The sequence below is a fragment of the Diplotaxodon limnothrissa genome, linkage group LG22, assembly GCF_057381915.1.
Source record: "Diplotaxodon limnothrissa isolate DT_005_m linkage group LG22, D_limnothrissa_male_GT1.1, whole genome shotgun sequence".
In the NCBI taxonomy this organism is placed as follows: Eukaryota; Metazoa; Chordata; class Actinopteri; order Cichliformes; family Cichlidae; genus Diplotaxodon; species Diplotaxodon limnothrissa.
The window spans coordinates 9,817,221-9,889,309 of record NC_140616.1 but is presented as its reverse complement, the minus strand read 5'-3'; the positions used below and the strand labels follow the sequence as shown (position 1 = coordinate 9,889,309).

Here is a 72,089-nt window from a genome sequence, read left to right as displayed (position 1 = left end):
AGAAATACTATATTAAGCACAAATCTTATAAAAAGCAGAAATGGTATGATTAAGCACAAATACTACATTTAGTAGAAATACTTTGTTTTAGCACAAATCCCATAAAAAGCAGAAATACTGTACTATGATTTAGTAGAAAAACTATAATTAATCAGAAATACTAAATTTAGCAGAAATACTATATTAAGCACAAATACTATGAAAAGCAGAAATAGTATGATTAAGCATAAATACTACATTTAGCAGAAATACTATATTAAGCACAAATCCTATAAAAGCAGAAATAGTATATTAAGCACAAATCTTATAAAATAGCAGAAATAGTATGATTTAGCACAATAGTAATAAGTTAAACAGAAAAATTGGAAAAGCAAAATGGACAGCTGAAAAAATGCTGAACATGCTGAGGGTCCCTCAAATATACTTGTTAAATGACAAAAATCTGCAAAAAAAATTATTACAGCCACACAATCACAAATATGTACACATGAGGAAACACACATGCACAGAGAGACCCACACACAAGATCCAATTCAGTCAACCAGTCTAAATATATTGAATTTAAATCTTAGAATGAGATCATCCCATTAAAAGCCTCTCTCTCTCTCTCTCTCTCTCTCTCTCTCTCTCTCTCTCTGTCACACACACACACACACACACACACACACACACACACACACACACACACACACACACACAGGGAGAGAGAAGTAAGTTTCTAGGTCAGCCTGGGAGCTGCTGAATTTGAATCCACCAATCAGAGAGGCTGTGCACTTTTCCCTCCAAAACAGGTGCATCTGTTTACACACGCAGCAGCACAGAGAGACACAGGATTTTTGCAGTCTATTTCTCATAGTGACGACTCCCCTCAAACAAATGACCGTAATTTCCTATCCGTAGGGGCTAGAGCGGTCATTCTTACACCGTTTTGTTCAGAAGAGATGGGGGAATCTTCAAGTGTTGACAATTTAATATTAAAATATGAATTTTTAGAGATATATGACATGGATGACTTGTTGACTTAGAAGCCACGAATTCCCCAATATGCAAATTTGAATGCCTGAGACCACATATGTGATTGGCTGGCTGGGAAGCCGTGCAGGCCCTGATTTGTGGATTTGAATTCCTCAGCCCTCAGATATGATTGGCTGGCTTAGAAGCCACGAAGGCCCCAATATGCAAATTTGAATGCCTCAGGACACTTATTTGATTGGCTGGGAAACTGTGCAGGCCCTGATTTGAAAATTTGAATGTCTCAGTCCTCACAGAGGATTGGCTGCCTGGGGACCTGGCAGAAATATATAGAAATACTATTATTAAGCATAAATACTACATTTAGTAGAAATACTATGTTTTAGCAAAAATATTATAAAAAGAAGAAAAACTATAATTTAGCAGAAATACTATATTAAGCACAAATCCTATAAAAAGCAGAAATACTATGATTTAGAACAAATAGTATAAAAAGCAGAAATACTATAATTTAGCAGAAATACTATGTTAGGCACAAATCCTATAAAAAGCAGAAATACTATAATTTAGCAGAAATACTATGTTAGGCACAAATCCTATAAAAAGCAGAAATACTATAATTTAGCAGGAATACTATATTAGGCATAAATCCTATGAAAAGCAGAAATAGTATGATTTAGCAGAAATACTGTATTTAGCACAAGTACCGAAAAGTACCAGAAATACTATGATTTAGCAGAATAGTAATAACTTATTGAAACACAAATGCACAGAGGGACACACAAACACAGGCTCTAATCCAGTCAACCAGTCTAACTATGTTCAATTTAAATCCTATAATGACATGCTGTCAAATAAGGGCAGGGTCCTCTCTCTCCCACTAAACACACACACACACACACACACACACACACACACACACACACACACACACACACACACAGGGAGAGAGGACTAAGTTTCTAGGTCAGCCTGGGAGCTGCTGAATTTGAATCCACCAATCAGAGAGGCTGTTTACGTTTTCCCGCCAAAACAGGTGCATCTTTTTACACACGCAGCACAGAGACATAGACCTGCTTCTTTCAGTTTATTTCACATAGTGAGGATTCCCCTCAAACAAATGACCATAATTTCCTAACCATAGGGGCTAGAGCGGTCATTCTTACACCGTTTTGTTCAGAAGAGATGGGGGAATCTTCAAGTGTTGACAATTTATCATTAAAATATGAATTTTTAGAGATATATGACATGGATGACTTGTTGACTTAGAAGCCACGAATTCCCCAATATGCAAATTTGAATACCTGGAGCCCACATACATGATTGGCTGGCTGGGAAGCTGTGCAGGCCCTGATTTGTGGATTTGAATTCCTCAGCCCTCAGATATGATTGGCTGGCTTAGAAGCCATGGAGGCCCCAATATGCAAATTTGAATGCCTCAGGACACATATATGATTGGCTGGGAAGCCGTGCAGGCCCTGATTTGAAAATTTGAATTTCTCAGTCCTCACAGAGGATTGGCTGCCTGGGGACCTGGCAGATATATATATAGAAATACTATGATTAAGCATAAATACTACATTTAGTAGAAATACTATGTTTTAGCACAAATACTATAAAAAGCAGAAATACTATAATTTAGCAGAAATACTATATTAGGCACAAATCCTATAACAAGCAGAAATAGGATGATTAAGCATAAACACTACATTTAGTAGAAATACTATGTTTGAGCAAAAATCCTATAAAAAGCAGAAATACTATATTAGGCACAAATCCCATAAAAAGCAGAAATAGTATGATTAAGCATAAATATTACATTTAGTAGAAATACTATGTTTTAGCCCTCAGATATGATTGGCTGGCTTAGAAGCCACGAAGGCCCCAATATGCAAATTTGAATGCCTCAGGACACTTATTTGATTGGCTGGGAAACTGTGCAGGCCCTGATTTGAAAATTTGAATGTCTCAGTCCTCACAGAGGATTGGCTGCCTGGGGACCTGGCAGAAATATATAGAAATACTATTATTAAGCATAAATACTACATTTAGTAGAAATACTATGTTTTAGCAAAAATATTATAAAAAGAAGAAAAACTATAATTTAGCAGAAATACTATATTAAGCACAAATCCTATAAAAAGCAGAAATACTATGATTTAGAACAAATAGTATAAAAAGCAGAAATACTATAATTTAGCAGAAATACTATGTTAGGCACAAATCCTATAAAAAGCAGAAATACTATAATTTAGCAGAAATACTATGTTAGGCACAAATCCTATAAAAAGCAGAAATACTATAATTTAGCAGGAATACTATATTAGGCATAAATCCTATGAAAAGCAGAAATAGTATGATTTAGCAGAAATACTGTATTTAGCACAAGTACCGAAAAGTACCAGAAATACTATGATTTAGCAGAATAGTAATAACTTATTGAAACACAAATGCACAGAGGGACACACAAACACAGGCTCTAATCCAGTCAACCAGTCTAACTATGTTCAATTTAAATCCTACAATGACATGCTGTCAAATAAGGGCAGGGTCCTCTCTCTCCCACTAAACACACACACACACACACACACACACACACACACACACACACACACACACACACACAGGGAGAGAGGACTAAGTTTCTAGGTCAGCCTGGGAGCTGCTGAATTTGAATCCACCAATCAGAGAGGCTGTTTACGTTTTCCCGCCAAAACAGGTGCATCTTTTTACACACGCAGCACAGAGACATAGACCTGCTTCTTTCAGTTTATTTCACATAGTGAGGATTCCCCTCAAACAAATGACCATAATTTCCTAACCATAGGGGCTAGAGCGGTCATTCTTACACCGTTTTGTTCAGAAGAGATGGGGGAATCTTCAAGTGTTGACAATTTATCATTAAAATATGAATTTTTAGAGATATATGACATGGATGACTTGTTGACTTAGAAGCCACGAATTCCCCAATATGCAAATTTGAATACCTGGAGCCCACATACATGATTGGCTGGCTGGGAAGCTGTGCAGGCCCTGATTTGTGGATTTGAATTCCTCAGCCCTCAGATATGATTGGCTGGCTTAGAAGCCATGGAGGCCCCAATATGCAAATTTGAATGCCTCAGGACACATATATGATTGGCTGGGAAGCCGTGCAGGCCCTGATTTGAAAATTTGAATTTCTCAGTCCTCACAGAGGATTGGCTGCCTGGGGACCTGGCAGATATATATATAGAAATACTATGATTAAGCATAAATACTACATTTAGTAGAAATACTATGTTTTAGCACAAATACTATAAAAAGCAGAAATACTATAATTTAGCAGAAATACTATATTAGGCACAAATCCTATAACAAGCAGAAATAGGATGATTAAGCATAAACACTACATTTAGTAGAAATACTATGTTTGAGCAAAAATCCTATAAAAAGCAGAAATACTATATTAGGCACAAATCCCATAAAAAGCAGAAATAGTATGATTAAGCATAAATACTACATTTAGTAGAAATACTATGTTTTAGCACAAATAGTATAAAAAGCAGAAATATTGTAATTTAGCAGAAATACTATATTAGGCACAAATCTTATAAAATAGCAGAAATAGTATTATTTAGCACAATAGTAATAAGTTAAACAGAAAAATTGGAAAAGCAAAATGGACAGCTGAAAAAATGCTGAACATGCTGAGGGTCCCTCAAATATACTTGTTAAATGAAAAAATCAGCAAAAAAATGCACAGGGAGAGAGAAGTAAGTTTCTAGGTCAGCCTGGGAGCTGCTGAATTTGAATCCACCAATCAGAGAGCCTGTGTACTTTTTCCCGCCAAAACATGTGCCTCTTTTTACACACGCAGCACAGAGAGGCACAGGATTATTGCAGCCTATTTCTCATAGTGAGGACTCCCCTCAAACAAATGACCATAATTTCCTAACCGTAGGGGCTAGAGCGGTCATTCTTACACCGTTTTGTTCAGAAGAGATGGGGGAATCTTCCAGTGTTTACAATTTATCATTAAAATATGAATTATTAAAGATATTTGACTTGTAATGCACCATAACTGAGTAGAGCGAAGCAAAAACTGCCTTGACTTGCCCTCAAACAACGCTTTCTAACTCGAAATCTATTTGGAGTATCGATATCATTCTTTCACCGTAAGAGACAGCAGGCTTTGGTGAACAATCATGGAAATTTTCAGGTCTCTGTGGAAATCCAACAAAAAGTTATGACGAGAGAAAAAAGTGGTTCATTTCCACAGTTTGAAATCTGAAGAAATCTGAGCGAAGGACGAATTTCCTACCCTCAAACAAGTCCAACTCATTTCAGAACGGTAATAGGTGAGAAAGAAATTCTTGAATTGTGAGCGTCAGGGGTGTCTGAAGATATTCGGGGACAAGCCTCATGTCTTAACTTTGCTTCGTTAAGGAGATATGACGATTCGAATATGCCTCTCATTACAGAAATCCAGCGGTGATTTTGAACAAGCTCTCCATTCACTTTATATGGAGAGTTTTCTGACCTTGTGTTAGTCTGAGGAGATTTGCAAAAATTCTATAAATCCCACAACAATGATGGTGACATTTTCTGAAAGCCAGCAAAAATACCTACGTTTTGATGTATAATTTGTGGAAGTTGAGTGAAAATTGAGCAAGTAGCAGGAAGTTGTTCGGACATGAAGTGAAAATTGCAAAACCTTCAGTGGCACACTGGAAGCCAAGAGCATAGCAACCATAACAACGCATGTATTTTGTGAAAAATCACAATTTTGCAACTCAAAACTTTAAGAGGCATAAAAGTAAAACAGTAGAAGATTTGAAAAAGCTGAATCATACCTGAATAGCCCAATAATTTGTGAACATTTTAAAATTTGAATGGTTGTTCTAGGTGAAAATATGAGGAAGTAGTTAAGTTTCAAAAACAAGCAAAATTTAGCAGAATTGCAGAAGTTTCCCATTCATTTCAATGGGACAAATTAAAGGAAAAAAGCTTAATATTTTAAAAAGTATAATAGTTAAAAATAGCAAAAATCGTAGCAGGAATTAGCAAAAATAGCAGAATAGTTTAAAATTTGAACGGTGAAAATCGGCTGAAAATTGTGGAAGTAGTTTAACGGCGAAAAGTGTACGGAAGCAACTAGAATAAAGTATAAAGAATAAAGAGAAACAGGAACTCAATAGTGTGGATGCTTAAAGCATCCACACAATAAAGATTAGAAGAACAATACTGTGAATGCTTTTCAAGCATTCACACTAATTAGAATAATTAATTGTCTGTAAATAATATTGTTATGAAGGCTAGATGCATTTCCAGGAGTGGGGATTTATTTTTCTTCTTATCCAAAGTCTTTAATCTTGAAAACTGCATGACACACTGGCAGGCAGAAAAGACCATTTGGTGAAAATATCAATTCTGGGGATCTGGAACACGGAGAGTAGAATATCTAAACAAATGTAACCAGCTAACCTCAAACACCGGTTATACTTTGAGTGTCTCCCGTGTTTTTCACACATACAGAAAGACATTACTGTGACATCCACTTCAAATTGAACTACAGGGTGATGCTACGATACATGATATTGAGACAAACAATTCTAATCTGATATGACATTCTTAGCAAATTTACAGCAAATAGAACAAAGCACAAATTCAAAGTTTTTTTTTATTTTTTATTTTATTTTATTTTGTGGTTTGGTGCTGTTTCTGAACTCAAAATGTCCTGTTGTAATTGGACATTTTGAGCTAAGAAACAGCACCAAGCCCCAACAACACTTCCCTCATGGTGCTTTATATTGTAAGGTCAAGACCCTACAATATTGCACAAAAAGTCCAACCCCCTAGAGCAAGCACTTTGGCGACAGTGGGAAGGAAAAACTCTCTTTGAAAAGAGAGAAACCTCCGGCAGACCCAGGCTCTGGGATGGGGTGGCCATCTGCCTCGGCCAGTTGGTGATGAGGGAAGGAAGTTGGGAGAAGAAGAGGGGTTCTTTTTAACCACCTGGTCTTAAAATTAAATTTAGATGCCCAATTTCAATGAATATTTTAAGCCACTTTAAGAGTTTTGCCACATAGTGGCATGCACGTGTCAGTTCAATTTTAGCGTGCACACGAGAAAGCCCTAAAGATGATGTTTTGGCTCCTCAGTTTGGCGTGTTTTTTGAAGCTTTTGATGATTGCTTCGTCAACCACTGGGTTGCTTGACTTCAATAAGAGTGCTGGAGAATCCCACCTGTCATGGAGTTCGTTGTACACCGTCAGGGCGAGTTGTTCAATGTTCTCCAAGGTCATTTTGTAGTTTTTGGACAGAATTTTGTTCCAGATCTTATGGGAAAGCTTCTGTATAATAAAATCTGATGTTCCTGGACGCCATGTTGTCGTCTCATTTTCTTGGCTCATTGCGTGCATTACCAGATCTTTAGTGACGTTTTTCACCACTTCCTTGTACTCTTCTCTGTGTTTAGAGACACTGAGGACTCTTCTTGGTAATGACAACAGCTTTTCGGTGAAGGCTGGGACAGTAATATTATCAAGCTGTTCCCTCAGATTAAAAATCAAATATTTTTCCTTGCAGTTGTGTGCTTTGGAAAGATTCTTGAGAATGGCCTTGTCTAGATTTTTCAGCCGTTTTGGGGACAGATCCAAATGTTTCTTCTCAACATCAGGCCAGATTTTCTCAATCAGGCGATCGCTGATGCAGTCGGGAGTGAGGCGCTCTGTGAAGAGCTTGTATTTAGAGGAGACTTTTTCTATGGCCTGAAAAACCACCGACTGGATCAGTCTGTTGACGCGCAACTTATCCTCCATTTTTAGTGTTTTCTCCAGTGTTGGTGTTTCAGCCTTTGTCTCCAGTATTTGGTTGGTCTCATCTGCACTGTGATACACCTGGAGGGTTTCTGATGAGGGCGACTCTGGGGTTGCCGTCTCTACTGTCTCAGTCTTTGCCTCCACTAATTCTTGGGTCTGCTCGTCCAGAATTTTCTGAATTTCTTTTGTGTCCTTCACCACTTTCTGCTCTTCCAGGACTTTACTTTCTTCCTCCAGCACTTTCTTCTCCTGCTCCAGATTCTCTCTGTGTTTTTTCTCATTCCACAGAGTGTCTGCCAGAGAGGCCTGGTGTTTCTGAAGCTGTGCGAGCTCAGCAGACAGACTTTCCTTCTCCTGTTTCAGGATCAGGATTTTGCTGTCACTCTGCCCAAGCTGCTCTTTCACACAGTTCATTTCAAGGTCAAAGGCGATGGTCTGTTCCTCCTTTTCTTCTCCAGCTTGGATCTTAAATTGTTCCAGCTTGGTACCCATCAGGGAAATTTGGGCCATCAGCTGTTTGATTTGCTGTCTGGCTGTCTTTGAATCCTCTTTTAAACGTTTATTTTCGGACAGAGCTTTTAGGAAGGCTTTCCTAACCCGAACAAGGTCGTCCACTATACTCTTTGGCAGCGTGCACACAACTTTGGGATTCTCGTGTGTCTGAAGCTGTGCAGGTTTGGGAGACAGACTGTCCTTCTCCTGTTTCAGGGTCAGGATTTCGCTGTCCCTCTGCTGAAGCTGCTGTTTCAGACGGTTCATGTCAAGGTCAAAGTTGTTGGTCTGACCTGAACAAGTCTGATCCCCTTTTTCTTTGGTGGCGCTGCTCATTTCCACTTTGCGTGACACTGATTCATCAGTGAGTTCTCCAGCTTGGATCTCATACTGGTCCAGCTCGGCACGCATCAGGGAAATTTGGGCCATCAGCTGTTTGATTTGCTGTCTGGCTGTCTTTGTATCCTCTTTTAAAATGTTATTTTCAGAGAGAGTGTTTTGGAAGGCTTTCCTCACCTGAATAAGGCTGTCCAGTGTACTCTTTGGCAAAGTGCACACAAATTGTGGTTTTGCTTTTTGGTTGCTCATTTTTGACATTTGAAACAACGCTACGGTGTTACAATGAAACAGATATTCAGATATGACTGAGGGCAGCAGAACAAAAGTTCATCCAGTGAATCGCTCGTGACTGTAAGAAACGTGCTTGTCCTGTGTGGGTCTCACCTGCTATTTATAGAGTTGGGTTGACTGTGATGTCACAAGCCTGATTCTCTTGCCTTTCATCTTTGAAACAGGCCCCGCCCACAACAACGTTCCCTATTGGCTGATTGAAATGGGTAACGCCCACAAAGAACAGAGCTTCTGACGTCATGGCTCGATTAATTTGCATTTTGGTCACTTCATTGACGGCCGTATTTTTGTGTTTTTTTGTATTTTATTTCATTTCCTTTCTTCCTCATATTGTGCCGGCACATCTTTTTTTAAAAATCGTTTATTCTGTTACTTTGCCACGTTACCTCTCATGTTGTCAGTGTTCAGTACAAGTCCACATGGCTGCTGTTTGACAAAAGTAAAGGTCAAAGGACATTTTTGGTTATTGACAATAAAAACTGCACGTTAAGAACCCCAGTATTTGTGTCCTGTGTGGCTAACCATTTTCCAGGCTACACTCATCTTAATGTGGAGATGAATTTGAATATGCACTTCCTGCTGAGCATTAAATCATTTCACTGTGTGTCAAACCATTTCAACATATCAGTCATTAAATTAAAGGGGAAATGAGGAATGAGCTGTTTTGTATTATTACTATTGTTTTTGTTGTGATATATTTGCATATTTATTTTTTGTATATCTGTCTATAAACTCAGCATCAACTTAACATAAATAATATATTTATTTTTGGGCTCTATTTGTGTTTCCTGTGTTTTATTCAAACATTCGGCCTCCGTAGGCGAAGCAATTCTGATTAGCTTATTATTTATCATGCTACAGTCAGGCGCCCTGGTCCTTCACCGTGTTACACCTATTCTACATCAGTGAATTGCATGCAAAGAGAAGATGTGTCCAGGAGAGAAGCCAGCATCACTGAGTCAGATCAAAAAATGATCACAATCAAATGATCCCCCCTGTTCCTTAACCTTATGTCCTGTTTCTACATGGACTGATCTGCTGCTCAGTGTCCTATTAAATCCTGTTTATCAGTTTTAATTCAGATGTGTCAGTCTGAGGGGGAACACAATCTAAACAAATCTAAATAAAACCAGGTTGAAGGCTTTCTATTCAAAATTAAAATAATTAATTGTCTGTAAATAATATTGTTATGAAGGCTAGATGCATTTCCAGGAGTGGGGATTTATTTTTCTTCTTATCCAAAGTCTTTAATCTTGAAAACTGCATGACACACTGGCAGGCAGAAAAGACCATTTGGTGAAAATATCAATTCTGGGGATCTGGAACACGGAGAGTAGAATATCTAAACAAATGCAACCAGCTAACCTCAAACACCGGTTATACTTTGAGTATCTCCCGTGTTTTTCACACATACAGAAAGACATTACTGTGACATCCACTTCAAATTGAACTACAGGGTGATGCTACGATACATGATATTGAGACAAACAATTCTAATCTGATATGACATTCTTAGCAAATTTACAGCAAATAGAACAAAGCACAAATTCAAAGTTTTTTTTTATTTTTTATTTTTATTTTATTTTATTTTGTGGTTTGGTGCTGTTTCTGAACTCAAAATGTCCTGTTGTAATTGGACATTTTGAGCTAAGAAACAGCACCAAACTCCAACAACACTTCCCTCATGGTGCTTTATATTGTAAGGTCAAGACCCTACAATATTGCACAAAAAGTCCAACCCCCTAGAGCAAGCACTTTGGCGACAGTGGGAAGGAAAAACTCTCTTTGAAAAGAGAGAAACCTCCAGCAGACCCAGGCTCTGGGATGGGGTGGCCATCTGCCTCGGCCAGTTGGTGATGAGGGAAGGAAGTTGGGAGAAGAAGAGGGGTTCTTTTTAACCACCTGGTCTTAAAATTAAATTTAGATGCCCAATTTCAATGAATATTTTAAGCCACTTTAAGAGTTTTGCCACATAGTGGCATGCACGTGTCAGTTCAATTTTAGCGTGCACACGAGAAAGCCCTAAAGATGATGTTTTGGCTCCTCAGTTTGGCGTGTTTTTTGAAGGTTTTGACGATTGTTTCGTCAACCACTGGGTTGCTTGACTTCAATAAGAGTGCTGGAGAATCCCACCTGTCATGGAGTTCGTTGTACACCGTCAGGGCGAGTTGTTCAATGTTCTCCAAGGACATTTTGTAGTTTTTGGACAGAATTTTGTTCCAGATCTTATGGGAAAGCTTCTGTATAATAAAATCTGATGTTCCTGGACGCCATGTTGTCGTCTCATTTTCTTGGCTCATAGCGTGCATTACCAGATCTTTAGTGACGTTTTTCACCACTTCCTTGTACTCTTCTCTGTGTTTAGAGACACTGAGGACTCTTCTTGGTAATGACAACAGCTTTTCGGTGAAGGCTGGGACAGTAATATTATCAAGCTGTTCCCTCAGATTAAAAATCAAATATTTTTCCTTGCAGTTGTGTGCTTTGGAAAGATTCTTGAGAATGGCCTTGTCTAGATTTTTCAGCCGTTTTGGGGACAGATCCAAATGTTTCTTCTCAACATCAGGCCAGATTTTCTCAATCAGGCGATCGCTGATGCAGTCGGGAGTGAGGCGCTCTGTGAAGAGCTTGTATTTAGAGGAGACTTTTTCTATGGCCTGAAAAACCACCGACTGGATCAGTCTGTTGACGCGCAACTTATCCTCCATTTTCAGTGTTTTCTCCAGTGTTGGTGTTTCAGCCTTTGTCTCCAGTATTTGTTTGGTCTCATCTGCACTGTGATACACCTGGAGGGTTTCTGATGAGGGCGACTCTGGGGTTGCCGTCTCTACTGTCTCAGTCTTTGCCTCCACTAATTCTTGGGTCTGCTCGTCCAGAATTTTCTGAATTTCTTTTGTGTCCTTCACCACTTTCTGCTCTTCCAGGACTTTACTTTCTTCCTCCAGCACTTTCTTCTCCTGCTCCAGATTCTCTCTGTGTTTTTTCTCATTCCACAGAGTGTCTGCCAGAGAGGCCTGGTGTTTCTGAAGCTGTGCGAGCTCAGCAGACAGACTTTCCTTCTCCTGTTTCAGGATCAGGATTTTGCTGTCACTCTGCCCAAGCTGCTCTTTCACACAGTTCATTTCAAGGTCAAAGGCGATGGTCTGTTCCTCCTTTTCTTCTCCAGCTTGGATCTTAAATTGTTCCAGCTTGGTACCCATCAGGGAAATTTGGGCCATCAGCTGTTTGATTTGCTGTCTGGCTGTCTTTGAATCCTCTTTTAAACGTTTATTTTCGGACAGAGCTTTTAGGAAGGCTTTCCTAACCCGAACAAGGTCGTCCACTATACTCTTTGGCAGCGTGCACACAACTTTGGGATTCTCGTGTGTCTGAAGCTGTGCAGGTTCGGGAGACAGACTGTCCTTCTCCTGTTTCAGGGTCAGGATTTCGCTGTCCCTCTGCTGAAGCTGCTGTTTCAGACGGTTCATGTCAAGGTCAAAGTTGTTGGTCTGACCTGAACAAGTCTGATCCCCTTTTTCTTTGGTGGCGCTGCTCATTTCCACTTTGCGTGACACTGATTCATCAGTGAGTTCTCCAGCTTGGATCTCATACTGGTCCAGCTCGGCACGCATCAGGGAAATTTGGGCCATCAGCTGTTTGATTTGCTGTCTGGCTGTCTTTGTATCCTCTTTTAAAATGTTATTTTCAGAGAGAGTGTTTTGGAAGGCTTTCCTCACCTGAATAAGGTTGTCCAGTGTACTCTTTGGCAAAGTGCACACAAATTGTGGTTTTGCTTTTTGGTTGCTCATTTTTGACATTTGAAACAACGCTACGGTGTTACAATGAAACAGATATTCAGATATGACTGAGGGCAGCAGAACAAAAGTTCATCCAGTGAATCGCTCGTGACTGTAAGAAACGTGCTTGTCCTGTGTGGGTCTCACCTGCTATTTATAGAGTTGGGTTGACTGTGATGTCACAAGCCTGATTCTCTTGCCTTTCATCTTTGAAACAGGCCCCGCCCACAACAACGTTCCCTATTGGCTGATTGAAATGGGTAACGCCCACAAAGAACAGAGCTTCTGACGTCATGGCTCGATTAATTTGCATTTTGGTCACTTCATTGACGGCCGTATTTTTGTGTTTTTTTGTATTTTATTTCATTTCCTTTCTTCCTCATATTGTGCCGGCACATCTTTTTTTAAAAATCGTTTATTCTGTTACTTTGCCACGTTACCTCTCATGTTGTCAGTGTTCAGTACAAGTCCACATGGTTGCTGTTTGACAAAAGTAAAGGTCAAAGGACATTTTTGGTTATTGACAATAAAAACTGCACGTTAAGAACCCCAGTATTTGTGTCCTGTGTGGCTAACCATTTTCCAGGCTACACTCATCTTAATGTGGAGATGAATTTGAATATGCACTTCCTGCTGAGCATTAAATCATTTCACTGTGTGTCAAACCATTTCAACATATCAGTCATTAAATTAAAGGGGAAATGAGGAATGAGCTGTTTTGTATTATTACTATTGTTTTTGTTGTGATATATTTGCATATTTATTTTTTGTATATCTGTCTATAAACTCAGCATCAACTTAACATAAATAATATATTTATTTTTGGGCTCTATTTGTGTTTCCTGTGTTTTATTCAAACATTCGGCCTCCGTAGGCGAAGCAATTCTGATTAGCTTATTATTTATCATGCTACAGTCAGGCGCCCTGGTCCTTCACCGTGTTACACCTATTCTACATCAGTGAATTGCATGCAAAGAGAAGATGTGTCCAGGAGAGAAGCCAGCATCACTGAGTCAGATCAAAAAATGATCACAATCAAATGATCCCCCCTGTTCCTTAACCTTATGTCCTGTTTCTACATGGACTGATCTGTTGCTCAGTGTCCTTTTAAATCCTGTTTATCAGTTTTAATTCAGATGTGTCAGTCTGAGGGGGAACACAATCTAAACAAATCTAAATAAAACCAGGTTGAAGGCTTTCTATTCAAAATTAAAATAATTAATTGTCTGTAAATAATATTGTTATGAAGGCTAGATGCATTTCCAGGAGTGGGGATTTATTTTTCTTCTTATCCAAAGTCTTTAATCTTGAAAACTGCATGACACACTGGCAGGCAGAAAAGACCATTTGGTGAAAATATCAATTCTGGGGATCTGGAACACGGAGAGTAGAATATCTAAACAAATGTAACCAGCTAACCTCAAACACCGGTTATACTTTGAGTGTCTCCCGTGTTTTTCACACATACAGAAAGACATTACTGTGACATCCACTTCAAATTGAACTACAGGGTGATGCTACGATACATGATATTGAGACAAACAATTCTAATCTGATATGACATTCTTAGCAAATTTACAGCAAATAGAACAAAGCACAAATTCAAAGTTTTTTTTTATTTTTTATTTTTATTTTATTTTATTTTGTGGTTTGGTGCTGTTTCTGAACTCAAAATGTCCTGTTGTAATTGGACATTTTGAGCTAAGAAACAGCACCAAACTCCAACAACACTTCCCTCATGGTGCTTTATATTGTAAGGTCAAGACCCTACAATATTGCACAAAAAGTCCAACCCCCTAGAGAAAGCACTTTGGCGACAGTGGGAAGGAAAAACTCTCTTTGAAAAGAGAGAAACCTCCGGCAGACCCAGGCTCTGGGATGGGGTGGCCATCTGCCTCGGCCAGTTGGTGATGAGGGAAGGAAGTTGGGAGAAGAAGAGGGGTTCTTTTTAACCACCTGGTCTTAAAATTAAATTTAGATGCCCAATTTCAATGAATATTTTAAGCCACTTTAAGAGTTTTGCCACATAGTGGCATGCACGTGTCAGTTCAATTTTAGCGTGCACACGAGAAAGCCCTAAAGATGATGTTTTGGCTCCTCAGTTTGGCGTGTTTTTTGAAGCTTTTGATGATTGCTTCGTCAACCACTGGGTTGCTTGACTTCAATAAGAGTGCTGGAGAATCCCACCTGTCATGGAGTTCGTTGTACACCATCAGGGCGAGTTGTTCAATGTTCTCCAAGGACATTTTGTAGTTTTTGGACAGAATTTTGTTCCAGATCTTATGGGAAAGCTTCTGTATAATAAAATCTGATGTTCCTGGACGCCATGTTGTCGTCTCATTTTCTTGGCTCATAGCGTGCATTACCAGATCTTTAGTGACGTTTTTCACCACTTCCTTGTACTCTTCTCTGTGTTTAGAGACACTGAGGACTCTTCTTGGTAATGACAACAGCTTTTCGGTGAAGGCTGGGACAGTAATATTATCAAGCTGTTCCCTCAGATTAAAAATCAAATATTTTTCCTTGCAGTTATGTGCTTTGGAAAGATTCTTGAGAATGGCCTTGTCTAGATTTTTCAGCCGTTTTGGGGACAGATCCAAATGTTTCTTCTCAACATCAGGCCAGATTTTCTCAATCAGGCGATCGCTGATGCAGTCGGGAGTGAGGCGCTCTGTGAAGAGCTTGTATTTAGAGGAGACTTTTTCTATGGCCTGAAAAACCACCGACTGGATCAGTCTGTTGACGCGCAACTTATCCTCCATTTTTAGTGTTTTCTCCAGTGTTGGTGTTTCAGCCTTTGTCTCCAGTATTTGGTTGGTCTCATCTGCACTGTGATACACCTGGAGGGTTTCTGATGAGGGCGACTCTGGGGTTGCCGTCTCTACTGTCTCAGTCTTTGCCTCCGCTAATTCTTGGGTCTGCTCGTCCAGAATTTTCTGAATTTCTTTTGTGTCCTTCACCACTTTCTGCTCTTCCAGGACTTTACTTTCTTCCTCCAGCACTTTCTTCTCCTGCTCCAGATTCTCTCTGTGTTTTTTCTCATTCCACAGAGTGTCTGCCAGAGAGGCCTGGTGTTTCTGAAGCTGTGCGAGCTCAGCAGACAGACTTTCCTTCTCCTGTTTCAGGATCAGGATTTTGCTGTCACTCTGCCCAAGCTGCTCTTTCACACAGTTCATTTCAAGGTCAAAGGCGATGGTCTGTTCCTCCTTTTCTTCTCCAGCTTGGATCTTAAATTGTTCCAGCTTGGTACCCATCAGGGAAATTTGGGCCATCAGCTGTTTGATTTGCTGTCTGGCTGTCTTTGAATCCTCTTTTAAACGTTTATTTTCGGACAGAGCTTTTAGGAAGGCTTTCCTAACCCGAACAAGGTCGTCCACTATACTCTTTGGCAGCGTGCACACAACTTTGGGATTCTCGTGTGTCTGAAGCTGTGCAGGTTTGGGAGACAGACTGTCCTTCTCCTGTTTCAGGGTCAGGATTTCGCTGTCCCTCTGCTGAAGCTGCTGTTTCAGACGGTTCATGTCAAGGTCAAAGTTGTTGGTCTGACCTGAACAAGTCTGATCCCCTTTTTCTTTGGTGGCGCTGCTCATTTCCACTTTGCGTGACACTGATTCATCAGTGAGTTCTCCAGCTTGGATCTCATACTGGTCCAGCTCGGCACGCATCAGGGAAATTTGGGCCATCAGCTGTTTGATTTGCTGTCTGGCTGTCTTTGTATCCTCTTTTAAAATGTTATTTTCAGAGAGAGTGTTTTGGAAGGCTTTCCTCACCTGAATAAGGCTGTCCAGTGTACTCTTTGGCAAAGTGCACACAAATTGTGGTTTTGCTTTTTGGTTGCTCATTTTTGACATTTGAAACAACGCTACGGTGTTACAATGAAACAGATACTCAGATATGACTGAGGGCAGCAGAACAAAAGTTCATCCAGTGAATCGCTCGTGACTGTAAGAAACGTGCTTGTCCTGTGTGGGTCTCACCTGCTATTTATAGAGTTGGGTTGACTGTGATGTCACAAGCCTGATTCTCTTGCCTTTCATCTTTGAAACAGGCCCCGCCCACAACAACGTTCCCCATTGTCTGATTGAAAATAGGTAACGCCCACAAAGAACAGATTTTTACAATTGAATTCATAGTTACAAATAATAAAGTAGAAATTAATTAGAAATATATCCATTTAAATTTAGTAGAACTCATCCCTCTTCATTTACCCGAAAACCATTTTCACCACTTAGAGAAAAGCTCTTCTCTGTGTTAGAAAACCTTTTATTTTCCGCTCTCTTCACTTCCACCGATAAAAGCTATTTGCTGTTTTAATAATGTTTCATTGCCGTTGTATGAGCTCATCTTGTGTCACATCCTTAAGAGAGAGACCTGCGGCTGCCTCCTTCCTTTGGCTCCGTGGGTGTCTGAGCATCACTTTAGCCTCCACTATGACGCTCCTGGTAGCAACATTTAACTTTGAAGGCTGTTTACAATCAGACAAAAAAGTCTCAGTTTTGAGCGCAATCAGCTCTTAGTTATTCTGACCTCACCACAGCGCCATCTGTTCAACAAGACGTCTGTGTGCAGGCTCATGACCGTCATGTCACAGGTATTAAAACACATGAGAGAGATGCTGATTCATCACAGCCATAAATATGTTAAAAATGAAGATATTTCAGTGTGTTCAGGTACCAGATTTAGTGCTATATGAGGTATTTTAATAGAAAAGGCTGCGAGACAGAGTTTGGATCTCAGTTTATTCATAATTCACGTCGGCAGTAATGACACCCGGTTACGCCAATCGGAGGTCACTAAAATCAATATTGAATCGGTGTGCAACTTTGCCAAAACAATGTCGGACTCTGTAGTTTTCTCTGGTCCCCTCCCCAATCAGACCAGGAGTGACATGTTTAGCCGCATGTTCTCCTTAAATTGCTGGCTGTCTGAGTGGTGTCCCAGAAACGATGTGGGCTTCATAGATAATTGGCAAACCTTCTGGAGGAAACCTGGTCTTGTTAGGAGAGACGGCATCCATCCCACTTTGGATGGAGCAGCTCTCATTTCTAGAAATATGGACAAATTTATTAAACCCCCCAAAATATGACTATCCAGAGTTGGGACCAGGAAGCAGAGTTGCAGTCTTACACGCTTCTCTGCAGCTTCTCTCCTCCTGCTACCCTCCCAAAAACCCATCTCCATAGAGACTGTGTCAGCTCCCAAAAAGACAAAAAACAAACTAAAAACCAGCAACAAACAACTTAAACATAAACAATTACAAAGAAAGAACAATACAGTATCCACATCTGAACCAAAGAGTAAAACAGTGAAATGTGGATTATTAAATATTAGGTCTCTCTCCTCCAAGTCTCTGTTAGTACATGACTTAATAATTGATCAACAAATTGATTTACTCTGCCTTACAGAAACCTGGTTGCAGCAGGATGATTATGTTAGTTTAAATGAATCAACACCCCCGAGCCATTCTAACTACCAGAAATCTCGAAGCACAGGCCGAGGGGGCGGTGTGGCAGCAATTTTTCACACCAGCCTATTAATTAATGAAAGACCAAGACAGACTTTTAATTCATTTGAAAGCCTGATGCTTAACATTGTCCACCCCAGCTGTGAAACTCAGAAACCAGTCTTACTTGTTATCATCTATCGTCCACCTGGGCCTTACACAGAGTTTCTGTCTGATTTCTCAGACTTTATATCTAATTTAGTTCTGAGCTCAGATAAAATAATTATTGTGGGTGATTTTAACATCCATGTAGATGCTAAAAGTGACAGCCTCAACATGGCATTTAATCTGTTATTAGACTCAATTGGTTTCTCTCAAAATGTAAAAGAACCCACCCACCACTTTAATCACACTCTAGATCTTGTTTTAACATATGGCATAGAAACTGAACATTTAACAGTGTTTCCTGAAAACCCTCTCCTGTCTGATCATTTCCTGATAACATTTACTTTTACAATAATTGATTACACAGCGGTGAAGAGTAGACTTTATCAAAGTAGATGTCTTTCTGAAAGCACTGTAACTAAGTTTAAGAATATAATCCACCCACTGTTATCATCTCCAATGCCCTGTACCAACACAGAGCAAAGCAGCTATCTGAACGCTACCCCAACAGAGGTCGATTATCTTGTTAATAATTTCACCTCCTCACTACGTACGACTCTGGATACTGTAGCTCCTGTGAAAACTAAGGCCTCAAATCAGAAGTACCTGACTCCGTGGTATAATTCTGAAACACGTACCCTAAAGCAGATGACTCGTAATCTGGAGAGGAAATGGCGTGTCACAAATCTAGAGGATCATCATTTAGCCTGGAGAAATAGTTTGCTGCTTTATAAGAAAGCCCTCCGCAAAGCCAGAACATCTTACTATTCATCACTGATTGAAGGAAATAAGAACAACCCTAGGTTTCTCTTCAGCACTGTAGCCAAGCTGACAAAAAGTCAGAGCTCTTTTGAGCCAACCATCCCTTTAACGTTAACTAGTAATGACTTCATGAACTTCTTCACAAATAAAATTTTTATCATTAGAGAAAAAATTACCAATAATCATCCCACAGATGTAATATTATCTACAGTTACTCTTAGTACCATTGATATTAAGTTAGACTCTTTTTCTCCAATTGATCTTTCTGAGTTAACTTCAATAATTACTTCCTCCAAACCATCAACGTGTCTTTTAGACCCCATTCCTACAAAACTGCTCAAAGAAGTCCTGCCATTAATTAATTCTTCCATCTTAAATATGATCAACCTATCTCTAATAATCGGCTATGTACCACAGGCCTTCAAGCTGGCTGTAGTTAAACCTTTACTCAAAAAGCCATCTCTAGACCCAGCAGTCTTAGCTAATTATAGGCCAATCTCCAACCTTCCTTTCATATCAAAAATCCTTGAAAGAGTAGTTGTCAAACAGCTAACAGATCATCTGCAGAGGAATGGTTTATTTGAAGAGTTTCAGTCAGGTTTCAGAGCTCAGCACAGCACAGAAACAGCTTTAGTGAAGGTTACAAATGATCTTCTTATGGCCTCTGACAGTGGACTCATCTCTGTGCTTGTCCTGCTAGACCTCAGTGCAGCGTTCGATACTGTTGATCATAATATCCTATTAGAGCGATTAGAACATGCTGTAGGTATTACAAGTACTGCGCTGCAGTGGTTTGTATCATGTCTATCTAATAGACTCCAATTCGTGCATGTAAATGGAGAGTCCTCTTCACACACTGAGGCTAATTATGGAGTTCCACAGGGTTCAGTGCTAGGACCAATTCTGTTTACATTATACATGCTTCCCTTAGGCAGTATCATTAGAAGACATAGCATACATTTTCACTGCTATGCAGATGACACCCAGCTCTATCTGTCCATGAAGCCAGATAACACACACCAATTAGTTAAACTGCAGGAATGTCTTAAAGACATAAAGACCTGGATGGCCGCTAACTTTCTGCTTCTTAATTCAGATAAAACTGAGGTTATTGTACTCGGCCCTGAAAATCTTAGAAATATGGTATCTAATCAGATTCTTACTCTGGATGGCATTACCTTGGCCTCCAGTAACGCGGTGAGGAACCTTGGAGTCATTTTTGACCAGGACATGTCCTTCAACGCACATATTAAACAAATATGTAAGACTGCTTTCTTCCATTTGCGCAACATCTCTAAAATTAGAAATATCCTGTCTCAGAGTGACGCTGAAAAACTAGTTCATGCATTTATTACTTCCAGGCTGGACTACTGTAATTCATTATTATCAGGACGTCCAAAAAACTCCCTGAAAAGCCTTCAGCTAATCCAAAATGCTACAGCAAGAGTCCTGACAGGGACTAGAAAGAGAGAGCATATTTCTCCTGTTTTGGCTTCCCTTCATTGGCTTCCTGTTAAATCCAGAATTGAATTCAAAATCCTGCTCCTCACATACAAGGTCTTAAATAATCAGGCCCCATCTTATCTTAATGACCTTGTAGTACCATATCACCCTATTAGAGCGCTCCGCTCTCGCTCTGCAGGCCTACTTGTTGTTCCTAGAGTATTTAAAAGTAGAATGGGAGGCAGAGCCTTCAGTTTTCAGGCCCCTCTTCTGTGGAACCAGCTTCCAGTTTGGATTCGGGAGACAGACACTATCTCTACTTTTAAGATTAGGCTTAAAACTTTCCTTTTTTCTAAAGCATATAGTTAGGGCTGGACCAGGTGACCCTGAATCCTCCCTTTGTTATGCTGCAATAGATGTAGGCTGCCGGGGGATTCCCATGATGCATTGAGTTTTTCCTTTCCAGTCACCTTTCTCACTCACTATGTATTAATAGACCTCTCTGCATTGAATCATATCTGTTATTAACCTCTGTCTCTCTTCCACAGCATGTCTTTATCCTGTCTTCCTTCTCTCACCCCAACCGGTCGCAGCAGATGGCCGCCCCTCCCTGAGCCTGGTTCTGCCGGAGGTTTCTTCCTGTTAAAAGGGAGTTTTTCCTTCCCACTGTCGCCAAAGTGCTTGCTCATAGGGGGTCATATGATTGTTGGGTTTTTCTCTGTATCTATGAAGCGCCTTGAGGCGACTTTTGTTGTGATTTGGCGCTATATAAATAAAATTGAATTGAATTGAAATTGAATTGAAATGTTGTGTGCGAATATCAAAAGTGAGGCTCAGTGTTTGTTGTTAAACTTTAACCTTACTTATTCCCTGCAATAAAAATAGACATTTTTTAAAATGTTCTGTTTGTTATGGTTTTGAAAAGTGAATAGTTTGTTAACCTCTGCACCCTCCCAATAATTAAGGGATTTTAAGAGCCCCCTGGAGAGGTGTGGTGGAAATGTTTTGTTTGCCGAATGTCAGATGGGGCGACGGGAGGGTTTAAAATAATTTTTTTACCCACTTTTTTAACCTGTTGAATCAGATTAAGTTAACTTTCGTTTATGTTTAAGTTGTAAGAAATTATTGGGTTGATATTTGCTTATATTTTTCCAGAACTTAAAGGCCGTCACACTGTTTCTCATCTCGTCTCACTGCCCTCGCTCCTTTCGCCTCCGTGCTGCCCTGCTTCATCTTCGCCCACTTCATCTGCACTTGGCTGGTTTTATTCTTCTTCGTTAGCGATTCAAGACGAGCTTCATGGAAAGTCGTTGTGGAGAATGGTTTTATCGAGCCGCTTGTCATTGCTGTGATTCCTTACGTTACATACTGATTTGGTGAGTAAATGTTTACTGTTATTCAAACTGCTTTTGTGCCTTCTCTCAGTTTAGCACCAGATTTATGATCTTGCTAGCTAGCTAGTGTTAGCCTAGCATTGCTGCTGCCTCTCGGCTCCTGTTACTTAAAATTAACTCCTTTTAAAAAGTGAAGTTTTCTTTGGATTGTTTGAAGTAGAAAAGTGAGCAGCTATTATATAAGAGCCCGGAAGAAACCTTTTCGGAAGGTGCAGCCGTTAAGGTTGGGGGCTTGTTTATAGTCCATATAAAACTTTCTAACATATTAAGTTTTTATTTTTAACCCCTGGATTTATTTTAATTCTTTGTGGCAGCTTTTGAACATCTGTGCAGTGGCGGTCCTAGCCTGTTTGGCGCCTTGGGCGAACACTCCCTCTGGCGCCCATCTTCCATTGGTTTTAATTTTGCACTCCAGTAGGAACACCCATCCCCCAACCCGAGGATCACCACAATATAGCGTAATAAACCTACACCTTAAGTTAGTTCACAGATTCGACACAACATTACAACATTATGAATGAAATGTGCTCTATTTGGAAGCAGCCGGCCCCTTCTCCTTTCGACAGTGTGTGAGACTTTAATTCATCAAACTGTAAATTATAAATTTTAAATTGTTATTGATCCCTTTACCCCTAGCCCTAAAGTGCATATTAATTTTCTTACTCTTCTTAAATTTATTATTTGTTTACTTGCACTGCTGTAACCTGACCCTCGTCGTCTGGTCTCTCTATATACTGGACTGTTTATAGCGGAGATGATAATAAAGGTTACTTTGACTTCAGCGCAGCAGCAAGCATATTATAATGTCTGGTGTTTTCGTGTTTGTTGGTTTGTTTTTATTTTATTTTGCGAGTTGGTTATTAGATGCTGCTCCAGCCAGCCACAGAATCCCCCGCTGCTCCGCCCTCTCCTCCCTGTGCGGCAAGCAGCAGGCGCACCTCACAAACGGAGGGCGCCCTTACTCCCAGCAAATGGGCGATAGAAAACCGATCAGTGCCTATGGCATTCCCAGTATGCCCTGGCATGATGTCGGGACAGCATGAGTACAAGCAAATAAATTTTTTTTTGCTGATGCCCGTGATGCCGCACCCCACCACGATGCCGCCCTGGTCCCATGTCGCCCATGTCAAAAACCGCTACTGCATCTGTGGCATCTATTAATGTCAAATGTAATTACATTTTAAAAAAGAAGAAGAAGAACAGCAGTATTTGTTTTGTTAAAACATGTGTTTAGATTCATTTTTTGTTGTGAAAGTCCAAAGCCATAAACCAGATTCGTGACTTGCTAAATGGTTAAAGTCTATGTTGGCTTTATAGCTTCTTCTATATTCTAAATAATGAAGCTAAATCCCACAGTTGAATCATCAGAACATGTTGGGGTTGCCTGTGTCACATATAAACACTGCCATATGTTTTATCTGGTAATTGTGCTTATTAGAGACTTTATATATTGAAAGTTAGCTTTTAACAAGCGTGCAATGATTACATTTAAGTTAGGTGGTCTTTTCTTTAAACACATCTCTTTAGGCCTAAACTAACAGTGTTAATGCCACAAATTCAGACACAGTAATAGAGGATTTTAGTACTATATGTGCTAGTCTAATTTGGTTGTATGAGGTCTACATTGACTTTCTGTGTTGTAAGTTATAACTGCTGCACAGCCATTAAGGATCAAATCAGTTTCTAAATAATTTTCTGTTTTTTCTCCCTCTGCTTGCTTCTTATGGTCTTTGAGGCTCGGGACCAGCACTCCCCAGGTTACATCAAACCCTTACAAGTCTGTAAGAAGAAGCAGTTGGGCAGAAAGTCATCAACTGAGTGGTAACTATTTTGGTTTTCCAATATATTAATAATTGTCAGTGACATTTATATTAATCAGGCTGAGCTTTAATTATACTTTAGATCAACCTGTTTTACTTATTGTTTCATTTGTGCTTTGGTTTGGGGAAGTTGTTTCTTTATTGATCTTTTCCTGTCTTCTGTTATTAGACTTGAGACCTAATTGCTCTATGCTGTTGCTGATGACTCCAGTTAATCCTGAGAGACATGTTGTGTAAGTGAATACAAAGACAGTTTAGTCTGCACAAACTTAGTTTGTGGCATATGATCAGTCCACACTGTCCACACAGTATATGGTTTGCAAGTTTTTGAACAGTGAAATTTGTTTTTAAACCATTCCATTGTTGCCCTGGCTTTATGTTTAGGGTCGTTGTCCTGCTGGAAGGTGAACCTCCACCCCAGTCTCAAGTCTTTTGCAGACTCCAAGAGGTTTTCTTCCAAGATTGCCCTGTATTTGACTCCATCCATCTTCCCATCAACTCTGACCAGCTTCCCTGTCCCTGCTGAAGAGAAGCACCCCCAGAGCATGATGCTGCCACCCCCATATTTGACAGTGGGGATGGTGTGTTCAGAGTGATGTGCAGTGTTAGTTTTCTGCCACACATAGCGTTTTGCATTTTGGCCAAAAAGTTCCATTTTGGTCTCATCTGACCAGAGCACCTTCTTCCACATGTTTGCTGTGTCCCCTACATGGCTTGTGTCAAACTGCAAACAGGACTTCTTATGGTTTTCTGTTAACAATGGCTTTCTTCTTGCCACTCTTCCATAAAGGCCAACTTTGTGCAGTGCACGGCTAATAGTTGTCCTATGGACAGATTCCCCCACCTGAGCTGTAGATCTCTGCAGCTCATCCAGAGTCACCATGGGCCTCTTGGCTGCATTTCTGATCAGCGCTCTCCTTGTTCGGCCTGTGAGTTTAGGTGGACGGCCTCGTCTTGGTAGGTTTACAGTTGTGCCATACTCCTTCCATTTCTGAATGATGGCTTGAACAGTGCTCCGTGGGATGTTCAAGGCTTGGGAAATCTTTTTGTAGCCTAAGCCTGCTTTAAATTTCTCAATAACTTTATCCCTGACCTGTCTGGTGTGCTCTTTGGACTTCATGGTGTTGTCACTCCCAATATTCTCTTAGACAACCTCTGAGGCCATCACAGAGCAGCTGTATTTGTACTGACATTAGATCACACACAGGTGCACATTTAGTCATTAGCACTCATCAGGCATGTCTATGGGCAACTGACTGCACTCAGACCAAAGGGGGCTGAATAATTATGCACACCCCACTTTGCAGTTATTTATTTGTAAAAAATGTTTGGAATCATGTATGATTTTCGTTCCACTTCTCACGTGTACACCACTTTGTGTTGGTCTTTCACGTGGAATTCCAATAAAATTGATTCATGTTTGTGGCTGTAATGTGACAAAATGTGGGAAAGTTCAAGGGGGCCGAATACTTTTGCAAGCCACTGTATGTGTTGTACTAGAAATGTCAAGGATGATAAAACATAATGTGATTTTGTTTTGTTTTTTTACAGATCCTCATTAAATGTTGTTAGTACATTTCAGAAGGGTCTACTTATTGGCCCTGTGAAGCAAAGGAAGCAACTAAAAATATTTCTTAAACTTGAAAATCAGGTTAAGAACTCCTTCAACACATTAAAACCTGAAAGACTTACTGAGATAATTTATTGAAGTAAAAAAATAAAAATGAAATTAAAAAAATCTGCAGTATAACTGCATGGATATTTGCCATCCCTTATAGCGTGTGTGTGTGTGTGTGTGTGTGTGTGTGTGTGTGTGTGTTCCAAAATGATTAACCAGGATCAAACCATGAAAGAGTGGTTCGGGGAGCAGGAGGCATCATTTTCACACTTGGATCATCAAGTCCATACTTTGACCCCTTTGAGAATCTTTGGGATGTGCTTCATTAGTGCAAGATCTTGGTGAGAAATTAACCTGACTGTGGATAGACTGAAGTGAAGCCAAAGCAAATGCATGGTGCCATCAAAGCTGGAGGAGATCCAAATTTCCCTTTTCCCTTGTCCCCCCACAGTTTAAACACAAGGTGGCAGTGTTGCACTGATAGAAAACAAACCAACAGCAGACGCGCCCCAGCTTAGATTCTACTTTACTCAAGTATTTCTATTTACTTAACAATATTCTGCAGGAAATGTTGTACTTTTGTACCTCCCTTGGGTTTATTTGGTAACATTCGTCTTTTTGATTCAAATTAAACCTTAAGATGTGTTAAAGGACTGATTTTAAAGCTCCATAGAGGGCTTCAGCTTTGCTGCAGAGCCTGCAACAAACTGTGCAGCTGGTTTGTTTTTAAGAACAGATGCTAAAAGACAGTAAAGAGACACATGTCCTTCCTCCAGTGAACTCCTCCGTTAACCAGTCTCTGTAAAGTGTTTTAGACTCTGCTGGAAGATTTTAAATTGCTGCCATAAATTACTGTCCACGACCTCAATGCAGTGAATTAATGCACCGCATGTTTAATCTACAGTCTGTCAAGCTCCAAAAGACCATTTTATTCTATGACAAGGCTTAATCTGTTTCAGCCACAGGGGTCATTAGCTTATTCCTGGATGCTCGCACAATGACTTTTACTGCAAACGAGCTGAAAGCAAAATTACAAATGAGCCATGATGTTGTCAGAAGGAGCTGAGCACACGTGAAGGGTGAAGCAGTGAATGAAGATGTGTCCTCACGCAGTGTTGTTCCTGCACGCTTTTTCTGCACTTCACTGATCCTCTTCGTGCAGTCATGACTGTGCATTTAAAACACCAAGAGCACAGTGATGGAAAGTAACTAAAAAGATTTCATTAAGTAGTGAATTTCCTCTTTTTTTTTTCCTGCATTTGAGTGTAATTTCATTTGTTTGATTACTAATATTTACATGGAAGGTAACTGCTAGTTCTTACTGCACTGCATTAATCAGACATCCATGCGCTTAACAGCTTATCCACTTCAGGGTTGAGGGGACAATAGGAGCAGAGTACTCCTAGGACAGTCTATGGACAGTTGGCAGTCTATCACTGGGCCAAAATAAAAGCAATAAACGGATAATTTTATAATTATTAAAGATCGAGGAAGGATATAAAATAGTGAAGAATGTAAACATCTTGTAAGGTATATCCTTCCCTTTCATTTTAACACGTTTAAAAACACTTAAGGGGAACATTTAATGATGAGCATATATATTTATTCAGTTTTATTTCTATAGTGCCAAAAATCATTTCAAGTGCTTTAAATTGTATGGTAAAGACCCCATATGATTGGAAAGAAACCCAGCAATCAGATCAAATCATAATCAAATCAAAATTTATTTATTTATATAGCACATTTAAAAACAATAGTTTCGATCAAAATGCTTCACAAGTTAGGAAATAAATAAAATGAGACAAGTGATGTGCCCCTTTGAGCAAGCACTTGGCAACAGTGGGAAGAAAAATTTCCCTTTTAACAGGAAGTAACCTCCAGTTCTGGGAGAGGGCAGCTATTTGAACTTGCTGGGGATTTATATCTTTGTCTTTCTCCTTTATTGACGGGGAAAGACGAGAAAATACCAGAAGAGGGAAATGTCGAGATTGGGCAGAAAATGAAGCAAAACTGCAGTTCCTCTGGTGGCCAGCAGGGGCCGACTCCAAAGGCAAGTCAGTCCCTATTGACTCACATGTTAAAATGTCCAAGTTAGAGCAGCAGAAATAAACTCAAGCTCACTGCTCATTTTCCCCTTCATATCTACTGTATGTGTTGGTTTCCTTTGTAACTCTTAGAATTATGGGTGTGTCAATGTAGTGTTCAAGTTCGCTTTATTTGTCATTCTAGTCATCTTAAAAGACAAAGAGATGAAATTATGTGTCTCACAGCCCAGGTAAGTGCAAAATTGAAAACCACCACCAAACAAGACAGAACAATCCATTAAAGAAACAGTTAAAGGTCATAAAGTATAACCAGTACCTGATTTAAACAGTAATAAAATCGAGACATAAAATAATAAAATTAAAAAATAGACATAAAATTCTATAGATTTTTTTTTGGGGTCTTTTGGAGCATTTTTAATGGAATTATCTGAGAAATATTTTGCTTGCTGTGCTGTTAATTCTGCCAACAGCTTCTCCTCAAAGCCTCTCTTTATGAAGCAGAGGTCTTTATTAGCAGGTGTCTGCTGCAGCCGTACAGTTCATGGATGCAGCATGCTAACCAAGCCAGTATAAAGGACGGCCATGGCTACTGTTATGCCACCCATTGGTTAATGAGCTCAGCCACGAGTTTTCACCATGACTGTCCTGGTGTTTTTAACTCACACATGATGGAATGGAAAGCCAGTAAAAGCCCTGAGAGTTACTGGACAATTCAAGGTTTGTTGAAATGTTAAAAAATAAGATTTTTAAAACTGATTCTAAAGCTAACAGGACGCCAGAGTCTCTATTTGTATCTTACAGTCAAAGCCATTGGACTAGAGTATTGTTAATCTTACTGTCCCCAACACCATTAAATAAAAGCACCAGTGGGAATGTAACTGAGTACATTTACTCAAGTACTTTACTCACTTTCAATGGACTTGTACTTTAAGTACTTCCATGCACTGTATATTTTTCTGTACACTGTACTACTTATTTTAAAACTTTGCTTTCCTTTTAGTTTGATTGAGCTACAGGGCAACTAAAATTATAACCAGCTGCAACATTAAAGAGATACAGACATCAATAATTATAACCCAATAATATTATGGACATGATTCACTCATGTGAAATGATACATGAGGTACTTTAGCTACTTTTTAAAAAATGTATTATTTATTTGAATATGCAACCTGTGAACTGTAATGCTACTTAAATATGATCATAACTTTTACATAGGTGCTAAATACTTTATTTTACTTTGCAAATTAACTAATCGTCATAAGATCGGGTTTAGATTCTTATGCAGCTCCACTTTTCAAGAATAAATCTGCATTAGGAACACCAATTACAAAAATAATTTAAAAAATACTGGAAATTGCAGGAAGCCAGCGAAGACCTTTTAAAATCTGAGGGCTCTCTTCCTGGAATGAGTTAAATTATGTGCAGCTACATTTTGGTGATTTAAAGATAATTTATTAATAAAGGTCAAATATGGAGATTCAAAGAGAAATGATTGTGACTGGGAAGCCCCACTTTGATCGTACGTGGGCTGGACCACTTAAACTCCAACTTCTGTCAGAGTGAAGAAGTCTAACCACACATTTAATCAATGAGAGATCTTAATATAAGACAAAAGAGTGCAATTTCAACTGTCTCAGGTTTTCTAAGTCAGCGGTCCCCAACCTTTTTTGCGCCACGGACCGGTTTATGCCCGACAATATTTTCACGGACCGGCCTTTAAGGTGTCGCGGATAAATACAACAAAATAAAACTAGTACCGGTACCGAAAAAAAAGAAGATTTATTCATAACACACGTGAAGAGACCCAGGAAAACTGAGTTAACGATAAAAACGATAACAAAATAACGCTGAAAACCGATAAAAACCCCGAAAACCATACATTTCACACCTGAGCCCCAACTCTCACGGCCCGGTACCGGTCCGAGGCCCGGGGGTTGGGGACCGCTGTTCTAAGTGATAAAGAAATGCCTCTGTAGTAAATTAAAGTAATCTGTCAGTATGACTTTTGGGGCTTAAATTCTGAGAAGTTTGTGTATAAAATGAAAGAAATCTATCATTTAATTACTTTGGTGCATCGTTAATGGGAAAAGTAGGAAAAGCCCCCGAGCCTTATGCCCTTTAGCCTTAACCCATGCCTGGCGACAGGTTTCTGTAACGTTTCTTTAAACTACCATAACTCTTGAACAGTTTGTGCAATGTAAAAAAATTCCAACGGATCCTGAAAACAGGGATATTAGAGGCATTATGGTAATCCCAAGCACCGCGTCACAGCAGCCCCGGGAAGATGAATGTGGAGAGAGAGCATTTTATCAGACATTTTGGTATTTTTTTGTCATTTTTTAAATATTCTTTTATTCTTTCTCTGTTTTTAGCGTTTCATGCCATGTTTTTGTTTTTTTAATTCCATATATGAAATGTCACCATTAGCAAACATACACTACCCAGCCCTCTTCCAACCCCTGAAAAAGCAGGGCTTTGAGGGATTGTAGAGCAGAGTGGGTTTATGATCCACTCAGGAAAAATAAAGGTGAGCACAAGTGTCAGCAGTCCAGCGCAGGCCTTCGCCTACAGCTTGGCAGGAACTGTTTTTTGGAGCTCTACCAGGGGGATTGTTTATCAGTCTATTATTCATGTAAGTTCTGAGGGTCTTATTCCGTAAAAACGGTAACATTTTAATTTTGTTTATTTATGTTCTTAATCGCTGATTACACTCTTATAGTATACAGCAAAACATATAGAGCAAAACAACTTCCAGATGTTGAAAGAAGTAATTGTCCTGAAAAAAGAGACCAAATCTCATGCTCTCAGCTGATTTTTTTTTAATGACAGTTTTACAGCTAAAACAAAATCATTCCAGGCGGCCTGCTGAAGATGATCGGGGTTAGCAGTTTGCTGGTGTCACAGAGTGAAGGAGCTGAGGGCTGCCCCCTGCTGGTCACTGGTGGCCAGGAAACTGTTTACATCTTCAGTTGCTAATGAAACAGCTTCAGCTTTCCACCCAAATATGGTCACTTCTGGTTTCAAGAAGCCGACACATCTGCAGCTGAGATGCACTCCAGAAATACAGCACTGAGGTCAGTGTGGCTAAAGACTGAATATTTTTTCTACCTGTAGGAAACTTCAGAATGCTTCATCCACTGCCGCAAAGATCATGATAAACCTAATAAAGAGGAAATAATCTGGATTATTTAGAGTAAAGTAGCTGAATGACACACTGGGTTATGCATGAGTCACATGCCGAGAATCTGCGCTGGATGCAGGTAAAGTTAAGAAACCGCTCTCACACTAAACCTTCGCCCTTAGCTGTGTTGGTAACGCTGATGCCACATCTACCTCAGATCTGGCTGATGACGTCTCTGCCTGCAGCTGGGGCACAAAGGGGCCCTGCTGAGCGAAGAAGCTGTAATTTCAGAGCCTGCAAATACTTCACAGGAAATGATTGTGGTAAGCCAAGGAAATGACACCAACTCTGCAACTCTCCTCTGTAACTTATAACGCGAGAGCCGGGCTTTGCTCTCTGCTCCTGTCGTTGGCTGCAGGTACTGCACGCCCCCTCTCTGATGACCTTTCACCCCGTTTGCTCGCCCACGGTTTGATCGCTCTTCTCCTGCACATTTCCATCTCGGCGGCCCAAACACCTGTTTGCTGTTTCTCAGCTCGGCCAGACGATATCTCATTCGGGATCGTGGAGACGTCTGCCCCGGGGAGCTGATGGAAGTGCAGCTTCTGCTCGCTCGTCTCTGCAGCACCTTACGTTGTTGTGCAACTGCAGTGAACCAGAGACAGTCATTTATAAGATGTCTGGCTCGCTGCCTCTGGTCACAGAAGCCGCCGCCGCTGCTGCTGCTGCGTCCAGGACTGTGTGTTCTGGCCTGAGTGGATGAATTAGAGCTGCCAAGACCAAAATAACTCATTGATTCACTGAGCTCTCCCTGGGTCTGAAGCATTAACATCACCCAGAAGCTATTTCTCTCACTTGTTTGGAGCCGCAAGTCGTCCAGAGGTACCATTATCCAAGCCCGGCGAAGGCAAAACGACTAAACAAAGAAAGCTGTGGAAGCTAAAAGAGTTCTTACATTTTTAATTTCACGTAATAGACTTTTTTTTTTTAAATATATGAAAATGTAATTACTTTTTTTTTTTTTTAAATATAACAAACACCAATCTGCCAAGAGATTAAAAGCACAGGTGAAGTGCATAATTCATCTTGTGTTACAATTCAAAGGTATGCTACGGAAGAGGATAAGGGCCACTGGAAAAAAAAATCTGAGAAAAAAAGTCAGAATTCTGACTTTAATCTTAGGATTCTGACTTTTTTCTCAGAATTCTGACTTTTTTCACCGAATTCAGGAAAAAAAAAAAAAAAGACGTTCCCACTTTTTTTTTTTCCCAGTGGCCCTAATCCTCTTCCGTAGTATGCAGGGAAAATCGGGTGGATGTTAATGTTAAACTTAACACTTGCCAGCTGTCTTTGAAGCACCTCTGGGCACTTATTTTGGCAGTTTTATTTTCAAGCATTTTCCTAAATTAACTTGAATTTTAATGGTGACCAGGACATAAAGACAACACCTATAAAATCACCAAATTTCTAAAAAAAAGTCTGTTAAAAAGTTGCCGATTTCACCTTACCTCTAAATGCCACCTCCAAATATGACTAAATAACAATGGACTTTATATCAAAGATAGATGTAGCCACCACCTCTTTATTTTTGTAACCAGATGAATCGCCCCCTGCTGGCCACTACAAATACCGGAAGGCATGAGACGCAAAATCTGCTCGGGGAACAGTTTCGGCAGCAGGACAAAGAGCTCAAGTTTCTGACTTGGCTTTCACTTGTTTATTGATTTCACTTTATAAAAATAAAATTGATAAATCAACAGACATAAAGTGTCTTTTCTTATGCAGGTAAACAATAGTTTATAGTTAACTTTTGTGGTATTACTAAAGTAGTAAAGGCAACAAGTATAAATACTTAGGTTAGATTGTGGTCTTTGTGCGTTCCTGTGAGTTTTACTTCCTCGCTTTGTTGGCTCTCTTTGGTAATCGTCTGTCCCACCTGTGCCTTCTTCCACACCTGTTCCCTCTCTGCTCTCCTGCGTCCACTTGGGATATATTTACTCCTGAGCTTTCCCTTGTTTCCAGTCAAATAATCTTGTTACTCTTGCCTGTAGGCTTCCGTCCATTCCTTGGTTTTCTTCAGTTTTGATTTGTTAGCGTCTCTGTTTTCCTTTTGTTTCTATTTTAGACTTTTGTCTCAGTGTGTGGATTCAGACCTGAATTATAATTGCCTAATTTTGTGTTTTACTTTGCATTTGAACCTTAGTATGTCAGATATTTTTAGATGTTATAAAGCTCAGGGGTGCACATGAGCTTGAAAATCAAGTTTTCTACACTATTTATGATCAAACATTCAGATTTGCAGAGTCATATATTTTTGGATCTAAGGACAGCCACCGCTGTGCTTCAGGTGAAATGTTTTTGACCTTTTCAGCATGGATTTATTTTTCAAGTTCAAATAATCGGACTAAAACAGCTTCTCTTTTTCCAGCCAGGCTAAAAACTTTGAGCCCCTTTTTTTTCTTCTCTGCCTTTGTGGGGCAGATTAACAGAGAGCACATCTCTGCTGTGGACAGACTCATTGCACCCTGCCTGCAAAACGGGAACCTTTTTAAAAGTCATTCTCCTCTCCCTGGAGAGCGCAGAGAGGAATGCAGTGAATAATAAAAACAGGGAGATTGCCTGTGAGTGCCAGTCTGTGAGAGCAGCGAGGATTTTTTAATGAGATTCTGAGATTGGAAGCTGAAGGGGGAGGCGGGAGTTTTGCTGTGCTCATGGACATCTCGCCGTTACGCAGTTCCATCTATCTATAGAGCAGCTACCCCTCAGGGAGCGGTTATAGTCACTCAGACTATAATGAAACACAGCGAAGAGGAGATGAGGAGAAAACAGAGGCTGTTTTCAGCTCTGCCGTTTATCTGATCAATTCACTGCACCTTGAAGCAGAGAAATGTGCTGCAGATTAGCCGGTGGCTCGGAGAGACGATTCTCACGGCCCGCACAACATCTGTAGCAGAGTCTTGTCCTCTACTCACCCTCATTACTCTTTGTGTCACGTCTAATGCGCTACAAGCAAAGTGAAGAATAGTTTGGCTCCTTCTCCACCTGCCCAGTCCCGCTCAATGAAATCCTCTCAGCTCTGTGTTTAATGTGATCAGATATGACTTAACGATGAGACAAGCATGCGATTGGATAAAAAATCAACCAGAACAATAACCTAAGGTGAGATTTTTATATTACTTAAACGCTGAGTCACGCTTCGGATGAATGAACCCTTCATCTAAGCGCTCAGTCTAGATCCTGGAATGATTAATCTACACCTTAAGATCCTTCTGTTAGTGTTTGCTCCCCATCAGTCTGATGAAGACTACGAGAGGCAGTTTGAAACAGTAGTTTCAACAATAATGCCTTTTTTCAGGGTTGTTGCACACCACCTATGACATCACCACTAGCTGGGCTTGCTGCAGAACGGCAGAAATGTGTCGCCACTCAGACAAAACCTCTGCATCAGTACTCAATGAGGAGTAAAACCAGTTGAAACCAGAAGCAAAGAAATCAGTTTTCCTCCGTATCTCCTGTGAATGTCTGAGCTCTTGTGCTGATATTAGTGCCAGACTTAGTGCCGCTATGCTTGCTGGCTTACAAAAATCAAGAGGTGCATGACACCAAGGTGCACCGGCAGTTGTTTTGGCACTTTTGGCCACCTTTAGACAAGGACATGACCTTCAGTGCTGCAGATATAGACCATGAAACACAACCGAAAGCCTTGGAAAAAGTCAACATACACTGTAGTTGACGGTTAATGTGGATGTTTTGTTTTTCTAGTATTGGGCTATACTAGTGTAGCTTTGCATAATTCACAGTTAGAAATAATCCTGACTGGAAGACACTGTTTAAGCTCCTCCCCCTTTAAAGCCAGATTTCTACTGGCAGGAGGTCTGAACAGCAGGTGGGTGGTGCTTGTGTGCATTATATGGCCATATTTGGGATATCCCCTTTCAGATGTCATATAGAGTCAATAGTATAAAATTTTTAGATCAGTGGGAAGGCGGAGCTTTTGGCTCACAGGGATTATGCAAACTGACCATGTTTAATATGAACTTCCACAAATGTAGCAGTGCATATGTGACAGAGAGTAAGGAAAGGCTCAACAGATCCACAAACTGTTTATATGGAGCAGGTAAAATTATGTCTATGCACGAATGTCTTCAGGGGAATGTGACTGGATAGTTTCTTAACTATCTGGTATTCCTCTGTAAGACTTTGAATCAAGCAATCAGCTGAGGAAGACAGTGAGATGTGGCCGAAAGCCCAAGAGGAGCTCAGCAAACAGGATTTATGTTGTAAATTTCACTTCTGACCTTTGAAATGAAAAAGCCGCCTTCAGCTGCTTTCTTATTCACAAGCGGTCACCACAGCAGGTTGCTCCGCATGTTTGATTTGCTGTGGTTTTTACACCGCACGCCAACCCCAAAGATGCAGGAGCCGTGTCCTCTCCCGGGACCTTAGGAATTTTAAACTAAATGTGTGCACACCATCTATTACCATCAGCCGACGGAGACCATGAGATGTATTGTACTGTAATATTTTTAAGCAGCTTGGCATAAAACTGGAGCCAGTGGTGTCTATTGATCAATACATGGACACAGTAAACACCTGAAAGTTTTTTCTATGCTCACATATAAATCTTATCATCTTTGCAACAAATATCATGTTTGACATGAAAATATATATATTTTTTAAGAAAATATCACTATTTATCATCCAAACCCCTCTGACTGCTTCACTTCTTGGACGACATAAGGATGACAAACCCCTGTGGTGAAGAACAGTCCTTTACTTTGTGGAGAGCTCCACACACACACACACACACAGACACACACACACGGACACTGACTTGATTTACAAGGAACTTTTAACTGTCACATCCAGCAGGAAGACACAGAAACGACACTCTACAGTTATAAATGAAATAACAGGACATCTCATAAGGTGCTTCATAATATGCAATGGGAATGTTATGAAAAATGTCCACATGTTCCTACAGAGGCACCAGTACTGCATCTATATGTGTCCATATCATAATATAGAACAATGTACATAAAAATAGAGCAAATATTTACAGAACACAGACTATTTACAACATCTTAAACGGGCTTAAAGATGGAGAGCGACATACATATACTGCAAATATATATATATATTTTTATGGCAGATGTACAAACGGAGTGATGTGCAGGAGCCATGAGGGTGAAAATCACAAATTAGCCATCTGCAGCAACTGTTCTTTAAACTGCTGAGCGTGGTGCGACAGGTCGGTGACTCTGTCCACCATCTCCTGGATGGCGGCTGTGTTCGGGTAGTTCAGGGCGGCCGCTTTAGTCGCGCACACCACCGTCTTTAACAGGTCGCACAGCACGTTGCTCGAGTTCATCACCCTGTTTGCCACCTCAGGCACCGAGGCCTGCCGGGACAGCGTGTCCCCGATGAAGACCAGTTTGTGGGCGCTGAGGATCACGAACTTGCTGTGTGCCACGAAGATGCGGGGGGGCTGGCCGGCGCTGACGCAGCCGAAGAAGGCATCCACGGCGCTGAGGAGCGTGACGAAGTGCTGCTCGCACTGCTCCGAGTAGAAGCTGAGCAGCTGGCGGTCCCGAGCGCACAGGTGGGCGGACGGGGAGAGGGAGGTGGAGGAGGACGAGGAGTCTGAGGGCGGCGCCGAGTGTTGGTGTGAAATCCACTGCGTGATGTCGTTCTCCACCGGTTTGCTCACTTCCTGCTCCAGCTTCTTGAACTGATTGATCTGTAGAAGCAGTACAGATGTGAGGTCAAAGGGCAAAGGTTTAGCTTTAAATACACATAATTATTTATAATGGAAAATATTTGAAGTGAACATTTAAAAAAAACATCAGGTTTAACCCACAGATTAAAAATGGGGGCAGAAAAAGATCAACAGAGTTCCCTTTATTAACCTGACAGAGGGAAGTATAAACACGTTTTGGAGGAAGGACGCGTGTCTAAGCTTTGATTGCACACTGATTGTTCATTTCATTTCAAAGCAAACATGTTTCCCATTTGGCTTACCCATTTTCTTAACCACTTATCCTCCGGTTCAGGGTCACAAGGCCAAATTGCGTTTTATAAATATGTAAATTTAAGCAGAAAAATCAACATAAAAACACTTTCCTTTTTGCAAAGCATTTTATGGCTTTTCTCCTTTTTAACAGCAAACTTTTGCTGTCTTAAAAGTATCAAACTGAGTCTCTGAGAAAATGTTTAATGTTAAATTTACTGGAAAACGCTGTTACTTCGAAGAAATTAGAAATTAAATGACCAAAATGAAACAGCCACCCTTTACATTTCATCCTAAAAATGTAGAAGAAATCAGTTTCACACCAACAATCCCACCACTGCTGGCTGCAACTCCACATCCACAAACGCCTTCGTATGAAAATAGCACCACGAGATAAATAAAATAAACCTAAAACTCTAGACTCCATGTTTACATTTGTACGGCAGCATTTGTTTTATATATTTTTGCACATGTGGGTCACTTCAGGGCCGTGACCGCTCCACCTTGTAATCTGGCTGGCCTCCATCGAGAGAATGATGTTAGAATCAGATCTGAGCGCCGAGGTCTGCAGAGGCCTTCGTAAGAACCTCGAAGGGCCCCTAATCGCTCAGTGTTATCATCTGTTTTGTTTAAGACTGCGAGGTATTTCACTCCCCCGCACAGTGTGCGCTCCACCTGCGAGGCCCAAACAAACACAAAGCCTCACCTGTTCCTGACCCAGCTGAACTTGACTCTGCTTGATTATGTTTTCTTTCTCCAACAGCTCCTTCTGCTGCCGTTCAAAGTCTTCTTTGCCCTGAAGGGAGGTAAAAAAATGTTTTAAACAGGGTGAGAAACCAGACTCACGTAGGTCTGATCTTTGATACACGACACATAAATTCTTATCTGTTGGGTAAAGTCACTTAAAGTAAATAACTCTACTAACTGTGGATTTAATTGTTTACCTGCAAATGTACATAATCGTAGTCCTCCATCCAGCTTTTCACGCACTTCTCGCTATTGTTCATGTTGTCCTTGTCTGGGGTCAAGGGCACGGGGAAAGGTTTGGTCTGGCCCCCGTTGTTGTCGTTGTCCGACGAGGGGGAGGTGAGCGGGTGGATCACGTTCTCGTCAGGCGTGCTGCCCACAGAGAAAGATCCGTCCACATGCGTCCGCCTGAACAGCAGCTCGGCGCTGCTGCCTATCGTGGAGGCCAGCTGCTTGGCGTCGTCGGGAACAGTCCTGGAGACCATGACGAAGCGGTCCAGGTCGTCGGTCTTGTTGTGGTGCCTTCCAGACGAGGCCAGGGTGTTAAGCGCCCAGCTGCAGTTTTCCAGAGCTTGGTAGATCTGCAGAAGGATCTGCTGTGAGTCCTCCAGGCGTCCCAGCTGCCTTCGAAGCTTACTGTGCAGACTGTTGTCTGACAGAGACGTAGCGTTCACCGCGGCACCTCTGCCAAACACAATGAAGTCTCCCAGACCGGCCCGGACTCTGTCCAGAACTGTGCGGACGTCGTTGGCGTGGCGTTCCATGAAAGGAAAAGTCCTCCAGTGAGGGGAAGCTGCCATTGAATGCAAATTCCCGACTGAGCTGTCCACTGCTTGCTGAAGGCGGTACAGCTTCTGGATGGCGGTGTCCACATCCAGAGCGAGGCGGCCCTCAGAGCTGGAGCCAGTGGAGGACGAGGAGGTGGACATGCTACTGCGCGTGCTGCCCGTGCTGGAGAACGACAAGCGGTTCACGCCGTCCGTCACGTCCGCTACTGCGCGAGCATCCTGAGCGGGGATGTCGTAGATGCCTTTGCTGCCGTCTCTGTCGGCGGGCGAGCTTCTGTGCTGGGAGGTCTGCATGACCCGCGGGATGTCGTACACGTCGTTGCGAGACCCCGCCCCTGAATGAAAGGCAGGCGGTGGCACATCGTAAATGCCTTCATTGCCGTTGGTGTTCGGGTGCGGCTGATGAGCCGGAGGCTCCACGTTCGGTGGGAAGTCGTAATGTGACTGCGAGCTCTGGGCGGGCTTGGCGAGGACAGGTGGGGGTACGTCGTAGATGCCTTCCTGTTTGCTCTTGAGGGGCTGCGGGAAGTCGTAGTTCCCCTCCTGCTGGGCAGAGTTGGTCCTGCAGGGAGGCACTGAGTAGACCTGTGGGCGAGGACAGTAATCAGACTGTTATTATTTTTGTTAACATGTATATTATTATCAAACAGTGGAGCTTTCACCTAACCAGTGGCCTCACAGGACTATTTTTTTCCTTGTTGTGAAATCCCTGTCATCATACAAAATGCTCTGCTGGTGCATTTCATATCTCAGACATTCATTTATTTGCACTATTAGAACTGTGCATCCCACTCTCTTGCTGCTACCCTCCTAAACAGATGTGGAAACACCTGCGATATGACTCATTTTTTTTCCACCTCCTGCACACAAACACCTCCTCTGCACTCCTTCTGCAGTCACGTCGCGCCATCCGCACCTGAGAGGTGCTGTCACGCTTTCTCAACTTGAAAATGTAAACACTTATATCGCACTAGGATCGATCGTGCTTTGTGAAGCATCGACCGTGGGCTCTGAAAATAAGGGGCCTCTGAGGCATTCTTGGAGCTGGAGTGTGCACACGACTGCTTGGCCAGATGTGGATATAACAAATTCTTCTAAACTAAAGGCTTGGACGCATTTAGTCCACTTAATGTGAAAGAGTGCAGCACACAGCGAGTGAGCAAACATTTGCCTCTACAGTTGACAGAAACAGTCATAAACTGACTGACTGACTGACTCTTTGCATGTGCATGCAGTCTCATAACAAAGTGAGGAACTATCACTGCTGCGGTACTGGTTTCCTAAAATGGTTTATGACATTTAAATTTTCAGCTTTGGCCTCTGAGGTCCCGTTTAAAGGCACAGCACTAAAATGTGCGCTCGGTCCCGCATTCGGGCCGACTAGTCTTCGGGGATTGGAAAGTCATCGACAAAGAAGGCTCCCCTTCCTAAAACACAGCTCGTTAAGAACTCACCAGAAAAGTGACATGTTTTAAATTCACGACCATCATAAGATTAGCAGTTAGAAACCTGGATTCCTGCAGAGGAGATCGTTTTCTTTTAATCCCCTCCCCCCGGGAGACTCGAGTTTATGACATTCAAAAAATGTGCTAAACACAGAATTTGGACTGTAAATGCACCTCAGTGGGTTTTTACTGGATGCAGTGTGTTTGCACAGCAGTCCTGCAGTTAGAGATTGAGGAAGTGAAAGACCTTCTGGCTTGGGGAGATACTATATTTGAAACCTCAAACTTTCAGCCTCTTGATTCCTTCCTCTAATGCAACGAAGCTTTCACCCTCCCTCGGGCTCAACGCAGCAGAGTATGCGCTGACGTACATGGCACGGAGCACGATGGGAGCGCAACGGGGGCAATAAAACTGATTTCCATCAGCCTCCAAACGCACTCTTTACAGCTAGACAGGCCTGCCCAAACTGTAATTAGGAACGACGCAAATAACAGGTCCCAGCATATTTCAGGTTATTACAAACAAACTGGTGGCGCGCTGCCTGGTCAGCTCTGGTGAAATCTTAGAGGGTCTGGCAAAAGAAGAGTTATGTCCTTGTCCTTGATTTTTTGTTTTTTTCCCCTGCTGGCGAGTTTAAACACGGAGCCGTTTTGGTTAAACTCTCCTGGCAGGCGAGGCTTTCATTTAAACTGGCCGCAGGAATGCAATAAATATGATATTTGACGTATTATTCATTTAATATAGTCAATTAAGAGAAATTCTAGGAGCTGTATCAATAAACATAAAAATACAATTTTCTGGACATACGCAGCCTCGTTAATTCAGCTTCATGTGGCTTAAACAAATGGAGTGGCTGACTGATGTGCCCTTTCATTTTGCTTCTGGAAGTTTCTCTTACCCCTTGAGAGGTTGGAGGGATGTCATAGATGCCTTGTGACCTAGGGTCCATTGGTGATGGGGGAACATCATAGACTCCTTGGTTTCTGGCTCCGCCTTGCTGACCAGGGAACATCTGACCAGGTGGAATATCGTACACCTGAAAGAGGGAAGTGAAATGATCACTACGTGTTTCAGAAAAACAATCACACAAAGTTTGGTCTTCATATTATTTGACTGTAGCTGACTTGATCTGATTTTGTAGCACACTATTAGTTTCTGTTTGGCCGTATGTGGGATGTCTAGTAATCAGAAGGTCGCAGTTCAATCGCAGACTTCTCAAGTCCACATGCCAAATTGGCTCGGAGGAAAATACTACTCGCCAAATTGCCCCTAAAGTCATTACATTTTTTTTTATATATAGTTGGCAACAGTGGGAAGGAAAAACTTCCTTTTAACAGGAAGAAACTTCGCCTGAACCAGGCTGAGGGAGAGTTGGGGGTAATACTCAGTGAAGTTTGATTGTAATAGTTAGGAAGCATTAAAAGAAATATATATGAACATGTATGAAGAAGCAAATGTGACACAAAGTAAATAAAATCAAATTTAGTGCTCAGTGAAAGGTGACAATAAGTCACTGCTAAGTTAAAAGCTTCATATTTCTATTTGCACAGGTGCCTCGGTGCAGCGCTCCTATCTAAAGTGAGAGTTCTTTACCACAAAGGTGGCTGTAAGGCCAACTTGCTTTTGATTGGCTGGCCTGAGGTAGTCACATTAGTTACAACTGTTCTCACTGACAGCTGAAGCCTGGGCTTCTTTTCTGACTCGTACGTACGCTGGCCTCATTATTTGAATCTCCGGCTGCGTTTAGTGTCAGCATCCAGCATCACAACAAAGTTTGTATATATGACAGGAAAAAATGCACGATAAGTCCGTTTGATATGGTGAATAGTTATAGAGCAACACGGTCACTGATTGGAGTTTTTCTTTGCACAGTATTTTCTCTTTTTGCTCCATTTTTGGTCTCCACCAGCTGCCCCTCAGATGCTAAATGCTCCACTTCCATATTTTGCTAGTTTCCACCTGTCTGTCAGCTGTTTTGAAGTAGTTTTCAGTGGGTTTTTGGCTAAAAACAGAAGGCTGTTTTGGCTGAGAACAAAACTTAAAGAGCGGTAAGAGTTTATGAAAACGGTGAGAACAGAGACCAAAGCTGAAACTCACTATAAAGCAATGTGAAATTGAGGCTAACTGCACAATCAGGTGATGACTTCCTGTAACTCCATCTCTGTAAGCAACTCGAGTTGTTTTCACACTGTACCTCGTCTGTAATTCTAAAAATATCTATTTGAGCATTTTAAAACAATACAGTACAGTTCTCAAAATGTGCAAACACTACTGCCGCACTGCAGGTTTCAACAGCATGAGAGAAAATGAAGTGTGAAGAATCCTCGCTCATCTCTGCACAGAACAGGAAATGTGGTAGGCAGAATAGCACGATGCAGATCAGAGAATTGGCTTTCTTGTTTTGAGAAATGAAATGCATTTGCCCAGGCACTGTGTGCTGCATCAAAAGCTCACCTGGATGGCTTGTTTTTAAAACGAAGATGCTTGATATGCGGTGAAAACATGCTAACAGATTCGATTGATATCAATGTGTAGGTAAACTAAAGATTATATTTGTACATTCTCAGATGCATGCAATATAGTGTTAAAGATATTTATCCATCTTATTTTTATGCTTGGCGTTTCCTAGTGTAGCTTTGCATGAGCCACAGTTCAAAATAATCCTTGTTCATAACTTTATCTGTACTTTGGCTCAGCCCCTCAGGTCATCCTCTTTTTGAAACCAGCAGCTTTAGCTCCACCCACATTTGCAAACAGAAGGTGGGTGTGGTTTCGGTACCAGAGATAACCATAACATTCTCTCTCTCTGACATCATACAGACCAAAGATTAGAAAAAAAGAGAGGGGAAAAACACTTCAAGCTGTGTTTTTAGTACAGCTTGTAACCTTAACGTATGCCTCACAGCTATTACTAGAAAATGACCTCATTACTGGAAATTAATGGGTTTAATGGCTTTTTTTGGTTTTGAAAAACAATAATTTTAAGGAGTTTTAGGAACCTATATTGGTTAATTTTAAACAAATTCCTTTATTCTAAGTCATAGAGTGCACTGTATTATTGGGTTCACTGTTTGGCAGATTATATCAAAGCTTCTTTGGTTGCTAAAAAAAAAAAAAAGAAAAAAAAAAGATCCTGGTGTTATGGTGCATGAGGAACCTACCCCTTGTGATCTGATGGGTGGGACGTCATAGAGGTCCTGCTGGTTATGCTGTCCTGGGCTGTAAGTGTAGGTCTGTCCCACTCTGGTTGGGGTCACCACCTGTCCGAAAACAGCAGGAAGACAAACAATCAGTTGTCGTCCAGGGTAAGAGGACAAATGCTCTGACTCACAACCTAGCAGCCCTGCTGCCACCCAACTCTCAAGCGTCTCTACATGCATGTGTGCCGGCTTTTATTTGTTTTTCCTGTTTTCCATTTCTAGTCCCTGAATGACCCAGGGATAGTAAGTGATTACAGTCAAGGCAGATATTTTCTAACAACATCCTCCCTGTGCCAGGCTGTTTACAAAGGACCCAGGGAATGAAGTTATAAACACAACCCTGCAAAAATCTCCTTAGGCAGCTGTTTTGAAAGCATTGCAGGCACGGATGTATCTCTGGATTGAAAATGACTGGGGGCCATTTTCCATTGTCTATAGAATAGCAGCAAACTGCCCAAACTGCCCAAAACAGATTTCTAAAGACAAAAAGGTGACATAGATTTTACACCATTGTAAAATGACATGACAGCCAATTCAGTCAGTTTCCCTTATTAAAATCCTAACATGGTTACAAAAGTGCTGAAATATACCATAACAGCAACTAAGGTCATATATTTTAAGAAGTTGCGAATGGCTACGTTTGATCATGTAGCTTTCTAATTTTAAAACAGCGGTGTCTTTGTTTAGAAGCCGAAATAGTCAGGCCTAAAAAACAGCTTGAAAAACACAGTTAACATAAGCCTGCAGTACTAGCTAAACCAGATAAGGTTGCTAATGAGGATGTAAAACAGGCAACTACTAAACAGATCAATGGGTTATCTAAACATTGAGAAACTGCTTTATTATTTGTACCTTTGTTGTATAGTTTTTCTTTAAAAGCTTAAAGTTAAACTACTGATTATGAAAAAAAAAAAAAAAAACCAGCAGCTAATATTAGCTTTTATTAGCCTGAATTAGCTTACTCATGCCACATCAAAAAAATGTAACAAGAAGTATTTGAATATAATAAACTCAGCAAGGCTGTGTTTCTCATCCATAAACTTCCCTTTTTATTCCCATGAAGCATGCTGTGTAGTTCAGTTTATAATACTAAAAACAAAATTAAATACTAAGGAAAGGTTTTTAGGGGCACTAAAGTTAAGTAGCCTTAGCCTAAAGCTACTTCAAAATACCGTAAAAGAAAGTCTTGACACAACACTTCATTATAAAAGGGTTTATTTTTTGTTTGTTAAGATTTCAACTTTTTGCTTTAGTTTTCATAGAGATACATAACATGAAAGTAACGCTAGCTAATGTTACCCTGAAATAGCTACTTATTTAAAAACTGTAGGAGGGGAAACAAAATTATTAAACATATGAAACTGATTTTTGGCTTATATAAACAGTGAGAAATGCAATTTGTCCCATTAAAAATGTACAAAAAGAAGTTCGATTTTTTTGTTGCTTGAATTAACGCCGGCCATAGAGACTGGTTGGTAAACACTGCTATCCAGGGGAAAATGTATTTTGACTGGTTAGTACTGGAGGCAGTGGAGGTTGCTGCACAAACAACTTGTTGTTGTAATATAAGCTTTTCATTTCACTGTAACTGTTACTTATACCAGAAGAATTAGGCAATGGAAGCAAGACCAACTGACACATGTGAGATCGTTATATCTCTGCTCACTTGGAAAACACATATCCCACAATACTAGAGCTCAACTAATAAAAACTAAATAAAACTTAAAATAATGTGATTCAGTCAAGCAATAAAAATAGGTCAACCTTCAGCAGTGCTTTGGGAGAGTTTTTAGAATGGAAGATAGTTTTATAGCCGAAATGGCATTGGAGAAGGAATTTTATCGTAGTGCTGGCAGGACTGTGAGTTTCTAAATCCAGAAATCTCTGGTGAAGTAATCACCGGGTCACTGGTATTGATGAACAACACTCTTAAACTGAAGCATTTGGTGCTGTAGGATTTAATACACCTTTAAAATATTTTACACTGCGGTGTAGACAGGCTTAGGAATAATGGCACGATTACTGCTTGGGAAAAAAAAACGAAACAAAATACAAACACATGCTGCGAGCCTCACCTACGCCCTTGACATTTTTAACCCTGTTAATTATTTAACACATTTTTCCTCCTCTTTTCCCGTCAGAGGCAATCAGCTCCTTCACACCTCCTAATCCCCCCATTCTCAAACCCTCAGGCTGATTCACATCTCCTAAAAGCAGCAGAGCAGCCGACCTCCTTGATGCGTCAGACAGACGGAGGAATGCTGGGAATGTCCTTCCCTGAGCCCAGTACTCCTCTTTTGCCCCCGCGCAACGCTATCGTTACACTGGAACAAACAGGGTTCATTAGCAGGGCTCGAAAATAGGAACCATACGCACGGCTCCCTGGCAAAGGGCCGAGTCCCCAGGGACATGAAAGACCTCAGTCCCTGCATCCACTCATGAGTCACTTTATAGCACAATAACCTAATAGCATCTCTCGTCCTGAGACATTTATCGGAGCATGAGCAGTAGGAGACGTAACCTCAGAATGGGATTAGTGCTCCAGAGGAACTGGTTTGTAAAAGAGATTTATGAAAAAAGGTAACTCAAGTGGAAGAAAGGGAAAGAGAGGGGAACGGAAAAATAGTTGCCTAGTATGGAAAGGAATGCCATTCATCTGACTAACAGTAGTCCATATGGTTCTTATGAATCCAATCTGAACAAGCCCGTGGTGATTTAAGGTGTTCACTGTTGGCGCTCGCGCCACAGCAGACATCATCCCGGCGAGGCCTTTGGGGTCAGAGCTGAAAACGTATACTGCAGGCTTTAAATACTCTCTGAAATAAACCAGAAGAGGAATAAACAGCTGCTTCTGGCTCTCCTCACTCTGGACTGATTATTTTTAAGGTTTTATCTGCTTAAAAGCATACACAGTCAAGTCATGTAAACCATTTGTTACTGCATGACTTAGATCTGAAGTTTTCAAATCTGGGCCCCTTATTACTCTCAAAAACTAGCGATACTGCCAGCAGGAAAAGGGTTACTGTTAATTTAACACTTTGTTTTTGTTTTGTTCATCTTAAACCTTGGTATTATTAAATGTCAGCCTACTTAGCCAATACGGGTTCCTGTTTTTTTACAGTGTACTTTAATACTAAAGAAACCTAAAGACCTGCCTATTTCTAAAAATCTAAAATGTAACTTTGGATACTAAATAAGACAAAAAACTGTTTGGAGGGCTAGTGAAGTTGTGCTCTTTTGACATATAACGATGTGCTGCCTGCTGGCTACCTCCAGTGTTATTGTTAGGTTAATAAAAACACATCAGGACAGGGAAGGTGGAGGACGAGAGTTAGATTGTTCTCTCCAATGGGGAGAGACGAATGCCATCGAAAGGCAGGAAGACGACACTGAAAACAGGCAAACCTTCAGCTAATAAAATGTCTGAGGTTATTCATTAGTTTATTGTACTGCGAGTTTTTAAAAGCTTAGTTTAAACACACGCTACATATAAATAGTTTTATTATTACTTTTAGAGACGACACCTAAATGGTTTTGGGGACTCGTGACTATTCAGACAATGAAAGACGAGAGCTTAGTGGAGCGCAGTAGCATCGGTTAAAAAGATTCATCTGGTTTATCTGATTTATTGTCTTTCTATTGGCCCGGCTTGAGAGCAGCTTTAATGCCTTTTCATATTTTCTATTTTCTGCCCAGTGAAAATGTGCTGAAATGTGAAAAGCAGTAGGCATATTAAATCTCTCAGAGCAACCAGACTCAGGAGATAACAAGCAAGCCTCCTGCTTGTTTAAAAGGTCACTCAGCCGGGCTACCTTCCCTCTGGGTTTAAGGGAAGCCTGGACCCAGCTGTCACATGCAGATGACAGCGAGGTGTCCGCTGAAGACCTCGGTGACCTTTTCTACAGGTACATGTCATCGCTCTGAGCGCCCATCAGTGGCTTCTTTCAGCCTCTGCCAGATGCACACTGCTCATTTATTTCCCTTCTGTTTACCCAGCAGGCTGTTGCTCTGAGGACACTTGGCGCGGCTATAATTGCCGCCGGGCAAATATTTACCACATCCAATGAGGTTGTCGCTTGCATGACGGCGGTGCGTGGCCTTTCAGAGAACGATGACATCACGAACAGCCGAGCCAAAAGGAGGGAGGGCGCTGAGCAAACATTTGTTCCCACTCAGGTGAGGGGAGCTCAGGATGCCTTCATGGACGATGAAGGGCAACGTCGGCGACTTAAACGAGCGGCAAGAGGAGGCAAATAGATGGCTTGTTAACACTCCTACGCGTTGTGGCGAGTGACTCATGTCTCTTTCAGCAGGACCCTGTTTACTTAGCCTGCTGGCAGGATCAGATTTTGGAAGGTAGACCTTTAAAGCTTTACTTCAGGGTCATTTGAGAGGTCTTGTCATAGCATCAACAACTACCTCATGGGCTTGTTATATACTCTCTCAGGTTTTATGTACTGATGGGCAATGAATTACTCTGTATATATGTCAGGTTTTACTGGTATTCACATCCTAAGATATAACCAAACTACTAACTACTAGCACATATTAATAGTTTGGTCTCCAAAGCATAAAAAACAAAGCTGGAGTGAAGTTTTAGGTAAACTATTAACAGTTTAGAGAATAGCAAAAGAAATCAGCTTGTTAAAATGTCACTGTATTTCCTTCTCTTGAGAAAATGTGCTGCTACGGATTCAGATAAGGCTGAAACAGAGTATTTCTTCTCTAAAAGAAGAACAGATGTGGTTGGCGGGTAACAGGAAAGTAAAAGTATACGTTTTTAAGACCTTCTATAAAAGATCCATCTATTTTCTTAACTGCTTAACCAACTCGCGGTTGAAAGCAAGAGTCTATCTCAGTGGTCATGGGGGACAAGTGGGTTGCAGGTTACCTGTCCAAACAACTTTAAAGAACAAAATACACAATTTAACTGAGACCATACTTGCTATGCTATTTTAAAATGACTAGTAATTGACCTCAAGATGATATCTTATTCCCTCTTTCCAGGCACAGACTTTAACCACCAGGAACAATAAGCTGGTTTTTAATTCTTCACATTTCTGCAGACTAACAACAAACAGTCTGATTAGCGTCATCTTCAACATCTTCGGGGATTCCACCAGCTAAATTTGTGATATTTTAAGGCCTTTTCCTTTTCCAAGTGAAATTGTAATCAAGATAACTTTAAGGGCCTGCAGACGGCCTAGAAGAAGAGCTCAGACGGCGAAGGTCTTCCCTCTTCTCCCATCTGGTTTTGAAAAGAGTTTGCTTCACCAGCTGGCTCCGCTGGTCACACTCAGTGATAGACAGACTGCTCAATCACCTGCCAAGTATTTTTTGAACGTGCCCGTCATTTTCCAAACGGTTTCCCAGGACGACTTCCCAGATGGTTCTGTGTTAAAACCATCTGGCGCGCAGAGTTAATCTCGACTCAGACAAACCCAAATAGTAGTTTTTGGACACCGCGCTCGCCACCGGCAAAGTCAAAACAACAAAGGAGGGGTAGGTCTTCTCCAAAAAAATATTTGTGTTCCTGCAGCCAAGATCACATAAAGCCATTTTGGAAACCTGCCCAGGTTGCTAAGACACCTTATGTTGATTTGTCCTTCACTCATCTGAGTAAGTTCATTTCTTCTTGACTGCCTCGGGGTGAATTATGGCATCTTTGTGTGGCAACACTTCCCCGGATATCATCCTTTCACACCCTTTCATTGGTTACTTGCACACACACAATGCCACCCCCATCTGCACCCACACTAATGGGCTGCTGACACATCAACATCAACAACCCAAATGAGGCTTTTCACCACAGCGCGTCGTATAAAACGATGGTGACAATGACACCGCCGGTAATGTAGCAACAGCTTTATTGAATTTCCTCCACCCGTCTCCTCATTCACACCTCCTCATCTCCGCTCTGCTCCTATCTGCAGCTCTGTCAGCACGGCACCGCTAGCTTACTTTTAAATGAAGGTCACCTGAGGGCACAGGAAGCATGCACGCTATCAGTCATATGTTAGGTAAGAGCGTGATTTTGTATATGACTGCATGTGTTTGGCTCCTGCTGATTCACAGCACAGAGATGTGTTTTGCAACTTGGTAAAGTTCCCCTCTGCCACGCAGAGCTGCACCAGCCCATTAAAGCGCCAAACGAATTAATGCAGGTAATTAAGCCCCGAATCCCGAGAGGCCGCCGTCCGTCTCCGAAGCACGTCCGAGCGACTAAACCCAAACAGACAGCGGGCTTAATGAGGAGCGTGAAAAGAGAATGGGCTGATTCTCAGTTCTAATAGGGATCATTGTTCATTCTCTGTGATCAAAGCGGCACTTAATCCTGTGGCACGAATATCTGAGAAGACGAAAGATGACTCCGACACTTCGTGTTTACTTTCTAAGAAAAATATACCGGGAAAAAAATCCTCTGAATTCTGGGAAAAAGCAGGATAATGTGGAGTGAGGAAGCTTTTAAGCTCTTGGATTATCCAAGAGACATTTTGGGCAAGGGCCCACACACAACTGAGGCCCCACCCCCCCCAAAAAATATCCAGAATTTTATCCTCAAACTTTAGATTTTGAAACCATACATTATCAAAAAACATAACAGTCCCTTAGCTCTTATTTCACCTGCCCCTTCCTCCCCTACACAGCTGAGGCTAAGGCTTCCAAAATGAATGGAAATAGCACAAGTGGACACATTTGTTTTTAATCAATTCGCAATAAAAATCTAAACAAAACACGGCAGTTAATTTTTAAAGTTGTTGAGACAACAAATGGTTAGCTGTAGCAGCACCTCACAGTCACAGTGGATTTATGACCTGAAACTTTGGTTGGATGTAAATGAAGAAGGCAGGTGGTGCTCACCAGCGGAAAGCTTTTTATACCTCACAGGTGAAGTAGTGAGTAGCCAGGATATGGAATACTTTTCACCTGCGTAACTTTATTTATTGACAAGGAAAAAATGTGTTTGCTCCTTTTTTAGAAGTTATGCGGCCCAAATGTTTGCTTATCGTTGTACTTTAACACTCTTCTTCTGTTGCACTTCTTCACAGTCCCTCTCCGGAAACGAAGATCTAACAGGATCTAATGAGGATATAACAGGTGTGTTTTTGGGTGTGTGTGTGAGGACACTTATGTCAGTGTATTATCCTCATTTAAAAAACACTTTAAAGGTTTACTTGAAACTGTGCATCTATTTAAAACTCTTCTGTGTACTACTGAACCCTGGACTATATGAGTGTTTGTTGGTTCAAAAGCACTTGAAATGTAGTATAAATTATTATATGGTTGGATGCAGCTTGTAATAAAAGTGCTTTGACTGTTCAGAGTAGAAAAGTGCCGTGCAAGTATGAGGGTTCATCATCGAGGGGAGGCGAATGTCTGCAGTAGATCTAATGCCAATCATCCCGTGGTCGGAGAGATATTTCTGTCCAGCAGCGGAGTGACAGACCCACACTGTAAACCAAAGAGCTGCTAGTGTGGCTGAAAATGCCAAAATGAAACCAGCGTTGGCTTCTTAAATGTAAATACCTCCTGGTTTTGTTTGCCTTCTGTGATGTGAAACTGAATCTGTTTTGGTCTTTTGGATTGTTGGCTGGCTTAAAAAAAAAAAAAGAAGATAAAATATGTAAGCTCTGGTTTTTATAAATGCTTTCAAGAAAGCATTTCCTGTCTTCTCTTGGCCTTCCTCTGCAACTTTATCACACTGTCTGCTTTAAACTTTTCCAGAGGAGAAAGTCCTGTCAGTGCGCTCACCCCAGAGCAGATTACTTTTGGTGCGACTGATTTATGGTCGTGCCCTCTTGGTCGAATCTCGCCAGCCAGCGATTCATCACTAATGTGACAATGGCGAGCGTTTGAAGGAGCCGGCCTCCTCCAGGAAGAAATAACTCACTTATCTGCTGCTGAGACTGCCGTGCGCGTGATTAGGCAGAGAAAATATGGCCGAGGCAAACAAACAAGATATTCTTCTCACATAACCTGGTTACTTCAAAAAGCACAGCTTTATCAAGGTACACGAGCACACCCTCGCAGTCTACAAAGCGCTATCAGGGCACTTCCTTGAGTTGTGTGTTGAGTTCATTAAACCCTTTGTTGTGCTCTTTACGGCACCAATGAACAGATTGCATCTACGGCTACGACGTGGTGAGAGGAGGAAATGCCTATACAAGGAGCAGACTTCATGAAGGCAGGAAGGGAGGAATGAAAAGGCCGCCTGAAAGGAGCAGATAAGGGCAGATATTTGAACTCTGAACCCAGCCCATCACTGGGCGCCGTGACCTCAGCGCCTGAGTCACAACAGTGACCGGGGCGAAAACAGACACACCTTTCAGAGATGGTGAAGAAGAAGGAGGAGGAGGAGGAAATCAAGGCTGAGATGAAACACGGGCCTCTGGGAGCCACATGATAAAAGGCTGCTCCTGGCTTCCATGTGAGGAGGCTCTTTGTGTGGCCGAGAGCTCCTGGCGTCCGTCCCACACGGACCCAGCTTTAAGGCTATGTGAGGGGACGGGAGGGGGAGGTGGGGTGGCTGTAGCTCACCCTCCCAGGAGGGTCACCCAAGGACAAGGCCGCAGCACCAAACCGAAGAGCCAGAGTGGCAGCGAGCGCCAAACCTCAGTGTGCCTTATATACCGGAGCCCCACGCCACATGAAAGGGAAAACAGCCAGTCGCCAATCTGGATTTGCACTGCAGGCCTGGCACGCAACACCCCCCGCCTCCGCCCCCCACTCCGAGGACACATTCATGACATACGGGGGCCTCTCTCCACAGGAGGGGATGACGGCTTCGGAGTAATACGAGAGGGGATTATCAGTCTAGGAAGCCGGCATCAGTCTCAAAAACCATTTGGGAAACCAAACGCATGTTTGCGCGTGACGACATGAAAACGGCCGCCGTTAAAACAACACGAGGCCATAAGTCAGCGAGCCCGGCCTGTCATCAACACTGACGCGCTGTAGTAAACAAGCCTGCCTTTGCTTCTTTCAAGAGCAAAGGCCAGAGCCGGGGTTTCACATCAGCAACAAATATTTCCATAAATACTCTGACGCAGGGCGCACACCGTTCGACCGATCGGGATTTCATTGGTGCGCAACACCGTGGAGCTCAGAGCAAACAATCAGAGGCTCTTCTTTTTAAAACAGCGTTTACCATAATTTCATAATTAGACGCCCTTAAAAAGTGTGCTGTGATGAAAGTAAACGTCTCTGCTCTACCAAAAACATACAGTGACTCCAAACCTGAGGCCTGTATGTATATCCAGGATGGCTTAACATAACTATAGGTTTCTATCACAGCCTTTAGCTTTGAGAGATGATGTTTTTCTGTCACTTGGGACATAATAAATGGCTGCAAACACTGAGCCTGAGCTATTTTTCACTGTCAGAATTAAAGCAAATTTAAAACACAAACCACACACGAGTTTTGGCTTCAAAACAGAACATTAGTTCAAATAAAATTCAGTTAAACAATAGAGTAGCTTCTTAATTACTGCTAAGAAAAGGGATAAAATGGAGTATTTGAAAGAGCTGAACGCTATTTTTATATGACTGTAAATGGAGCATTGCTCTAATTGGTCAGTAACTGGTTGAAATGAAAAATTTTATAGTGAAAACAACCACCGAGGCAAACTGTTCTGTTTAGTTAGCCATAAACCTGAAAATGAACCAACTTGTAGGTTTTTTTGTGTGATTATTTCTATAAATGTTTTATGCAGGGTTAAATTAATCTGATTGAATCAGGAGAGCTTCAGGTCTACTCAAGCTTTGGAGGTGCTCCTCCTTAAATCTTGGAAAGCTAATTGGTGAGCACGAACCAACAACATCTCTCCTTTCTTTTAGTGTTTCACTAGAGATAACCAGATCTAACAGAACAGTCTGTGGCGAATGAAGGCGATTGTGCTTCTGTCCAAGATTCAGACAGCACTGGAAAACAGCGGATCCTTGTCATGACGCACCGACACACACGCAGCCGAAATCTTTCTATTCAATAGACGGGAACAACCGCCGAAAATTGCAGCGCTTTGATAACCGCAGATTGGAGGACCAGTCGAACGTCCAAGACTTAATATAATCTCTCCAATAACACGATTACGGCACAGAAATACACTCTCATTAGGAGCGCATTTCATTTTCCATGTTATCGCAAAGCCTTGTTAATACCGCTCCTCGGCTAAGCCTCGCAGCCTGTTACGGAAAAAGAGAGGTGTTGCTTGACAGGTCTGCTACTGCTGTGTGTGTGTGTGTGTGTGTGTGTGTGTGTGTGTGTGTGTGTGTGTGTGTGTGTCTGATTGACAGGTCTCTCCCCACAGCCCCCTGGCTCCCACTGACTTTATCACAGCAACTCCTGTGCAGTGAGTCCTCTAAGCCCCTGGCGCCTGCTGCCTGTTTATCCACTAAAATGAACACCTTAGCTCATTTCTATGATGGCTGGGGCTGATTTGTTTTAAAGGAAATAGCCCTTGGGATATCAAAAGCTCATTCAGCATGTAATTACCATCCACCTCCTGAAGGGAAGACTTGGTCTGAGATGCTCGTACTAGTTAAACGCTTGAATAACCAGGGAAATTTCCTCCCGTCGTATTTTAGCGCACACCTGCCAGTGACTTCCATGTGTAAAGAGGTAATGACATGCTAACTGCTCACCCTTGTTTAATGCATTTAAATCAAGTGTACGAGACATCTGGTGGTGTAAAACAAGAGCAATGGCTCAGCAGTATCGGAGACACCGAACACAAGAGAAGACTTATTACCCCACAGTTAGGAAAGTGTTTGGTGCAGAAATTAAAATGACAATGAAATAATAATAATTCGATTATAATTATGAGTATAAACACTGATAAACTGATAACTAGGTGATTTAAGACTATTAAATGCTTTTTTCAGCAGGCAAATTAAGATATATACTTTAAATGATATACGATCTAGGCCATAAAATGATGAATACATGGATACGCTGTTTGGAGAATTGTGTATATATAGCTATACTGCAAATGACCAAGTCCAGTGTGTTTGCCAGTGACCATGTTTAAAGCATTTAAATGCAGCTGTGCTCCACCAAAATCCAAAAAACAGCTCTGTACTGTTTGCTTTTCCACAATTTCTCTCCATACTCGCAGCCTTTCTGCGGGTTAGACTGGCTCTGCTGAACACAGTGTGCCAATACAGGAATAAAGCCAAATGGGAGCCGTGCACAAAAACACTACCCTCATCTGTGGTGAGCGCCAGGCCCGGCACACCCTGCACACATTTCGCATGGCAGAGCTGCAATCTCCTCTTTGGCCTTTCTGCTTTCCGTGCGCGCGCTGGTGAGAGCCGAGCCTCACGGATCACGGTGTAAACGCGCAAATGCCATTTCCCATCACATCTCATTCCCACACCCGCCACAGCTGATGTTACCTTAGAAATCCAATGTGATCCCAAATATCCAGAGTTTGGGGAACAGACCAGACTCCATTTTCTGTTACTCTAAACCTTTTCCATTTTGTTATTTCCTCTTCTTCTGACGCTCTGATAAATATTAATGTGCGACCCTTTGCTACAGATGAAAGTGTGTAAAAGTGCATTTAAATGCAAAACATTGTGCGCGCATTAGGGGAAAAAAGTACGACTCAGTAATAACAGTTTTTCTCTCCAATCATCTTACCAGGTGGTTTCACTGGTGAGCCCCTCAACTTTGCTTTAAAGGAGGACTAATCAGTGAAATCAGATGGTCACTATTGATTGCTGTGCTCCATAGTGATGTATCTTTCTTGGGCTGAGTCAATAAAGGAAACCCAAACTAGCTGACAGATTGACTGATGAGCTCTGTCTCACCTTGCTTGGTGTGTTATCAGTTGCTAGAGTACTCCTCGGTGGGACCTGGTAGACGTCCTGTCCCGGTGGGACCTGGTAGATGCTCTGCTGACTCTGCTGCTGTGGGCTCTGGAGGGACGGGGGCACCTGGTAGAGGCCCTGAGACCCCGAGTTAGCCTTCTGCTGATAGCTCTGAGATGGAGAAGGGGCGGCGGCGGCGGCGCCCGACGACTGAGCCTCGAACATGGGTCCGATCAGCAGCTTCAAGCGGTTCCCGGGGGCGATGCCCTGGCGGCCGTGCAGGGAGCAGAGCCACCAGCCCTCCAGGCCGCCTGTGTTCTGCTCAATGACGGTCAGGATGTCCCCTTTCCGGAAGGCCAGCTCCTCGGGGGACTCCGGCATGTTGTCGTACAACGCTTTGGCCATCAGGTTCTGCGGGAGCAAAGGTCAGACTGTGTTTAGATACGTGTCGGCTTAATTATAACACAACAAGCACGTGGTTACAACAGCTGTTCGCTCCTGCTGCGTGCTGTTTGTCAGGTTTGAGTGGAAAAACAACAGTGGCGGTTTTACAGGCGGGTTATCTGCAGGACACAATGCTAAACCAAAGGAAAAAAACAACAAAAAACAATCACCTACATACACATACGCACCCATAAACCCACACGTTCATATAGAAGTTTTGTGGATTTTATTAATAAAAAGCTCCAGAAGAAGCTGAATTAACGAGCTCCAGCAACAATCATGAGAACAGTATCAATCACTTATTATCTGAAGCATCAAAACTAACCTAATACTACACATGACTGCCGTCTGCCACGCCAGGTTTTAAATACTCCAGTGAATGACATGCTGGTGAACTCGCTGCGCTGCCATTGGTCGGCAGCTCCACACCAGATGTCTTTCAAACCAAATCTGAACTTGATGGGATTTTCTCAGCTCAGCTCGTGCTTCAGGGCACAGCTATCTAAAGGTCTACGGAGGGTTGAGGGATAATGACTCAAAACAGCAGATTTTGGAGATAGAAAAAGCCCCGGAGCGTGCCGCTGTGTCTGAGAGGGGCATTTAAGACTAATTGCCTCAGTCTTTCTTCCTTTAGCCTTTATTCAACCACGGAAGGAGTTAACTGAGCATGAATACTCCTTTTCAACTGCCTGATGCCCACAACTTTAAATCCCGGGAACTACCAGGCACAACAGCGATCAATGCAAAGTCCATGAATACAATTAGTGGATAAGCGGCTTGGTCAAGTGCGCCTTTAACATCTAATAAAGTGGGAAAGGAGAGTGGTTATTATCTGGTTTTTACTTTTGTTTTTAGCTTTTCAGAAAATCAACAACGATCACATTAGATTAGAGAATCTAGGATGTCAAGATCACAAACTCTTGTGCTCTTGACATCCTGGGCTGCATGATGGTGCAGTGAGGTTAGCACTATCGCTTCATAGGTTGATCGTGTTGGAGTCAAATTTCCTGGTTGAACTTCCTGTGAGGAGCTTACATGGTCCCAAGGTACTTTAGCTTTCTTCAAAAGTCCAAAGATATGCATGTTAGCCTACATGGGGATTCTAATGTGGATGTAGTTAAGTATGTAAGGCGGATAAAGTACAAAGACTAAAGCCCTACACATATGAATGGGTAAATTTAGCTTATGCAACACGTTTGAATGGTCAAAAAGATTAAAGGAGTACTTCATAAATGCCAATCCAACCTCCATTTTAAGCTCAAAGACTGTAGCAGTGCCTCTGTATTCTACAATATATCTCCCACCAATGAAAAGTACAAAAACTCAACAACTAGAGACAAACAAAGCCAGTCCACAACTTTCTATAACAGCTTAAAATAACTCAAAATCATCAGTTCATGAACAAAAACCTTCACCAGTCAGATGAGCCTCATAACACAGTAAGAAGAAGCAACACGCCTCCTATTTGTTCAGTCATGACTCTTCTTAAGCGATAAAATGAAAAAAAATATGTAATGAATAACCAACAGAGGCACAGTAGCGATAAAGTAGCTCTGACTGCCTCCGAGTCAGCACCAGCTATAATCTTTCTGAGCTGGATTACATTTACATGAGATGAAACGAGCTGATTGGAGGATGAAAATGATATTTTTATTTGGATTACATGCCCATTTAGATTAAAAACTGACTTCAAGCAGCCAAACAGAGCTCCACACAGGACAGCCACTCAGTTCTTGTTTATCTCTCCACTCCACCTTTTTTCTGATCTGTTCTTTCTGTATCTCACCTTTCATCGGTTCACCGTGGGAATAAGGAAGCCTACTTTGTGGCAGTTTCTACTTTGGGGCTTTCTTGAACCTTCTTCGGCCTTCCTCTTTCCTATCAGCCCGATTCAAGCAGTTCCCATGTGAAACTCGCTGTTAGTAACATCGTTATCTCTCTCTCGCTCTCTGTGGGGCGGGCCTCCCTGGCTATTGTCTCAGTGTGCTGTCGGAGCCATTAGCCAGCAACACCCAGAGCACAGTTACACCCTCACTATCACCCACTGCCACCTAACTAGCTGCGAAGAGCTTGAGCATGAGCCCTAGAGGTCAATGCCATCCAACGGGAGCAGACCTGGATGTCCAAGAGTTGTCCAGAAGGAAACAAAAATGCTGATAACTGCTCCTGCTCCAATTAAAGTCTGAATATATGAGGAAATACAGCCGTCCAGATCAGCACAGATTTTGAACTGAAGCTTTTGATTACTGTTAGATTGTTTAAACCTCTAAGTGTTTGCTTTTTTTCATTGATTCACAAGGAAAACACACTATACCAGCATGCCACTTAAAAATAATGCTTATTTATTGCCCACTCCATCCTCTGTGTGTAAAAAAAGAAAGGAAAACTATCTAGCTTCATTCCTCCTCCTTTTAAGACAACCCTTTTGTGATTGGCTACCCCTAACAAACACAAGGTAAGAACAACAGGTGGGTGGGGCTTCTGTAAGCACAAACAGAGCAGTCTAAAACTAATCGCTTGCACGTGCAACGACCTCTTTATTTAAAACGAATGGCGACTGTTGTTTTTATGAACATTTGCTGTAACAGTGAATGAGCGTTTCCTCCACTGCCTTTGGCCTCTAAAACAGCCACACACACAAAAAAAAGAGTAAACAAGTGTCCCATAAGGACGACCTTTGGACACAAAGACAAGTCGAAAGCACAATAGAGTGCTGAATATTTACAGTTTTATTACTACTGAAAGTCCAGAGTCCATAAAGTTAAGGTTTAAAATAGGATTATACAGGTTGCTCAAACACACTGATTTGAGTTTATCATTTTATTGTTGAGAGCTGTGAATATCTGATGAGCAGCCTCTGGAATCGTGATCTTTCCTTGTCCTTTGCAGATCTGTTTGCATGTTGCATGCCTAATATTCAAGGCCAGAGTAAAATAAAAAAGTGACCCCAGCAGGAAAACTAATCTAGGTCGTTTGTGGCTACTGTGGGTGTCATCTGCTCTATCAGCAATAGAAGGCTGTGGCTACCGTCTAATGAAAGATCTGATAGACATGAATACAGCCATACTGTGGTTAGATTTTTGTTTTTCTTTAAATTAGGTCACAATGTAGATGATTTGGAAGCCATAGCAGACAAACTACACGGTTTTATTTAACTTAGATCTTAAATAAGTCGTCTTCTTTCAGCTTAAGGCCAAAGCTGTAGGTATTTGCATGAGGCCAGTTCTGCTGCTGTGGTTGACTGCTTTGTGTTTGATGCTCAGAAGAGAAATTAAATCACCCGACAGACAGAATTGCACGCATCGTGCTCCTTTGTCTCTGCTAATTAGTGATCACTGTGACCAGCTGCCGAAATGAAAGCACCCGTTTTGCAGACCGCATACGCGCACGATCACAAACTGAGCCGTGCCTTCACGTGAAAAAGGTACTGAAAACCACCAGTATGAGCACACCCAGCAATTTCAGTCTGCAGAGATGCAAGCCGGTCGAGGAAAATGTGCAACAGGAACTGTCACCCTGCATCTGTTGTCTAAACCACACTCCGCTGCCTTTTGTAGTTCGTACATATGCTTTAATAAGGCTTCGGTGCAGAGTTAATACTAATCTTAGGACATAAATGAACCCTAACGGGAAATCTTTAGCAGATCGAAAACACATTTCACCACAAGTCTCTATGACTTTAATTTCATGATGCAAGCAGTAACCATCAGAGCTAAAAAACAAACCCAACAAAGAAGTGTGGTTGACTGCAGTTCCACTAGTGGCCACTTGAGCCTGGCTCCAAAGGTCAGTCCCACAGACTCTGTTATTAAAAGACAGTCCAACTTTACAGCAGAAATAAAAACGTTTACAGCCTGCTGCAAGAAACTGTTTTGGTCTCTGTGGCTGATTCGCTTCTCTGTAATAGCTGTACAGCAATATCCAAGCCCAAGCCCTGCTCTACTATTGAAAAGTCATTTTAGCTTGCCATTATATGGTTGCCTGGCAACATGATGGTATCATCATATATGAAACATATCCTAATATTCATGTTTTGTAGATACAAATTAAATGTTACTGTCGTGAAATTAAAATAACATTATAGGTGCATAAACGCCACAAACTGGTCATTTTAGCCTACTGGTAAGAGGTCGCTAGGCAAGATGATGACACATATACCTGTGTGGCATCTTTGATTGTTCACCTGCTTTTGTGTATTATCGTTTGGTTTTACTGAAATCAAAGCTTAAAGTAATACAAACTTAGGGGTGTGGCTCTCTTGGATGACAGGTGGTTACAGTGTTTCTAAGGACTGCTTCTCATGTAAGTAACGTTGTGTTTTCTTAAAAACAAAGAAACTCATGACTGAAACAGCCACAAATACCAAATTGGAGGCTTCAAAGTATATTTCATACACCAAGGGGTGATAGTGTCTATGGTACTCCAGCCTTTTACCAAAAATGATGTTCACTTATCACCCGTCACAGGTGTTAGTGAAGTTTAAAACATATTGATTTTTCCCCTTCTATTGCTGTTCTTTCCAGTTATGCAAAAGTTCATGAGGAAGTAAAGGTAATATTAACAAAACAAAGAGGGGTAATAGTAGAAGCTACCACAATCACAGTACCACTGCCAGCTCCCAGAGGCTGCACAGGATCACTAATAGACTGATAAGCATTGCAAACATTTGCACTTTAATAACTAGTGATCAGTGGAAGCTGTGAGTAAACTTCTGCATCTGGATTCTGCGGAAGTCTGACATGACTGTGATACTGTAGAAAAAAAAAGCATGAACACTTATACATTATATATAAATATATGTATCATCCGTTGTGGTGAGCCTGGTACCACAGAGATCCTAACAGGAAGCAGCCTGATTGACACATTTTCACACCCTCCTCTTCACACACACGCTGCAGTTTACTTCGCATTAGAGTGCCGCAGCTTGTCTGTAAAGATTCATGCGATATAAATCAATGAACGGTTAAAGAGCATCTGAGTCGAAAAACAGTGAGCCACAGCAGATTTCAAGCATGGTATTTGGGATGTGAAGGGTCATGCGAGACACCAAACATGACCTTTAATCACACTAAACAAACAGCTTGTCGGCTGTAATGACTGCCAGCTACACGCGGCCCTTTTTGAAGTGATGCAGAAGGGGAAGAGTCGTGTTTTTGTCTTCACCCAGAGCAGGTGAACCCGGCTATTAAACCGGGCGTCATAAACAGCACTTAGCCGCAGCACGGAGACTCCATCGCTTGCCACTGATCCTCCTGTAAACACGTGTGTTTGCCATGTGTCAGAGAGGGGTGCTTCTGCTGCATCCACACACACATGTGTATGAGCTTCTAGGAAGTTATCACTCAGCGAGGTGAAAGGCGCTCAGCTGCTTCCTATTGCAAGTACCACATTTCTGCTCATGACCTTGAATCGTCTTGAAGCAGTGACTTAGATGTATTACTATTGTATCTATTTGTTTATGTAATGTATCTATGTTTACGTAGTTTCAGACCTTTTAATTGGCATACAGCTTTAGATGAGTCATCGAAACCTTGTTTAGGTACAGTCTATACTGATGACACTGAGAGCGGACCTAATGTGATGACCCCAACTCCACGTTTAGTTTTTCTTGAACCCTGCTTTGAATCATCACTTTAAGATAATCCTTATTATACTACAGCCCCTCAGATCATCACCTGCCTGAAACAAGCCATTTTAGCTGTCTTTCTTCTCATTGGCTGCCTCTTACAAACAGAAGGTTTGAACAGTTGGTTTGGTGAGTTTACCAAGTCTATGTATAAGATGATATAAATGTAAGATTAATGTAAAAAAAACAAAGAAAAAAAAGCATCAGTGTCAGGTTTGACATCCACCCATCACAACTTTTTAGTGTATCTTTAGCTAAAGCTAGACAGTAAGCAGAAGGTCGCTGAGGGCTAATGTCCTGTTTAACAAGTTCAAGGAAGTAATCTGAGCCGCAACAACATTTTATGGGTGATTTCTTCGACCCGTGCTCCACCTCTTTAATGAGTTTTATGGTGTAACTTGCAATCTTGCTGACAAACCGGAATAATCACAAGCAGAAGAAATTGTATTTTAGTGAGCAAATTCTGGTCTGGACTCTGAGAAAACAGAGAGCTGCTACTGCATTACACAGGAGAATAAAATGTGAAGGACAAACAAAAAAGGCCTTAAAATTAAACTACCCTAAAATGTATCTAAAGTCAAAAGACTAAACCCAAGTAGAAAGACCAACCAGCTTTGCTGTGCCTAAACAGCTTTGACCCAGACGTCAGCTTCCATGTATCTGACTTGCTCCGGGACATTTCCAGTGCTCAACTAGATTGAAATCTGGGGAGTTGAGGGGCCAGATCAGTGCCATGGGATTCAGGTTTTAATGCATGGTGAGGTACAATGCCTTGAAAAGGGAGACCACTACCATTGGGGTGCGTCACTGCAATGCAATGCAAGGGTTGCATAGGTACGTAGATGGTTGATGTCTTTTCTTCACATGGAAGGTGTTTTAATGTTGAGGCTGACAGGTTTGTTTTATTTCCACATGTTTGTTTTTTGTTTACTGTCTTTTAAAACATGTGGCACTAAAACAGCTCTCCTTCCCATCTGGTATGTTTTATTAGTCTGTCCTGGTTTGTCCAGTCTGTCTGAATCCCCTCTGACTCAAACCTCTACATCACCAAGGCTTTTCTTCCCATCAGTGTCTTGCCTGAACACAAGCAGTTTAAAACGTCATCCCATCTGCGAGCCTGTTCTGACCTTTCCCGAAATTTAAAAAAAAACAAACAAACAAAAAAAAACCTTACGTAATTTCACCACTTGCTGAAAAGGGCCCCACCTTTGCTTTCAGTAAGAGCTCTCTGGGTGGTTTTGGCTCTGCCTCTCCGGGGTACACATCAGTCTAATAATAATGAAGGTGGCTTTGGCTAAACAAGCTCACAAATACTTGAATTCCCTTACTGCCACAGCCACACCACATAGAAGAAACCCGCGTCCCCACAGCAATGAGAGTGCCTCGGCTTTCAAAGCGACGAGGACGTTTTCAGCCCAAACAAACAACCTGCTCCAAAAAAAGTGGTACGCTCTGACTGTGAGAACACTGGTGCCACAATTAGGGCCGTACCACTGTAACACGTGTCCCGGGGTGGTTTGTACACGCTCATTTGGCCTCATTTCGCATGGTTAAATATAGAAAATAATTATAGTAATGACGGTAATGAGGACCTGATGACTTTTACAAGCCGTTCCTCAGAGCGCGGCCTGCTGCGGGTGAGAGCCAGTTCGAATAAATGGGCCGTGTGTTGGGTTCTGGGTAGGAAGGGCTCATGGGAAGCGGTTCAGAGCTCAGAGTACATGGTAATTTCTTCATTTGGACAGGAAGGTTGACCCTCTGATTACAGCCTCCTTACAAGCCCTGCCAGTGGCCGTGTATTAACATAATTACACAGCAGGCTCGGTGAAATCTCACCTCGGCTATTTCTGAGAAAATCCTGTCGAAAAAGGCCGGTGTCATTTAAAGCCAGCACACAGGGGAACGTGACCCAGCACATTCCCTGCAGCTTCGCAATGATTGATATCTTATGCAAGCAAGTATAAATCAATACACTGTTACGACACAGTTACAGTGCAACTGGGCGCTGTAGCTGCATGTAATCAATCGATAGCTTATTTTAGTTTTGTGGTTGGAACAAACTGTTTCAGGGGTTCTTTGTGACTGATTGTAAACATTCATTTTTCTTGTGTAAAGACTTTAATTCTGCCAGAAGATGTGGAAAGAAGGGTAAATTCAACCTGCCAAGCGCTGAATAAAAAGGACTATTGTATCCACAGTGTAAATATGACACCCCCACCACCAACACCTTCTCCTTCATTTATGATTCACGAGCTGCGAGGAAATCTCCACACCCTAAAACATAAACAGCAACAGCATGGCAGCTGCAGCTTTGATGGGATGTGATGCGCCATGATGCCGTCTGACCACGCCGCAAGCTCCAACAAACCTCAGATCCTCAAAAAATATCTCAGTTGAACTGTCTAGTCAGAGAATGATGAAAAGTGTGTCACAATCATGGCCTTCCCCTGGAAAATGTCAGTTTCACTCTTATTTAGGAGATGACGATCACATTCATAATCAACAGTAAAGCTTTTATATTTTCACTGCATTCAGCTACTTTCTCCTCTCTAGATGCATTTGCTAAGAATTGTGCTCGATATAAATCATTCAAGTGCTTCTGAACTGTGGAAAAGTAATAATCTTAGGATCTTGAAAAGAAAGAAGATAACTGGACGCCTTCCTGTCTGTGTTCTTAAGTTAAGGTGAAGAGTCCCAGATATGTAAACCCTAGTGGGGGTAAACTTAAGGAAGTCCAGATACTTGTTTTTGTTTTGTTTTTTTTAAACTCTTAAGACTGCCATGACCTGGATTACTGAGATGCTTTCCAGACACATTTGTAAATCGTACTTTTCCAGTTTGCCCAAAGCCTTTTGCCAAGCTAGTTTGATCCTTTATTTAAGTCAAAATCATCTTTCATTTCTTTCTACTATTAACTACTAGACACAATGGACGACTGCTTCTTGTACAAATATCTCTGAAAACTGTCCAAATGTCACAAAAACTGATAACCACATGAAGCTAAAGAGCTAAATAAAGCTGTTGGAGAACCAGTACACTTAGGAGTTGTCGATTTTGGGTTTCACTTCACCAGGTTTACAGAAATTTGACTCATCATTATAGTAATGAGAATGTTATTAGTTACTGTTATTAGTTGTTATTTGCTGCCCAAAGCAGATAAAAAGGTCACTGAATGCAGATTTGGGATTTAAGGGGGTGTGGCTTTCACCCAGCTTCTGCTTCTAATGTTAAGGTTATTAAAACAGTAATGCTTTGTTACATTGTTGTAGTCTCTTCATTCCTGCGGCAGTATGTCTGCCACTCTGTTTACTTTGAGTGCACTTACAGTAATTTATAGCAGTAAAAACTGTGATGAAATACAACGTGGGCAGGACTCAACTGCAACACTCAACCACTTTAGGTGAGGTCACAGGAAATGATCTAATTTGTGTAACGTCTTGGGTAAAATGACTGTTATCCCGCGGCTCCTCCTTATTCTGTCCATTCATCTCAGTCGTCTTTTTTTTGTTTTTGTTTTTTTACTGTCACACAAACTATAAGGTAACCTGACATCTCCTGCGTTTCTGACCCACTCCTTAGCCTGCAGCGCTTCCTGGCTCCTGCACGACCCAGATAGATCCAGGCTACCACCGAGCTTGTGCTATCTTGTCACATCTTGGACTCCTTCGCTGTGGTCCTGGAGCCTTACCTATAATTAGGACTGAAACTGGAGATATTCTCTCAAAAGTGTAACGGCTTGTGCAGCTTTTGCATTCTGCCAGGACAATCCAGGGCTATGAGAGGAAACTGATCCGTGAGTCTGGCTCAGCGCCTGAGCAAAGCGGTGAATAACTGCGAGCTTGACACCGACTTTTGACCTGAAAATATAATTTACTGCACCTAAACGGGTCGAGGAGCACCGGCAACACAAATGTACAACAGTCCTGTGAATACGAATGGTATTCACGGGGCCTCCAGCCAACAGACGCTCAGTTTTGGCAAAGGAGACTAGTGGATTACTTCCAAGCTTGGTGCTGATGCCAAGTGAGGGTACATGAGTGCATCATAGTAACCCCCAGAGACAAGAGCACTAATCCCTCCAGGGGGCATTAGCCGACATGTGAAATATGTTTCGGGGTATCTCTGCAGGGCCACATTGATTGGTTTTACATATAGGAATAGTCAATGAGATGGAGATTCACTCCAATGTCCCTTCGATTTCACGCCACACAAAGATCTCACAGCCCAAACAACAGAGGCTGCCATCTTTCCCCTTTGAAACATGAAGGGCATCAGAGATAAAAGGAGAAAGATTCCCCCTTTTAACACTTTACTGCATTTGATTAAGTGCCTTTTAAACTAAGGGATACTCTCATTATGATTAGATGAGATTATATATATATATATATATATATATATATATATATATATATATATATATATATAACAGCAGGATGCAAGATGCTAGCAGGCAAGGCATACATGGAACGCCATAACCAAGTGGCCGGCATAGTGTACAGGAACATCTGTGCCGAGTATAACCTGGAAGTCCCGAGGTCAAAATGGGAGATGCCCCCAAGGGTGGTGGAGAATGACCGAGCTAAGATCCTGTGGGACTTCCAGATACAGACGGACAAAATGGTGGTGGCTAACCAACCGGACATAGTGGTGGTAGACAAACAGAAGCAGACGGCCGTAGTGATCGATGTAGCGGTTCCGAATGACAGCAATATCAGGAAGAAGGAACACGAGAAGCTGGAGAAATACCAAGGGCTCAGAGAAGAGCTCGAGAGGATGTGGAGGGTGAAGGTAAAGGTGGTCCCCGTGGTAATCGGAGCACTAGGCGCGGTGACTCCCAAGCTAGGCGAGTGGCTCCAGCAGATCCCGGGAATAACATCGGAGATCTCTGTCCAGAAGAGCGCAGTCCTGGGAACAGCTAAGATACTGCGCAGGACCCTCAAGCTCCCAGGCCTCTGGTAGAGGACCCGAGCTTGAAGGATAAACCGCCCGCAGGGGCGTGCTGGGTGTTTATATATATATATATATATATATATATATATATATATATTTATTTTATTTTATTTTATTTTATTTTATTTTATTTGAATGGATAATTTGGTGTATGAAATGTCAAATAGATTCAATAACCAACAGCTATGGGTTGTTTTGGCCAACAAATGGGAAAAAAAATCCAAAAAGGCAATATCAGGAATATTTTCATTAATAAATATCAACTTTCCTAACTGATAAAAAGAAGTTTAATGACATATGAATATGTCAAGTTATCTTGCTTATCGATCGTAAACTTCAGATTGTTTTCCCAAAATGAGCCGTCTTTGCATTTTATACCAACTTTCATAGACGAATCTTGTGTACGAATCTTTGATTCTGCTTTTCTTCGTCCGCGTCCACGTCTCTGTGGACGTTGCTCAAGGGAAAGCGTTGAAAATGATGTGTGTGGAAATGAATGAGTAACTGTTTAAAAGGATGAAGGAAGTGGTTTAAGAGGACTTACTAGGTTTATTTCAACAACATGATTCATGCATAAAAAAATAATAATGATCTTAGACTCCACCATGGGGTAGCCCCTTAGTTCACCCACTGTCTAGAACAGACATTGGGTGAACTAAGTTATAACAAAGTTCTGATTGGCTGCCCCTCGAGTGGGGCTTCTGCACTCACAAACAGTTAAATTTACCTTAGATGGCTGTACTGGACATATCATCCTCCATCATACAGAGGGGGGGGGGACAGCGAATAAAAGCCTCAAATGGGTTGTTTAGAGTACTCTGAATTCATGTAATTTATATACACTTTGACCTCTTTATTTAAAACCTTTAGCAATGTTTAGTATTCTTTTTTTTACCTGTATACAGCAGCTTCTTATAATTGCTTTTCCCCCAAACGACTGTCTACACACTGCTCAGCTTCGCCACATGACAAAGAAGACTAATGCAATCTCACATGCTTTAAAACTACGATGCTGTCGGCCTGCTAGAGGACCTTTGCTTCTACCCTACACATATCCAGAGCGCACACAGGTCAGCTCAGCTATTAAACAGACTCTCCGTGCAGTCGAACCGACTTGACGGGAGCCCACTAGATCTTGAAGGATGACCCTGTGAAATAGCTGGCATTCCTTGAGGGAAGGAAGGAGGAGCTCAACCGTGGAAATGGTTCTTTGCATTGTTGGTGAGTCTGTTTCTAAAACGAGTCCACATTGTAGTCTGTCTCCCCGCTGGCTGTTTTCAAATGTTAATGGCTGGCTCACGGTGCGAGGGCGCAGAGAGGGGAGGTTGGGGGGTCGCTATTCATTGACATTGGGGGAGTAGCTCTTTGCACTATCTGAAAATCTTACACAGGAGCAAAGTTGGGGAAAGGGACAGGAAATCGCTGACACACATGGGCTACAAAAGCTACATGTCACTGTTCAGACATCTGAGCAGGCACAGAATAATAAATGCTTTGAAGTTAAGATGGGAAAAAGCAATGTGAAATAATGCTTAAGTGCATATAACTTGCAGAGTTCTCTTGAAAAGGGCACTGGGTTCCTCTCAAGGAATTTCTTTCAGAAGAATACAAATGTCTCTTTCTGGAAGGACTACACAATGCCACCCCCTGCGTAAGCAAACAAGCTGAGAAAAGAAAAGAACCCCTGCTGTAAGGCTCATTATCAATGTGAAGGGCCACCTTGAAACAATCATGTGCATCCTCTGAACAACCTTCCCATGCACGATCGCCTGGAATGCACTCATTCTCACGGGGCGCTCCTCGACCTCCCCGACTCCCATCAACCCCACCCCAACGGCTCGACCCCCACTATACAGCCAACTCTGTTTGCCCTCTCGTTCTTCCCGCAACTTCCTCTCCTTTTCATTTTCTGCAAGCCCCTTCAGCACCACAGATCCTCCTCCTCACTCTTAGAACAATGTCTGCTATGCTCTCTCCTCCAGTTCCCTTCAGTGCTGGCTGACTGCCTAGAACCTGAACCCATTAAAAAAAATACAAACACTTTGAAAAGCACATTTTGGGCCAGAGTTTGGCTTCATCTAATCACTCTTCACTCTGGTTGTGGAGCTATTTCTACAACGGTTACATCAGCTACAAAGGAATGAGACCTGGGTGTTTAAAACTGTGTCACGACCCTTTAAAAGGACAGTTCTGGGCAAGTACATTCTCCACGTCCAAGTCCAACTTCCAGCAGGGACATCCTTCATTTAAGGCATCATATCGAGAGCTTTAACTCAAAAGAATTAAAGGAGTTGATCGTTTTTACCTGTTATCACAAAAGCAGCAGGTTAATTATGGAGCTTTAGCATTACTGTTGCCGTTTGTTAGCACTGGACAGAGCCTGGCTGGCAGTTTCCTCCTGTTTCCAGTCGTTATACTATGGTATGTGAAGTATCTCCAAGCCAATAAGCAAATTGAATCTCTCATAATCCTCTCTATCTCCATATTTTGTTCTTGAACTCTACAGAACAGCTTTGCTCAGTCTGAAACGAGCCGTTTTAGCTCCTCCCCCTTGAGGCCAACTTTGTTCTGACTGGCTGCCATTCACGAACAGAGGGCTCAAACTGTAGGTGGGTGGGGCTTTATGAACTAAGAACCATAGCTGTGTGACTGTGATGGCTGTAAGAGGAATATCTCCGCTCTATGACATCACTCAGACCCAAAGGTAGAAAAAAACTGTCTGAATCTGAGCGTTTAGAGCCCGAACTTTTGGCTCACAGGGATTACTCACTAAACACAGACCTCATTAAGTGAAACTAAAAATATAACCATCCGCCTCTGTAACAGTGACAAGACAGAAAATAAGGAAAAAGCAAAATAGGTCCCCTTCATACTAATTTATGTCTCATCTTTCTTTGTCCTCCATTTCCCTGGAAGAGCTCCGCCTCTGTGAGGTTCATCATGGGGATTACACACATTTGGTGACCTATGGAAAAAGGCACCCCGTTTCACACCTGAACACCTGTTGGAAACTATCTCTAGAGGCGTCTGATCAGATCGCGGCGCCTCACCTCAGGTCACGTGAACCACATGAGGGGGAGGGGTCGGCCTCGCTTGTTAAGCATGTGTTGAAACACTACCACTCTGCGAGGACAGGGACGCTCTTAATATAGCTGTAAATATCGAGTGGCTGTCGGGATGTGATGCAGTAGAGCTGTGACCGGCTGAAACTAGATAATCGCAGTAGTGACGTGAAATGTGTCACCTAACCGGAGCCTTGGGCTGATTTCCCACCCTCCTTTCCTCTGCCACAGCCTTGCATAACGTGGATATGTTTATTGTAAACAAAGAGCGCTGTCTACATGATCTCTGTGCTCTGGCTATCTTCTGAATGTGACAAACAAAGGAGTCAGACGTCAGAGAGCGGAGTGTGTATACTGCACAGATATCCTCCCTACAGGCTGATAATGGCCTGAAACGGTGGTGTTTATCATATTTATGAGCATGCACTGATCAGTCTCATTGTTCAGGGTGAATACAGTGACCGTGGAGACATGCTCGAAGTTATTTCCCCACTTTCAAATCCTCCTCTGGCCTCACACCCAAACTATCACCCTTGGCTCTGTGAACTGTGTACTTGACAGGACAATGAGTCAGTGAGCATGATGCACATATGCAGCGAGCACGCCCTCCAGTCACAAATCTGCTGAAGAGTGACCAGAAGACTGAAGAAAAAAAGCCAAACCTCATAGCAGAGAGAATCCCAGCCAACACTGAGGCAAACAGCTACTTCACACATCAGAAAACAGCCAGTGAAAACTGAATCAAGTGCCCTCAAAACCCCCAAAACCCTCACAAAAGACTATTGCCCCTTTAACGGGGCAAGGAAGACCTCAGACCCAAGAACATGAAGCAAAGGAAAAGTGCTAAAATGCAATCACATCCAGAGTAAATTCAAAGCTTCCTCCTGATGAAGTGACATCCAGCTGTTCCATCCATCACTGTCGAAGCCTCCAATTGTCTACACCCTGATGTAAAGACCTGTGGTTGTAGCCGATGATGCAGAGGTGACTTTCCCTTTTAATCCCAGTAACTGCATTTGACAGCATTAACAACAGTCTTTTCTGTCTGTTTGAGAGCTGGTCTGATTTTACAGCATCCTAAACCACATTACAGCGAGCTTTACTCACAAAAGAAAACCCACTACCATAAAATATCCACAGCATCAAAAACAGGATAATAATCACAGATTTATAGCACTAAACTAAATATCTCTGAGGGGGGGGGCTTTCAGCTGTTGTGGAAATGACCTGCAGTTAGCTGAGCATTTTGATCTCCAAGGAGCCAAGCCAAACAACAATGTAATGTCACTCCACATCCACTACCATGAATCTTCTCTAAAGATATATATTTTTTTATCTATTTTTTTTTTACAACCGCTTTCATAACCCAATACTCCTTTTTTAAAACATTTTTAAACAATATCTCTAAGTATTTGCTAATTACACCTCCTATAATGTGTATTTGTCACAAATTTCTTTGTCATAACCTGATATCTTCACGTTTTAGACTTCAAAAAAATACAATTTTCTGACATTGTCTAATCTAATGTTGTGGTGAGTCCAAGGAGGGGGCCTCAAAGTTGTTTTCATTTTAATTCCCTTTACGCCCCTGTGATGGAAAACGTAACCTGCAGATTTAAAGTGACGCATACTGACTTGTGCAGCACATTTACACACACACACACACACACACACACACACACACACACACCAAGCAGAAACAAAAAAGGCACGTTTCAGCAAGTCATTAGTGCAGTTTCCCCTTCTTTTTTTAACCAGTTCATAAGAAAAAAGCAACCCGGATGTATTCACTGAAATAAGTTGTGATTACCGCCACGAATACAGAAGCGTTAACATTTCACATTCACGTCGACTCAAAAAGAAATCTCCGACAGCATCAAGATTTGTTGTCATTATCCAGGTTAAACAACACAACAAATATCCAGCCTTAATAACACAAAAAACTGAGATGTAGCATCAAATCCAGCCCGCGGCGCTTCACTTACTTTGTATTTCATCTTGCCGCTTCTCTTTCTGACTCCAGTTAAAGTGAGAAATATCCGCTTTACCGCGACACACAGCGGCACGTCGGAATAACTGGAGGCACTATTAAGAGTTTTTCTTCTTCTTCTTCCTGTGCGGTTAACCAGCCATCCAGAGATTCATATGCAGAGAAACACGCAATGATCTAGCTGACTCCAGTCCGCCGCTTTCTACTCCTCTACTCCGGAGAACCGCTCACCACACCGACTCCTGCAGCTCATTAACATTAGGCGCTCCTGATTGGCCCAACTAAAACCCTCTAACCACGCCCGCTTACGGTCTGCTAGAAATCTGCGACGTCATCGTCGTATCAAAATAAAATAAAGGAAAAAAATAGAGTAGAAAGAAAATATTTTAAAAATTAAATTGCCAAAAAAATAAATTAAAAAATTGAATTAAAACAAGAATTCTAAAAATCTAAAAATATTATATAAAAATAATAATAAACAGTAGAATATGAAGAAAAAAATTATTCTCTCAACTTTCTGTCGGTTTTTCAGGGTATAGAAATGTTAATTGTAGCATAACTTAATGCCAGGCGTAAAACAAAATATCATTAAAAAGGCTTTATTTTTTTATTTTTCTCCATTTATTCTGCACATTTACAACTGATATAAAGTGATCTTTATTTTTTTTAATAAAAGTTAATAAAAGACACCACAAAAATGCAATCGTTATAAGTTACAGTGTGAACAGACAATTGTCCAGACGAACGAGAAATATCTATGATATCATATATAATGTATAACATCTATATTTAAGTTTCTCGTATCACTAAAAGACGGTACAGCTAAAATCACTGTGACCAGCTTTTCTGAATCAATTAATGAACACATACATTTACATATGAAACATTACCAGTCACCAACATTTGTCTTGCACTTGTCCCATCAAGGAAGCCTAAGTAATTATATGCTACCTGACGCTTTGTTATGGTGTACTGTAAGTGCATAAAGTACAGTACAACAGTCTCTAAAAAAAAGAGTTATTTTAACATAATCTGTGCACCTGTAGAAATTACAGACTAGCATATTTGTTTGTGCATAAAGTTTACAACATTGGCCATCATTTCTGATGACATGAGTTAAATAACTAACTTAAAGTCACTACATTTAAAACTTTACCTCCCAAACAGAATCAGTAAATAGTTTGCTACCAGTCCTCTTTACATGAGGCACTCATTATTACACTCTTTTTAGTGTTAAATTCAACATCGTACTGCAAACCACAGCTTGAGCAGGAGACAAAAGAACTAAATCAAGTTCATTACAAGTAACGCATTACTGCCCATCTCCGATTACTTTTGTCAAGTAACGAGTAAAGTAAGGGATTACTATTGCAAAAATGGTAATCAGATTACCGTTACATTCCCGTAGGAACGCTGCGTTACTGCGTTACTAAAACCGTGAGTTTTTTGCGAGAATGTCTCATGACAGTGACCTAAGCGAGTGCGAAGTTTGTGACAACAGCTGTGTGCAGATCAACAATGGATAATA

At 41.6% G+C, this 72,089-nt stretch overlaps 1 protein-coding gene across 1 annotated transcript; it reads right to left on the bottom strand.

The window, feature by feature from the left end:
* Nucleotides 1–35,480: 35,480 nt before the first annotated feature.
* On the bottom strand, nt 35,481–70,786 carry nedd9 (neural precursor cell expressed, developmentally down-regulated 9). The gene is made up of 7 exons (XM_085345767.1): nt 70,557–70,786; nt 54,490–54,900; nt 42,640–42,738; nt 40,377–40,514; nt 37,442–38,617; nt 37,204–37,293; nt 35,481–36,227 (listed from the first exon to the last, which is right to left on the bottom strand). Exons 1-7 carry the CDS (start codon nt 70,566–70,568, stop codon nt 35,682–35,684), a joined length of 2,472 nt encoding a protein of 823 aa, XP_085201893.1. The 5' UTR covers nt 70,569–70,786; the 3' UTR covers nt 35,481–35,681.
* Between the last annotated feature and the right edge of the window lie 1,303 nt (nt 70,787–72,089).

Coding starts and splice junctions, on each gene's coding strand:
- nedd9 (XM_085345767.1), bottom strand. Junction 42,739..54,489: donor CTGATAACACACCAAGCAAG/GTGAGACAGAGC, acceptor GTTTTCGGACAG/GTGGTGACCCCAACCAGAGT. Junction 38,618..40,376: donor TCCCTCCAACCTCTCAAGGG/GTAAGAGAAACT, acceptor CCTCGCCCACAG/GTCTACTCAGTGCCTCCCTG.